This window comes from Epinephelus fuscoguttatus, linkage group LG24 (genome assembly GCF_011397635.1).
Source record: "Epinephelus fuscoguttatus linkage group LG24, E.fuscoguttatus.final_Chr_v1".
Taxonomy (NCBI): domain Eukaryota; kingdom Metazoa; phylum Chordata; class Actinopteri; order Perciformes; family Serranidae; genus Epinephelus; species Epinephelus fuscoguttatus.
Genome location: NC_064775.1, coordinates 17,782,125 through 17,854,213, shown reverse-complemented (window position 1 = coordinate 17,854,213; position 72,089 = coordinate 17,782,125). Strand labels below are relative to the sequence as shown.

Below are 72,089 nucleotides of genomic sequence, written 5' to 3'. Positions count from 1 at the left end.
TAGTCATTCATTCATTTTCCACACCCCCTTATCCTGTTCGGGGTCGCAGGGGGGCTGGAGCCTATCCCAGCTTACATTGGGCGAGAGGCGGGGTACACCCTGGACAGGTCGCCAGAATATTACAGGGCTGACATATAGAGACAGGCAATCATTCATGCTCACATTCACACCTACAGCCTTGAGTCACCAATTAACTTGCATGTCTTCGGAGGAAGCTGGAGTACCCAGAGAAAACCCACACTGACACAGGAAGAACATGTGAACTCCATACAGAAGGGCTCCCCGACCCTGGGTTCGTACCAGGAACCCTGCTGCTGTGAGGCAACAGTGCTAACCACTGTAGCACCATGCCGCCAATGCTAATAACAGGCATGCTAAATGCATACTAATAACAGTATGTGTTGGCTATATTGTATATAATTTCCAGTCAATATCACAATACAAGTGTGTTTTCTGTTTAAATTTTTTTTGACACCTAAAGTCAAACCGCTGTGAAAATTTTCACCTTAGTAGGGGTTGAATACTTAAACTGTGAACGCGATCCTCACTGAAGAACCAAAAACACAAAAGGCGGACTGGGAAAAAATGAAATGGCAAGAAATAGCTGGAGGTATGTATTATAGGTCTTCTACTTTATTTTGTAAAGTTTGTTTTACAGACAGGACATGACTGACTCAGGCACAATGCCTGGAGGAAGGGAGGGAGAGCATGTATGAGGCAGAGGCATGGGGCGGAGATTAGACTGCAAGATAATATACATACCATATGTTTACAAAGAACTTGAGTTTTAAAGTGAAATTGTTTTACAGTTTCATTTTGTCAATGTCTCTTCATTTACTGAAGTGTCTTAAAGGGCCAGTGTGTAATATTTGGCATGGTTTATTGTCAAATCTGAATATGAATCTGAATATTCTACCCAGTAATATGTTTATATAAGTGTATAATCGCTATAAAATAAAATTGGTTTGGTTTTTGTAGCCTTATAATTATGCTTATATATATATATATATATATATATATATATATATATATATATAGCAAGGGCCTTGCTTTAGAGAGGTCACCAACTTGCGCCGCCATGTATGTACGGCAGACCGAGCGGACAATCCAGCCAGCCAGAGAACGCGTTTCGCGTGTATAAATAAACCAACGAAGACGGCGGAAGGAAGGAAGAAGGAGGAGGAAACAGCAGAGAGTGTTCGTCGATAGAGAGTAGTGAAAGGTTTTTTTAGTTATAAAGTTTGCGAGTGGACCACACTTACCACGCAACAGGAGAGAATGAACCCAAACCGTCATCTGCGAGGAAAAGAAGATGCAACTTCACTCCATGTGATGCACTCTCTGCAGCGCTTTTCCTCCTGATGATATATCTCCCCAAAGATGGTAGCACCGAATCCCATTCTGTGCAGCAAAATGGAAGCGGAGGATTCAGCTTCTCTTCTCGCCCGCTCAGCATCCAACATATGGAGTTCCTCATCTGTATGCTCTGGCTCAAACAGGTATGGCTCTGGGTCTGTGTCCGCTACTCTTCAAAATCGCGTTCAAAATCGTCCATTGCAGCTACTATAGTCCGGAGATAGTGCTAGGCTAAATAAACAGCTGAGCTCTGTTTACAGGCTATGCTGTCAGACAGTGTGCGGGCTGGAGATTGGTGGAGCAGAAAGGGGAGGGGGTGCCCGCTAGGTATTGTAAACGAGTATGTGTGTATTAAGTGTGTGTGTTATGCTAGAAGAGTCAGAGTTTGGGACGGGGTCTTTTACCCCCTGGAGTGTTACCGGAGTTTTTGGAGTGCTCAAATAAACTGGCCTTTTTCCCGAACGCTACTTTGGTCTCCTGCTCGAGACTGATTCATTACAATATCGTAACATGGTTTAGATTTCTAAATAAATATTCACCTCGTCGCTAGATAGACCTACTCCTGAAAAACTCATGTCTGCACACGGGTTTTTGTCCCTACGAGGCCACTGTCATTTACCCGACGGGAGGGGTGAGCAAGTGAGCCCTGCAATCTAGAATTTGACCACTGATGTCACTGTTTTCAACGGTTTTCAACCCATTTTACACAGTGGCCCTTTAAGGCTGTGTTAACTTGCCTTTTCTGGATTGTTTTTACATAAGTTTTTTTAAATAAATTTGGGCCAACAGATATGTATTTTGGCCACCACATTTAGGGGCTTGGTGCCCCATGGTGTCACTTTTTCAAATTTACTGTTTTCTATTCTTCATCATTACGCAGGTAAGAAGTACAGCTACATAGGAAAGTAGGGAAAGAGTGTATGAGAGGATAAAGAAAGAAAAGAGTCACTGTAGGCACTGCCAGCCTGGCTGATCCAAAACCCTGGCAACAGCAACAAAGAGCCACTGTCTCTGCTTGCTCTGTGTCTCACACACTCATGCATGCATTCTGTACTGTGTGCACGCAAGCATACACGCAGACTGAATTTGCTTGCAGACACACACTGAAATAGCCCCAGAATGTGAATATTGTTTTAGTGATTTCCTTCTCACCAAGCTGCAAACACTGGTTTGTCCAAAGATTCAGTGATTCATCAATCATGCACCCCTTTGTCTGGTTTCAAGTCAGACTGGGGTCAAAAGATCAAGAGGTCCATGTGAGTGAAAGAGATTGAAATGACCAACAAATATTGCAAATTGTTGAGAGGTCATGAACTCAGCCTCCTGATAAGACTGAGGCATTGCTTAATTGTCTGTGCTTGGAAATCTGTCCTCTGCTCCAAGACACTGATATCAAAAAATCAACAGCCACAGCTCAGGCTTTCAGCTGACTGTCTCAGCTAAAGTGAGCTACTTCACACAGTACGCTGTCATTATGACTCGTCATAATTGTAAACACACCGCTACTTACTCATTTTGGTTGCACCTAGCACAACAAAATGACATATAATTATTGTTTTAAAACAAAGATTATGTTTAGTTGAAAAAGGTTTAGCCTGATGCTGAAAATGGCTGCAAATGTGTGTATCCAACGTTTAGTGCTGAGTAAATTTGTTGTATATTACAGTACAAGCAATCAATTACAACATGAAACAGAGCTAAACAATACCTGAAGTTAACATAATAGGAATTGCATCTTTCAGGCAGTCAGACAGAGTCAAATAAATCCCCTATATTAACAGTAACAACTGGAGAAAAGGACAATGTGTGAACAATGTGATGTACAAGCATGTTTAGAAACACAACAGAACTTATCAATTAGTCATTTCCTTCCTGTCAGTTTTCCCGTCACTGGTCACGCAGTGCTCACGTCACTTGGATCGCAGCTGTTGGACAGTGTGGCAGTGTGTACTGAAAGAGGCTTTCAGAATAAAAGCTCTGCTGGTAACTTTTTTAGCAGTGACAGGAACTCTGCTCACTAACTGGGTCAAAGGTCATTGATTCAGTGGTGAGTTTTTAGACTAGTAGAAGAAGAAACAAATCCATGAGTGTAGAGATAAAGAGATTGAGAGAGAGAGAGTTCTTTTTCCCTGTAACCCTGTTAAATACAGTTCCTCTTTTATTTCCCCTTAAGTTTCTTTAGGTTAGTCACAATCAGTTTTTCCACACTGTCTGGCAGCATCCCATATATATTCTACTTATATTTTCTATGTCTTTACACAAATTCCCAATATTCATTGACATTTTTGGTATCTTTGGAAATTATGAGATTTTGTGGGCTTTAACTTTCTACTGACAAAACCACCAGTTGGACTTTCCATTAGTACTTTTGGCCATACTGAGTTAATTCATGTGGTGTTGATTTGTGTTTCCATTGCAAGTTGAACACACCAAGTTCGCAGCATCTCCCGGAACAAAGTGTGCCTGACTGTCTCCAAGGTGGTTGAGGTCTTTTTCGTTTCCTTTTCTGTTTGAATATCGCAAATTTGGCCTTCTTCCTCATGTAGCATTTTCTAATTAAGACGTGGGTTTTAGGAGCATCTTTTGGACGTGTACACAGTGCATTTGGAATATGAGCCTCATCTGGGGGTTTTAACCGCAGTTTGTGGCACATGACCTCTTGTCTTGTCTTGTTTACGGTCAGCTCTTTGCGTTTTTATGGATGCTTTGTACACAAGCCAACTAGTCAACAGCTGCAAGCCTGTGGTAGAGATGAATGCCCAAATAAAAAGCCCACATTCCTGGTCAGAAGGAGAAACAAACTTACTTAAAGACATTATGAAAGACTTTGATATCACATAGTTGCATAGTCGAACAAGTCTGCCAAAGCGGAAAACAGAAAAAAATCCTATCATGATGCAAAGTGGCAAAATGGCACAAGCGGCTCCAACCATTCCACTTTCCATATTTTGATGTGTTACATAACATTTTAGGGTGCATTTATCAGGGCAAGGGAGCATGTAAACGGGAATATTAGTGGAATACTCACTTTCATTAGCCATGTAAACAGCTTAGTAGGAATGTTTTTTTTTTGTTTTTTTTTCAGAATACGGGCAAAAATGGGTGCGTGTTCCGAATCGCATACGTCTCTTTTTATTTTTAGTATGTACTGCAGCTGCCTTTAAAAAGCATACAGTGTTGCATACAGTATGTACAGAATTGGGACATACTACTTCCTCATAAGGTTATGCCTTGAAGCTTACATCTTGTTGGTTACATTTATGATTATTTAACCAAATTAAACAATTAATGTTCCTATCATTACTAACTGACAAGTCATTAGTCTCCTGAATGCGCTGTCATCCATCATTGCAACTTCTGACAGTTGGTGTGACATATTCTGACCTACATTTCGCTGCAGAGGATTGTAGGTCAGAATAGCCAGAAAAGCATACTGCAAAATCCGACCGGATGTAGTAGAACATCCTGGTATTTTTGGCATACTGCATTTGACCTTGGGGCTAGGCAATGTCCTGAAAATTATAAAATTATATTTTAAGGCTATATCTCGATACATGATATATATCTCGATATTTTTAGATGTCTGACCCAATACCCTCTCTGATTGTGAAAAAGTTGTAGGGATGACCATTGTTGTTGTTTGTTGTTTTTTTCCAGATAATATTGAGAACACATTCAGATTTTTGATCAATAATCATCAATAATGTGGACATAACGACTAAGTGGGGTAGTGGGAAGCATTAAAACAAATAAAAAAGTCTAGTAAGTTGACACATTTGCATAAATTTGCTGTAATGCATTTAAAAGGAGGGAAAAGCACCATTTATGCCACATCGCGATACAACGATATCCAAACTCTAATGTATAGTATATAGTATAGTATAGTATAGTATAATAGATAGATAGATAGATAGATAGATATACTTTATTTAATCCCCAGGGGGGAAATTTAAAATGTCCTCAGCAGCAGGGGCAATAATGACAAAAAAAGACACAGATCACAAGAACACAGCACACATACTGACACAAGAAAAATCCTAAAAGTACATAAGATCACAAGGTGTGAATAAAGGGTATAAAAAGGTGTATAAAAAACAGTACAATAGTAGTATAGTACAATATCTGTCACAGAGACAGCTGCATACTATATAGTATGGTAGTATGGGTATTAGAATGCACAGATTTTGTGCATGCAAACGTTGTCACTTGAAACACTGTCCAGTATAGCTGACTACCAGCAGTAATAATGCAATAGTAAACAGCACCAAAGCGGGCGCCGCTCCTTAACGTCAATAGACTCACAAGTCAGTCTTTAGACGCTTTGCTTAAATAAAGACTGATGACTTTGTGTTTAGATGGGCGGATACAATTTCAGAATTTAAAAAAACTCCCTATGTTGCAGAACCAATTGTAAATCTGCAGGGCGGTCCTTCGGTGGCTCGCTGAACTCTTGTGCTTGTAAACTTAGTCCCACTAAAAACACGTGTAGCGGTACAAAATGGCTCAGCCGTGCTCGCAGAAAACGCTGTCAAAGTTCAGTGGATGTTTGTCATGTTTGCGGTGACACATTCTCACCAACTAAAAGAAACAAACATAATCTTTTACAAGGCCATGACTCATCCGTCCGGCCGGACTATAACGTTAGAGGGAATCGCCTTGTTGTTTACAAATACTTCCGGGTAGAAAACCAGCAGAGCTTTTAGCTATATATATAGCCTATATATCACATTTTTCACATCACTGTATCACCGTTTGGACTAATCCGATGTTTGTAAAGTCTATAAACACAATGATTGAACAAACATTACTATTTCTGTGTGCACGTTTAGCTGGGCTAACCGTTCGCTGTTAGCCCTGTTAGCCGTTAGCAGTGTCTGTAATAGGTAATAACTCATTAAACGGTCTGTGAAAAAAATATCTTTTCCAGTGGATATCTTAGTTACAACATGATTGAGCTAGCAAAGCAGTTTTGTGTTGCTATGTGTGATATTTATTCAGTTTTAGGAAATCACAATGTCTAGAAAGCATCAGTGGCTGCAGCTGACAGGGACAGCTAACAGCAGCAGCAAAGCTAACAGGACGTCATCTGTTAAAAGCCTCCCGTTGTCGGATACGACATGAAACTACTCCAGTTAGCTCAATCATACTGTTACTAAGACATCCGCTGGAAAAAATATTTTCTTCAGGGATGAGCACACGTTTGATAAAACGGAGTTTAATCTCTCGGCATCCATTTTCAAGCTGTCTGTGTGTTTGTTTCCTTGCGGACGAGAAAAGGAGGAGCGCACATTTCCGAGAAGGCGTGTCCTTTTCAAAAATGCAAGAGGCATTGCTTTGTTGCCAGCCGTTTTCGACGGTGTGTTAAACACACTTTAGAAAGGAGTGTCCCCAGACTATCAGAAGGCGGAGATCTCTGATTATCTGGTGGTGAGACTATAACGTGATCAACTCAAGACAAGCGCATCATGAGCTAAAGACACACCTTCAAGCAGGTAGCCCTGCTGCATGGAGTACAAATCCTTGCCGTGCTAAGCTGGTGTGCCGAGTCAAACCAAGCCAAGCCAAACCAGCACGTGTCTGGAAAAGGGCTACAGCAGTAAGCTGCTTTTTAATAGGAGGATTACCCCAAACTCACGGGGTACTAAATACACTGTGGGTTGTTTCAGGTAGCAGAGACTGGATGAGTTGTATACACAAAGAGAAACAGACAAGAAATACTTTGAGAGAGAATGTATGGGAGTGAGAGGAAGGGGGTTAAATCTCTACAAAGACATGTTCTTTTCCAAGTTCTTTGAAAACTTTCCTGCTGCTGTTTCTGACTCATTGTTCCAAAATATTGTCGCTGTAAACAGCAGCTTTCTCGCCTTTTCATTCACCTCTATTTCATTGAGTTGGTTGAAGAGAGTTAACAGGTTGAGAGAAAGGAAAAAGTCAGACGAGGGACAAGTAGAAGTTAGAGAGGGAGGAGTTGAAGAGACAGAGGAGGAGACAAGGAAGAGGAGGAGTCTCCTCACATGACGGTAGTGGCATGTCTGCTTGTCCTTGGAAAGGACACCGGCATCTCACAACAAACGATTCCATTGTCTTTCTATCTGTTTGCATCTCACTCACTTTCTTTGTCTTGGTCTCTCTTTCTCCTTCATATGTCCTTATCTCTCAGCCTTTCTCTTCTGTTTCTCTAGTCTTTCATCTTTCCACTTGAGCAGACTGTTTATACTGCTGAAAAGTTATGAAGTGACACGACAGAAGGATCTTTTCACTTCTCTGCGTGTCAGTGTGTGCGGCACAGAGACGAGTGACTTTGCTCTTGTGCAACAGCACTTTATTTCCGGACGATGCTCACATACAAAAAATGACACACGCTCGTAACCCATTTGTACTTTGGAGTTTTCCGCTTTCTGCTCTGCTGCTGTTATTGCCCAATAGGAGTTCATTCACACACATATACACACACATACATACACACACACACACACACACACCTGTACCTCCCCCCACATTCCCTCTTCATTATCATAACCTTGCTGTCTCTCTCTCTCTCTCTCTCTCTCTCTCTCTCTCTCTCACACACACACACACACACACACACGCACAGAATTCCTTTGCTGACTCCTCCCCTCAGTGAAAACATTCCCCTGGGGCCCACACAACCTTCCCTCATGGAAAACTACCAGCGCACACACAAAGACACACAGATCTGCGTTAACAGTGGACAGCCCAGAGAGAACTGGAGAGCGATATGTGATGAAAGCAGCAGGGAGAGGGTCTTTGATGATGGTAATAAAATCTGATGAAAACTAACAAATCAATTTTTAAACTCTCCCACCCACACGCACACGTGACAGCACCAATATTTACATTCCCTGCAGCCTTGAAAGTGACAGTTGAATAGAGACACTTTCCCTCCAATGCTGCAGACAGAGACAGAACAAAGCCTGCCCCATCCAAAGCAACACCACCTCCCACTGGACTAATCTTCCATTGACCTGACTATGACTGGAAAGTGCTTTGCTATGTAAATTGCCCATTTTCATTTTCCATGTATATATTTTTTACAGTTATTGTAATAAACTGCTGTTAGACGTCAAAGTCTAAACTCAGTTTTTATCTTTTATGATTAAAAAGATATCTATTATGAAGAAATTATGTTTTAATATTGTACAATTCATATACCAGTGTTATACAAGGTTTCCCCCACACTGGGTTATTTGTGGTGGCCCCCCCCATTTGCATTTTCATCTGCTTATCTGGGGCTGGGTCGTGGGGGCAGCAGGCCAAGCAAAGCACCCCAGACGTCCCTCTCCTCAACAATGCTTTCAAGGTCATCCTGGGGGACCCCAAGGCGTTACCTGGCCAGATGAGATATGTAATCCCTGTTCTGCCCTGGGGCTCTTCTACCAGTGGGACATGCCTGGAACATTTTTAACGGGAGGCGCCCAGGAGGTATCCTAATCAGATGCTTGAACCACCTCAATTGACCCCTTTCGACGAGAAGCAGCAGCGGCTCTTCTCCGAGCTCCCTCGAGTTGTTAAAGCTCCTTGCCCTATCTCTAAGGCTGAGCCCAGCCATCCCATGGAGGAAACTCATTTTGGCCGCTTGTATCCACAATCTCATGAGGGTTGGGATGTAGATGGACCAGTAAGTCAAAGCTTCGCCTTCTGGCTCAGCTTCCTCTTCATCACAATGGACCAAACCAAACCACTGATCCATCTCACACTCCTTTCTGCCCTTGCTCACGAAGATTAAAACATCTGCCATCATGTTTTGATTTTCTATTTGCTTGCACAAACCTCTGAATTTAGAGAGGGGACACAGACATGGACCAGATACATGGTCTCTCTCTACATCCATGACGACACAGGCAGAAAAAAAAAACCTGGAGACTGCGGCAAGCAACTGGAACTCAGCCAGCACAAGAAGACCGGAAAGCCCTGACTCCAAATTCTGTTGATGGAACTACACAGATTAGACCTGGTGCTGCCACTGGCCATGAGCTGACTTTGAATGCTGAATTTGAGCTGCTACAGCGGCCAACAGAGGTTCCATCCCCAAGGTCGCTGCCCACCCTGCTGTCCACAGTGGCGGGAAGTGAGGCAGAGGGACTGTGTGGTGTTGTAGCTGGCCAATTCTTGTCTCATTTGTGGTCTTAATAAAAGGAGATTTATTCATTTATTTTTTATAGATTTATCTATTTAAGTATTCCACAAAAACTTTGCTTTTACTGAAATTTATTTGCTTATTTTGTCCATTAGTTATGATGAGCTTCAATATGGCTCAGACAGGCCACATAAGTTTGCCAAAAAAATGCACAAAGACAGCCAAAAGTCAGGCCTCAGCTTGCCACAAGAGGATTAAATAACTAATAATAATAATAACTAATGCAAACACTGAATGATAACTGTGAGTGTGTATCATATTAAGCTTGTTATGATAAAAAATGTCATATCTTTGTCAAACTAGGTTAAATATTAGCAGCAAATATATCTCTACCCTCACAGACGCAAGCAGAGGTAGACAAACGAGAGGCATGAGTACACTTGCAGGGCAGACAGGTGAGCTGACGTTTGTTTACAATAAAGCTGTTTAGTCACAAACACTGAGCCGCTCTCGTATGTGGGTGAACATGTATTTCCACAATGTCGCAACTACACACATTCATTCAACTGTGCAACTTGACGAGCTCAGCAGAATCCAAGGCCTGAGCCAGAAATATCCAGTTTAACAAGTCATTGTGTGCTCGATTGGGAGATGGTTTGCTTTATTCTCAGCTGATTTAAATACTGATATTGACTTTTAGATATTAGTGACACTGCTTTTAGAATAGCTAAAACAATTGATCCTAGGTGTGAATATGTTTAATTACCACAGATATCCCTTTACAGGGTTAGCAGAGATATGAACAGAGGCCCCAATGATCAGTTATGTGGCCTTGTGTGTTGATGCCTGACTATACTGTTTCATACTATAGAATAACATCCAGATGTGTAGACAGGTGGTGCTTGAACTCTGCTTTAAAGGATTAGACGGAATGATAGTTTTTATTGTAGTAAATACATACATCACAATGCCCAATCCTGCCATTTCCTTTCGCAGAAAATCATACATCTCTCTGCATAAACACCCACACAATATTGAAATTATTTGTCTTCCCATTCATATGATAAAAGGTATAATCCAGAACATGCTCACATTACTATGATGATTAAATAAACACTTAATATGACAGAAAAGTGACTCAAGCTACAGAGTATCCACTTAATGGAAGCTTTAACATCCGGTGTACAGTACATCTATTCTGGGAAAAATCATCTGGGTAACAGGAAATTATGCTTTTTTTCTGGCAGCAGCAGCAGCAGCAGCAGCAGCAGTTGTTGGATTGCTTGAGGAAATAACAGAGGAACAACTGGGTAGTTATCACAAACAATCAGGGCACATAATGTTTTGTTATTTTAGCTCATTTATTTAATCATCAGAGTACCATTTTCAAATCTGATTTAGATTTTTTTTTTTTTTTTTTTTGTTTAGTTAGCATGAGCAGCCATTGCTACTGCTGTTGAACAAAGAAAGTGCACGAACCTGAATAATATAGCACATCTTATGTTACTGTCATGGCACATATTAAGGCATAATCAAAAACAACTGTCACTTCTGTGTTTTTTTAATGCATTGGAATGGGATAACTGAGATACCAATATGCCGTAGTTGACACCGAGCTGTCTTTATGTCTGATATCATGCTGACTGTAACCCTTGTACAATAGTATCAAACACAGTGATGGTTCTAACTTTGGTAAGAGTATTATGACTTTGTAATTCTTCAAATAAATAAGAAATTGTTGTTACTGGTGGGCTATTTTGTTGGGTTTAGAGGGTCTAAAGGTTAAAGTTATTTGGGTAAAATATCTTAGTTGAGGCTGGGGTTAGGGTTATGGCTTTGACTACCCAGTCTGTTCACTTTCATGCATAAGAATCTCCAGAGTTTCCTCTTTCAACAAAGAACTGCAAATCTCAGCTCAAAAAAGATATAAAAGTACTGGGACACACTGTCTGATTGGCAGTCTGTGTCTGTTCGCACAGTAAACAAAAAGCACAGAATGTGCATCAGTACTGGTTTAAAGAAAAAAGTGAGGAGTACATTTTTAAAACTAACCACAATACAGTGGAGACATTTTAAAAGGGAACCTAACATGCTGATTTAGGGTTTTTACTAGAACATGTTTACATGACACACACACACACACACACACACACACACACACACACACACACACACTGTGAGTCTGATCCCTTATACAGGGACATTTGGACATAGGCCAGTGGTGCCAAGCAACAAGGTGTCACGCATGATGAACAAGTGTATATGTGTACTGTCCATACTGCTGGCATGTTGGTCAGTGTGTGTGAAGGGAGGGAAAGTAGTAATGATGACTTGATTAAGTCTGCAGAGGAGTTTGTGTTGGTGTGTACAGCTGCATGTGCAAACTATAAATAACCCGCAAGTCCCAAGACAGATTTGAATTGCCTGTGTGTGTGTGTGTGTGTGTGTGTGTGTGTGTGTGTGTGTGTGTGTGTGTGTGTGAGTGTGTGAAAGTGTGTGTGTGTGAACTCTGAAACTAATCTGAACACAGCATGGCATTATCTAAGTTGGAGCTGTCATTCTCTCCTTCTCTGACCTTTGCCTTCAGCTACATTCTCAAAGGAAAGAACATCTGAAGTTCTTCTTCTTGTTCTTACGATCAACTTGCAAGACAGTCAAATGAAAACCGTGGAATGTCCTGACTGACCTCACTGTGATTTTAGTGAGTTAGACTTCAATTATCTCTGGGTCGGACTGTCCCCAGAGCTGGCGAACATTTTCTACTTACTGTCAACTTTGCAGTGTAAAAGGCAACATGGAGGACACACAAATCAAAATCAAAATGTGTCTAAATGTCTGTATATCTAAACTTTAGGGTAAAATTTTTAAAGTGTTGGAACTGACCTTTGGCTTACCCGCTTCAAATGTTATCACTTGATTGAATGGTGGTTATCAGTAGTTATCAGCCTCATAGATGTGTGTTAAGGTGGATTTATACTTGTGCGTCAGCTCTATGCAGACCCTAAGATGTAGTCTATGCACATAGCCTATGCTGTTGTGAGCATTTACACTTGTTTGGGGATGTATCTGTGTCACTCTGCAGTTACACCTCCAAAACACTAGTTGGTGGTGGGGTTTCTGTGAAGTACTGTAAAGTTTAGTTGATTCAAAACACACATTAAACATGACTTAATAGGACCCATTTCAAACACAAGTACACAAATCGGCTTCACTATAACTTGCAGCATTCACAGACTAAACACTCTTTATCTGGACACATTTTCTCCACAAATACAAGGTGCCAATATTTTTAGCACAAGTCTGTGGCATTTTACATTGAGTAAATTAGCCTAGCAGTTAGCAGATTTTTCCTCTGCTCATATGAAGCCAGGGACAACAGCAACATTTAATGAAGGTAATGTTACAAAGTTCTGCTCCATTAAAGGTCGCAAGGTTCACCGACAACTGTCTTGTACGAAACACGTTTTCCAAACAAATGTAACACGCTAAAGTTATTAGCACAAGCCTATGGTATTTTAAAGTGTATAAATTAAACTTTAAATGCTATTTCTGTGAAGGCGTTACTGTCTACAACTGTAGACTGTCACAACTGTCACAATTTATTGTTTCCTATCAGTGAAATAAAAGTAAATAAAAGCTTTGTTACCACTGAGGGAAATGGTTTCAGCGTACAAAAATAGACAGGAGGTCTGCCGTGTTTGCAGTGACATTTCTGGGGAGGTGAACATCAGGCTATGGCATAGGGACGGCGTCGATTACATGCAAAAGTATAAATCCCGCTTTAGAAGGGGCCTGCTACACATATTAGTCAGTGGTGACCTCTAGTGGCCATAGTATTTATGACAGGAGCAAAGAAGAAAGTCGGCATAATGTTAGAATAGAGATGGGGGTTTGTATTAACTGGTGTACGTAACAAACTTACTTATCTTAAACCAAACAATTATCTTTTTTTCTGAACATAACGGTATTGGCATGAATGTGAAAACCTAATACCATTCAAAATGGGTACTGTGTTTCCACCAAACACTTTCGGTATAGTAACCTTAAAATCGATACGTAACCCATACGGACACGTGTCTGAACCCTAAATCTGTTTAGCGTTCTCACCACAGACGGTACTCGTAAACGAGGCAGGGTTGTTGCTACTCACTGCTGCATCTAGCTCTCACTGTATTTCCTCTTCATAGGCGATGTAACATCTGAACCTTGTCCACAGAAAAGAGCCACAGCCATCATTTTTAGAACCCAAAAAGAACAGGCTGGAGTGTTTAGAGTCTCTGTTGCTATCAATGGGATATTTAAAAATAGCAGGTTTGTGCAATGAGTCTTTGTTGAGCAAGAGTGACGACTCTCTTGACCAATCAGCGGACAGCATTGTTTCTAGCTTACCTTTAAGTATCGAATCAGTGTGCTAGGTATGTTTTCCACATCCGCCAATACCTGCTAACATCTGTCTTTTTTATTAAATGGGAAAGGCATTCACTCCCGGGTAAAATGACTGCAGTGGTCACGGGTGTTAATTGGCTCGAGCTCTGATTAGCTTCCATCGGCATTGATGGAAATACGACACCTACGTCGACGCGCTAATTTTAACCCCTTTGCAAGTGCAATGCGATGACAGTCCGCCAGAAAATACAGTCCATCTCTATCCAAGCAGCGCTTATCTTTCCAAGTAAGTCCTCACTGAGTTTAAAAAAGAGACTAAACCAGCAAGAGATACAAAAAAAGAAAAAAACAATGTAACATTTTCACTGACCTCAATGGTGCTTTCTACTGTTTACTAACCCGTTTTCCAGCCCGTCCATGACATGGAATGTGACACACCAAAAAACAAAAAAACAACAACACAAACAGAAAGGCACACTGTCTGCAACAGAGCCATGTAACAAAAAAACAGGACTGAACGGAGCGGTTGTGTTGGTACCATCGACAACTTTTGACAATGGAAACACAAAAATAACCATTCTAATGTGTAACAAACTGAGCTCAACTGAACTGGAGTGCTTGGTGGAAACGAGGCTTTATTGGCTACATAAATTATATTTTGCTAAAAGACTGAGGCTAAAGCTGTATATCCAGGCAAAAAATAAGCATTCCCAACAGCTGATGATCATGAAGCCACTTTTTAATACCAACGCAACTCAAGGATGATTGTTTTTGAATGTGAATAAAGTAATTTAAAACAAAATAATGTAATTAATAGAAACAAATGTTGTAAAAGATGGGGCACAATCATATACTGAGGCTGGTGTTTCTCCTTTCCCTGTTTGAAGAGCGCAAGAAGGAGAGGATTTGAGCTGAAGGGGCTTTTAGGGGCTGGTCTTAATAAGGAAAGAGCAGAAGGATTTCTCCAACACACACACACACACACACACACACACACACACACACACACTCAAGAGGAATGGAAATGGATTTGCACTGGGAGCCTCTGGGGGCCAATATGACGCTGGATGCAAAGTAAAATATTTCCAGATCCCCTCTGAGCTTCTGCTTTGGGAAAAAAACCTGAATTTAGATTTAGACCGCACTTATAGCCCTGCTGGATCATCTCACTGGCCACACACATGAAACAACATGAGCATGGATTTAAAGCAGGACGGATTTTTTTTTTTCATAAACACACTTAAATGCATGCACCCAGACACACAGATACACACAGGGGAGCATGGATTTCTCTCTAGGGCCTGAGGGGACCGATCCCTGCCTCTTAATGATGACAGAGCCACAGAGATGGATTTACCGTGGAAGGGAGGGATGACAGAGGACAGCCCTGATGGACGTTTTCACTGCAAACACACACACACACACACACACACACACACACACACACACACACACACAATTTGTGTGTTAAGACCGAGACGAGAGTCATTGATGATACTGTAACACACTCCCAAAGAGACACTCCTGTTAAAAAACAGACATACATATACAGCACTCGCCATCTTAACCCCTTTACTTAGTTGCCATGACAACAATCCACACCCCATCTACCAAGATAACCATTCAAGCAATACACCATGTGACACATTTACACGTGCACGCAGAAGTGATGGTGTGTGTGCAGCATTTCAGCCCAAGAAGAAGGCAGTCAGTGTGAACAAGTTCATTGAGCGTGTGTCTGTGTACTTGTGTAGGATTAAGGAAGTCCATATGATGGTGAGATTAGTGAACCTGAGCAGCGATGATGTCATCAGCATCTGCCGTCGCTCGATTTAACTTTCTACTTACCATTTTTCTGCGCAGTCTGTCAGTCGGTGTGTGGTAATCCATCATTAACTTGCAAATTAAGATATTTACAGCTAATTCAGTCATTCATTCATATTATTGGAACAGCCTGAACGTCTTCATTTTTCTTTATGTTCCAATAATGTGGTTACGTTTTCATTTAGATACAGAGGCACTGTCGAGTGGAATTCACGCATATATATTATTTATCATTTATCTTTTTTGTTTACTTATGAAAAAATCTTGAACAAACATTGGTAAATTCCCAATTACAGCATGACTGAAGGAAAAGTGGGATGAGAAATATGGTTAAATGTGCATATATGGTAGGGTTGGGCGATATTGATATTCCCCTACTGACAATATTGCTTTATGAAAAACAATATACAAAATTATTGTCCAGAAAAAAAGCTGAAGAGAGAGACGCAATTGATTGAAATATCTATGGATTGGAGAGGCATATGTTACAATACTTATTGTTTTTCCTAAAGCCCCAATTATTGACTGTTGATTAGGGGTGTGGAGTAACAGAGCCACAATTTAATGCTGAGCTAAGCACAACAGGAAGGAGATCAAAATTCATTCGAGGTAAGAGGGGGGGAAGATACGCATCCTGCACGTTGTATTTGTTTACAAGAAAATTCATGTGTTTTTTGAGGTGATGAGACAAGAGGGCTCTCTTAAGCCCCTTTAATACAGCCTGTTCAAGACGGGAATGTTGCAGCTTGTTATTCTTGCTAAAATGTACAAACAAGGAAATGGAGGGCATTGTTGTTCCACCGTTAAGCTGGCAGCAGAGGTAGAAACAGAGTCGAGTCTCATAGAGAGGCAAAGAACCCTTGGAAAAAATATGCATGGTAGTCAACAGTAAGATACAAGTAATTTTGTGATGCCTTTTTAATTGTGCCATGAATTAGACATATGATGTTTGTCAATTTGAAATATAATTTTGCAAGTCCAATAGGTCGAAGTTTGTCGTTGTAGTATTTCATTTTAAGTGAAACTGCTAAGTGAACCCTCATCCTGCTTGAAAGACATCACCAACACCTAGCTAGCTAGCCAGGTAACTTAGCTATGTTCCACACACAAATGTAACTCGATCTCAAGACAACACATAGGCATCATCGCTTCAATGAGAGCGAAAGCTATGACATCACTTAATGTGATGTGGGAGGAATAGCATGCTGAGCCAAGTGCTACACTTAGTGGTGTTTGGCTTAATATCGAACCACTTTGAAAATGTTTAATAATTAATCATGTTGCGTACACTACAAAATAGAGCTGTCATAACATTATACAGTAAAATCAAATAACTTAATAGAAGAAATGCATGTAAATTAGGGACTATTTTAGCGAGGCTACATCCTTTTATCTAGCCTGAGTTGCACCTACTGTATGCTGTATGCCATATGTAGGTCCTATTTGTTTTATTTTGATGTATTCCTTTTAATCTCTTTTCACCAGCCTTCACTGTAAGAAAAAAACATTAATATATTTGTGGATTACAGTCTGTTGCAGGTCAGCTGTCAGAAAAGCCTCATTTTTGGAAAACTCATTCAATCTGATCATGGTAGGATTTGCAGAATGCTTCACCATTTTGATGGTGGATTTTTTAATGAGGTTACTTGAGGAAAACACACACATCTACAGCTGACTCCTAAAGGAGTGTTTAATAATGAATAAATACGTGGTGAACACCATTTATACTGTGTCAAAGTATCAGTGAAATGCGATCAAAAATGAACGTCTTGTGACATTATGTATTGATTTTCCCTCTCCCTGCTGTCTCTCCAGCTCTCCTCCCATCTGTTTGTCTGCTTGTCAATCTTTCACACACTCTTGTGAATGAAGGGATCACACACACACACACACACACACACACACACACACACACACACACACACACACAAAAACACACAGATAGCAGCAGCACAGCATGTTGTATGGTGTGGGCAGCTGACATTTCACTGCAAGCAATCTGCCAGTCAGAGTTGGATGCACTCACACGAACACACACTGATACACACACTCATACATGCAGATCTTGTCAGTGAATGAGGGATTTTTTCTTTAGCCCGGTTTATTCGATCAAGCACACGTGTGCGCAGCATTCATATTACATAAGACTTCATTCCCTGCTCTGACTTTCTGCCATTTAGTTATCCATGTGTGCAATGAATCACCAAGCTACCAGTTTAATATAGCATGCACGTGTGAACTGTTATGTAACTACCTAATCATCATTAATTAATTAATAGATGCCTCCTGTGTCCACAAAATGGTTCATGAACCTGCGAGCCAAAGAGATGAATACCAGCTCATTAACTGGCAGACCATCCTAGTTCATAAACACACAATAAACACAATAGCAGCGGTTTTATAATCATATTTTGATGCACATTTTGAAGTATCGCTTTAGAAAAGCTGTGTGGAAAGGACAAAATCCAAAGAACTTTCTCAATTTTGCAAAAACGTTTTTACGCTCACTTAAGATGGTTTTTGCCTTTGCAAAGAAAAAGAATTGATGCACTAAATGGGGTATAGAAACACCTTTGCTTATAAGATCTGATGTAGCAAACATTTAGCTCAAATGACTCATCAGCTGTTTCCGCTGTCAGTGTCTTCCCGGATTTCCTTAACGACATATTTGTCTTTGTCTCTGAAACATGGTCAGTGTTAGCTGACATGAAAGAATGATAAAAGTTACCCAACTGAAACAAATTCCTGAAGACCTCTCTTAATTTTTCTCTCATATATTGGAAAGATGTTCAAGGCAACTACCGTAAAACTTCAATTAAAAGCCTAGTCCCAATTAAAGGCCCAGTCCCTTTGTGGCCACACATTTAGACAAGTAAAGGCCTCTCTCAAATAGAAGCCTGGTCTGGTTGCCAAGCAGTTTATTTTCATACAAGTTCTTTGGATGTATAAAACCGGATTATTGACTACCCACTTAAGCTAACATAAGTTGGCTGTTTAGATCGCACATACAAATATAAATATTTGAGCTTTTGCCAATAAGGAGATGCTACACATCGCAAGCTTGGTTCATTTTGTTTCACTGAAACTACGAGCACCATAGAAGACCATAATTCATTTAATTCATGACATAAAAACAAGTGGTGACTCCCTACCTCTGATGCTGTCATAAAGTCAGAATGTGTCCATTCCTCGATTACCCTGTAAGGTAATCATATTCCTTTAGCCCATAAGGATCCACTGATCAAAAGAATCAAAAGTGTTTTTCATAATAATTAATCTAAGTGATAATTATTGTTTCAACAGGATAAAGATGTGTTGTGTCGGTATGCCAGGTGCCCTTGTCCTCAGGTGCAGTGAAACATAACACATAACTGATATGTTATTCAAAGCCTGATTTTCATACAAGTAATATTCATACTTGTTCAAAGAAACAAATTGATCACATTTCTCGTCTTTGCTGAGCAACAGTTTTGTGTGAAAGGAATTAAAGGCCTGTCCCATATAGACGTCTGTTCCAAATATAGGCCTGTTTTGTTCCGTGATTTAAGCAAATAATAGCCCGGGCTACTAATTGAAGTTTTATGGTAGTTTTGTTTCCAGTTTGCAACCTTTACCCCTAAAGCGTAGCCTATTAACTACTTGCACAACATAGGCCAACATAAATCCATGTCACAAACTCTGTCTGTTTACTTCCTGTCAACTCTACAGTAATGTTACCTTCTCCTCTGAACTTTGGGATCACAGTGTTTTTTCATCCTTAAGTCTGTTAACGCTACTTTATTTTTCACAGTTAGATTTGAACGTATTGTTACAAGTATGTTACTAGTATTGTTTTCTTTTTTTTATATAGCAATAAGCATTTTTAATAATTTTGATAAACATTCTAGATAACTGTTAGCAATGTTAGCTAGTCATTCAGTGTAGCACCAATGTTAGCCTGATTTTTGGAGCCTAGCTAATGGCGCCCTTTATACACTTGCTACTGGGAAGAGGTGGTAAAAATGAAAGCAACTTACGTACACCAATTTGTGAAAGCAAGCATTAATGCTCTGTAGAGCTGACCGCCCTGCTCATTAACTTGACAATGTTTTTCTTTATTTTTGTAGCCAGCTAAGGGTAACTAACTGGCTCCTCGCTAAATTGTGCAAGTAAATTCAGCCAGCCAACACTTGTATGTGAAGCCCATGTGGGTAGTAAACAGGCTGAAAAATGGGCCCTATATGGGGTCATTCTTGGGTTATATATTGGCCCCATGCCAATTGCCCAAACATGGGTGGTTTACCCAACTTTGCCCCAGATAAGATGCCCATTTTGGGCCCATACCCACTTGGTAGCCCTCGCATAACCATGTGGGGCCCACATGGTAAAGCCAAAGTGTGGGCAAATGGCATGGGGCCAATATGGAACACATGGACAACCCTATATTGGGCCCATTTGCCAGCCCAACTACTACCCACATGGGCCCCACATATGAGTGCTGAATGTGGAGTAGCATAGCCTAATCTATTCGCCCAAGACCAAACCAGCTGATGGAAATGGACTTAATTCACATTACTTTTTTGTGACAGTTTGGAAATGAATGGAAATTACACTAATGTTAGAATAAAATCCAGTAAGTCAAATGCAGCATGAGTGCAATGGAGATAAATTCTTCTTTGGAAGCTATAATTATGAAAAAAAGTATATGCATAAACATCATAAAAAGTATGTCTTTCTGACAGCTAGAGCCAGCATTTTAAAATAAGTCCTGCTGACTGACCAACCGACTAGTGATCATATCACTATCACTGTTCAAACAGAACAGTTGTGGGAAATATTGGGAGTGCACATGAATGAATAAAAAAACGCAACATGTAATCCCACACACTTTACCTTTATTGTAAAACTTAAAAGATGGATTTTGTACCAGGTAATATTTAATCTACTGCTCCTCGTAATGTGGCTTTAAGATACTTAATGGAGCTTAGTGAAAGGTCAATCAGGAAGAGTACTCCATTCAGTCTCCTTCATGCCTTCATTCATTACTCCCTCACAGCCGCACCTGTTTGCTGCCGTCCATTCAGAATTTCGAGTCTATGAAGAAACTACTTGGTGATTCATTTTATCTGATCAAATAAAGCCACGCCAAAACACACACAAAAAACAAGCTGTACTTTTATTGTATAATAACTCCACATGGCCCCATTTAACTACATTATATAGATGTAACATACATACATACATTGCCAGCAGCTGTGTTTTTTAGTGTTGCAGCGGGATTAAGTTCAAAGGACATCAAGTTCTCACACGTTGTTATATAACGTATAATGACAACATTTATAATGTATGCAAATTGTCACAATCAAGATGATCGTCAGAGAAAAAGCAGCTGCTGCAGGAGAAAAACATTTTCTTTTTAGCTTTTCTACCAGACAGCCACTGCAAAAAATTCTATTTTGAGATTGAGTGTGTGTCTGCACGTGGCAGGTGTAAAGGTAACCATGGCGATCAGACAGCGGGAGTGGGGAAACAGTCTAATGAGGGAAGAAAATTATTATCAGTTGCTATCTATCCTCTCTCTCTCACACACACACACACACACACACACACACACTCACTCACTGGAAACACTGACATGGCAAATTACACTTCCTTTCTCTCTTCGCTTTTTTTTTTTTTTTTTTTTTTTACTGAATGGTTGGCTGACGGGCAGATTGCAAGTGTGTGTATTTGTGTGTTTTCCCTGGAGTGTTGCTAAGGGCAGAAATGATGACAATACCATGTGTGCTGTGTGTGTGTATCTGTGTGTGCACCATCGCCAGGGAGAAGCCAGAGTTTCACGCTATCATTATCTCTCCTCATTGGAGCTGCAAGCTGCTGAGAAGTGGGCCACCTCCCTCTTTAATGAAACAGCCAGGACAGAAGCAGAGGAAAGAAGGTGAAGAGAAAGTCAGAAAACATGATGACGACTAAATCTGAAATTTTCACGATCATCCACATTAGTGCTCTATAAATCTATTTCTGTTTTACTCACTAAATACATTTTTTAGCTAAGAATATCTCAGCCATCTGTTTGCAAATCTAAACTAAAATCTGTTTCCCGTGGCTTAAACCAGAAGGCAAAGTGTCCACTTTGCTGTAACATCCACAGACATAATACCTCTTACTTACTGTAAATTTTGGAGAGATTGTCTTCCTGAGTCTGCAAGCTTACCCGCAGGACCTTTATTAGTTTTACAGTTACGGCTAAAACCTGTTTCTCATCCGATGGCAGATATCCCAGATCTGGACCAACACCGGCAGCTAATCGATTGTTCCTTGGCTCAAGACCGATCCATCCCCCCCCCAAAATAATAACAGAAAATTGCTTTGTGTATTTTTGAGAAATCCTGCTGATAGACACACTAGTGGGCAGTTTATACAGTCCTGCATGTCAATACGTCTACTTGAAGTTTAAGAGAAATGATGCTGGCTCAGCAGTAGTGATTTTTCTTTTGCTTTGTGTATGTATTTGGTTGCTGGTGTTTTGCTTTTTTTTGTCTATGCAACATTCCCAAAAGTTATTTTTTCTTAGCCAATTCTGCAGTTGAAATAAAGATTCACATCTAATCAGTCTGACCTCAGTTTGTTTCAGGATCTTTGAGTGGCTCTATGATACTTTTCACATGACAAGGCAAGTTCAGAGGGGAGGGCTGAGCGTACACCTTTGCTCCCTGATGTCCAAAGTGCCCTATTGTCAAGGTTTATTTACTTAGTTATTTATGTATTAGTAAAGGCCTGCCCATGGCCCTTATCAAATACAACATTCACCAGACACTTACCACTCCTCACTCATTAACAGGTATAGGTTATATAGAATTTTAAAGGATTCCAGCTCAGGATGACCCTGACTATGTCCATGTCATGTTTCAAGTGATTTTACTGTTGAGTCTTTGTGAAATTTAAAGGGAAACATTCCTAATTTCCTAATTTAATTATCATAATCCCGTTTTGATTTTATAGGATGGGAGATCATGACAATAGCATGATGCGGTTTGTTGTAAGATTCAATTCTGTTTGATTTAGGTTGCCATAATTTAACAGGTTATGCTGTAAATTATGTCTGTTTATGGTGTATTTTAAAATATTGTTTCATGTGCCCTGTTTTTATCTTCATGCACCTGTCCCTCTTAAAGGGTAGCTGTGGTATTTTTTAACCTGAACCCTGTTTTCCCACATGTTTGTGTCTGAGTGACTAATGGGAACAACAATTTTTGAAATTGGTCCAGAGACTTTGGTCGGCAGCAGCGAAACAGGCTGCAATGTAATCACTTGGGGCAACTGTGCCCCCTAATGTGTGTCCACTAAAAGTGTTTGTTTTTGTCGCTGACAGGATCATATTTTTATTATAAGAGTCTGACAATATTATGGAAACGTTGCCTACAGAGACAGATTGTTAAAGGGTAAGATCCGTTTTTTTTAACCAGAAATAGCCCTGAAATCACCATCAACAAACTCACCAGACTCCATTTTAGCGTGTACAGAGCCATCATATTTTCACTTCTAACTGGGTGATTATATTATATTATATTATATTATATATATTTATTTCAACCAAGACAGATTGTTGGAACAGTGGAAAGACAACCCAAGACGGCTTTTTTGAGTTTTAATTTGTTTTTGTGGACTTCCAGTGAAGTGTGTTTAACAATGATAAAATTGCTGTTTATTTAAAATAAAATAAATAAAATAAAGATAAATAAAGAGTCTGGTGGGTTTGTCAATGGTGATTTCAAGGCTGTTTCTGATTAAACAAAAGGGATCTTTCTCTTTAACCAAAAGGTCTATCTTACTTATAAAAACAATCTGAGCCTGTCAGTGGCAAAAACACTTTTAGTGTACATAAATTGACGATGCACAGTTGCTCCAAGTGGTTACATTGCTGCAGCAGTCTCACTCAAAACTGCACCAATTTCAAAAACAGTGTTTGCCATTACTGAATTGGACACAAAAACATGAGAAAATGGGGTCCAGGTTGAAAAATACCGTAGATACCCTTTAAGGTCTCTGCACAGCCCTACAGAATGGGAGTGACAGCTGTATCTAAGTGCCTGACTGTCAGCAAGAATATTCAATAAATAATGCAGCAATCTTTATGTTAACAAATTTTTATGGGCATATGTAGCTAAACAGCACTTTAGGTTTAGGTTTTAAAAATTGTGTTAGAAAAGTGTGTATTTTTTGTTTACCCACTCTGGATTGTCTCAGGGCTCCGCATTAAAACTTATGAATTGGCTGAGAGTAGAAAGATGATATTTTTCTTTTTGCTAACTGTTTAGTCTTAACAGTTACAAATGAATGACTTGCTCTGTTAACTTCATCACCAAACGTTTTGTCAGTGTGGGCGGTAACACAAGCTGGCAACTTGGTTGGAAAAAAAAGGCAAAAACAAGACAGCATGGTGACGTGACTATTTTATACTCAGGAAAAATAGCAACAAGTGAATCTGCGAGGTGTGAGCATGAAGCAGTTTTCTATCTGATCAGAAAACAAAGTAACTGCGAGGGGTTCATGTGGAGGACACTTTTGCTCGTGCATGTATGCGCACTCACAAAAATGGGTTGCCACGGTAACAGCAGCTTCGCCATCAGGACGTGTGCCTTAAATAACTCTCGTCTATATCTGTCTGTCTGCCTGTCTATCAGTTATGGGCCAAGCATCTTTATCCATCCAAATAAGACAAGTTTTGCCTCTGCAGTGAAAGTTATTCACCTCGTAGGAATCAGAGATTATTTCCTCACTAATGCATAAAAAAATTAAAGTTATGTTGCATGGCAGTACTGGTCTTTTTGTATTCTGAAACATACCAAACTTGAAAACAGAAAAATGTTCTGTGTACCACAGGCATGTCTGTTTGAACACATACACATCGCAGTAGTCACACTCCTCCCTGCCTTTCCCTCAGCTATTTCCTCTCTCTCACACACACACACACACACACACACACATACGTTAAATAACCTGTCACTAATTAGAGACGTCGGTTAATTAAGGCCAACTAACCACATGGGCTTCACAATGAGCAGCTGCGTGAGAGTGTGTGTGTGTGTCTGTGAGCACATGATTGACATGTGGTGGGAGTGAAGTTGAACACATGCTGCCCGGTGGCAAACAGACACACAAGTCTCCTTTCCAAAACTGCTATATTTAGACACATAAATATTTTTAAACTACATGTTTGAAATCTATGAAAAACTTTGTGTCGCCACCCTCTCAAAGGACAATATGAGACAAAGCAAAGCAAAAACACAGGAGAGGAAGTGAGAGTGTGAAAGAGTCAAAGGAGACGGATCATCTGAAGTGAAGGGTCAACGTGTACAGCAGATGGTTGCCAGCGGCGACCCAGTGATGTGACGGCATCTACTGCTCTCCTCACATCTGTCATGGCTTCCCTCTGAGTGTGTGTGTGTGTGTGTGTGTGTGTGTGTGTGTGTGTGATCGTATGTAATTTACATCCACATCTGCCGCTAAAGCCCTTTATACATTACGTGACTCTGCTTGAGAGCAAATGTCAGTGTGCTGTAAATTGCTCTCATCTCTGCTGCGCTCAGGGCAGCTGACCTCTGGTAACAACACATCGCATTATTCACAGAATTGACATAAGCATTGTCATCAGTGAACTGAAACTATTTACAGCTATATGAAATGTAGAGCGACTTGCAGATGGTAAGATTAATTCAATGTCATTCATTGTGTAACTCAATGCTGTTCGATGCAGGATGTATAGATTAGAGTGTGGTTTTACATCCAAATAAATTAATCAATTTTGGATTAGTGATGTAATCAGTGTACATACAAGGCTAAACAAAGCACAAGATATGGAATGTATACTTCATTATGTTATCAGTACTTTTACTAGTAGGTATGTGTAAATAAGGCTGGGAAACCATCTTGATTAGGGATCGTGATAAAATTCATGAATAATGATGTTCAATATGGATAAATCTAACAGCCTATCACACATCGAAAATAAATGTGATAACAGCCAGTCAGTCTGCTGCCTCTCTCTGCTTCTGCTGATTCGCTGCTTTTTTGCAGGAGGGCAAAGCTATGCGTGACTTCAGAGCAAAACCCACAGCGGACGAGTCAGTGACGACAATGCCTATTACTCATAAGAGCAACAAAAGGGAGACAGTATGATTAATTCATAAAACACATGTTGAACAAGCAGAACATAAACTTGCAGAGATGTGACATCTTTGTCCATTCTGCCTGCAGTCACTTTCTTCCTCCTAATCCACACCTGGTAGGCTTGGATGGTATCACGGTATTACAGTATTTCAGGGTATTTGAAACCATCAATACGCCAAACCACAGTTTGATTTGATACCATCAAAAACACAACAAAGATCAAAAATCTTTCTATTAATCTCATATGAAGATGGTGTCCTGAGGATGCACTATATGTAGTGCATATCACATGCCAACAGAGTAGGGTGACCATATTTTGATTTCCAAAAAAGAGGACACTCGGCCCAGCCACGACATAGCCTATTTAAATGATACTCGCAGTTTACTCAAAGATGCCTTATCATTTTAATGTATTTAAAATTTATATGTATGGATAGAAAATTCAGTTATATCACAAAATAATATCTCTCAAAGACAGAAATTCAGATAGGCCCCAATAGGGGACACATACACACAAAAGTGTGGCGATCCGAGCCCAACGGTACCCGACAGGTCGGGCCGGGTTTGGTAAAAAATGTAGCTATAAATTGTATTCGGGCTCTGGTCGGATTCGGTCAGCTTTCAGTGAAAATGTAGTGTAAAAATAAATAAAATCCTATTGTCTGTCCTGTTTATTGCATGGGCACTGTTATTTACGTGACAACACTTGAACATAACACACACAGACAGACATTGGCTGTTTGTTTCTACCTCTCCCCTCGCTCGAAGTCTCAGACCTTCCACCACCGGCCTCTGCCTTGATTAAACGCTGAAAATAAAAAAAAAGAGGGAGACAGGTTTTTCCTATTTTATCTTATTTTGTTTTATGTCTCCCTCTCCTCTCGCTGGAAGTGTCGGACCTCTTGCCTCCCGCTCCCGTCTCAAACACGGGCTGAGCACCCACGGCGCACGCCCGTCCTGTTAAATACCCTGTAACCATAACAACTGTGTGGCACAAACTCAGTGCTCATTAAATAATGTCGGGCTCAGTTCGGGTTCGGACAGAAATATGCTGCCCGTGCCGCACTCACACACACACACACGGAAAACCGGACATTATCATGAGTTTATAAAAATCCCCCGGACGCCCCGGATGCCCCGGACGCCCCAGACGGGACGTGAAAAGTGGACATGTCCGGGCAAAAGAGGACGTTTGGTCAGCCTACAACAGAGGTCAGTCTCTACTGGTGGACCATGTAGCTGAGTTGACAATAATGGCGACTGCAAGCGGTGGGGATAACATTACAGGACTGTAAACAGCCTGCTAGCAATAGCAAAGAGAGACTGCGGGGAAAAACACCATATTTTTACATCTAAGGCCCTTATCACACAGATCACACAGTGTTTTAGCAGCTGGAGGCGGCTTTTTGTAATTGTTTTTAATGAGGGTGAATCTTTTTTGCTCACTGTCTTTACATTGTGACGCGCCTTGTGTTTCTGCGCTCTAGGTGCCTGGCATTTTTGCCGGGGCACTCTGAACTCTCTTTTTCGTCATCTTTTTTCCCCATCGTCCAGTCGAATGATTTGAGAGGGGGGCCTTCTGTGGTGGGCACGACAAGTTTACAGTTGGTAAACAATTGAAGAGAAACTAGTTGTGGTCAATGGATACCCCGAGCTATATGGCCCGACGATAGACAGCAGGTTGTCAAACTGCCCCTGAGTCATCCTAAAATATGCCTGGAAAATGCCATCATTAAGATAAAGCTCCTGGACCAACTGGTGGTACTCCCCATGATCCATCCTCTTTTCTAGGGTCTCATGTACCCACACAGATCTCCGTTTCCCTGTGTCCAACAAACTATTTGCTGACAGCCTCTCACCCAGTGCTACAACAAGTACCCTCTGCCTGCCCGGCACGGCGCTGTTCCGCCCCCCAACACACATTGGCAACAGTGCGCAGCGGCACCGTTGACACATATTTCCCACCCCAGCCCACTAGGTGGCTGTACCTACACTAGTTGGTCAACGGTTGCCAACTGCTAGTAACAGAAGAAAAGGTACAATCCCACCAATCACACCATTATTTTAATAAGTTACAAGCTAACTTGCATTGTTTTGTAAAGACAGATAAAGCATATTTAACATGCAAAGTTAAATGTTCACATTTTGTTATCAATATATTCTTTTATCACAAAACAAATATTATAAACCAAGCCACTCTAGTAGAGTTAAATGTTTATGTTATTCTATGTGTTAATAAACTTAATAATAAAAATTTAACTAATGAACCTTGTGGTTTTGGGACTTCCGATTTGGCAACCGACTAGGGAGAATGTGCAAAGAGTGGCTCAATTTATCAATTTATGTCCATAATATACCACCATTTGTGAGAATTTGCAGCTGCAGTAACTGTAGTCCCAGCTATGTCGGGAAAAAAGAAAGCATACACTCAAAAAGGGAAAACTACAGCCAGAGCTAACAGGATTGCTAACAACATGGATTCACCAGCTCTCGAGACAGAGGGGGTCAAGCAAGTTGGAGAAGACCCACATTGCCATCTACTCCAAAATGAAAGCTTCCCTTGCACAAATAAACTAATACCTAGATGCGCTTTGCAAAAAACTTGACAACTATGAGCCTCACTTTGCTGAGATGATGGAAGCCGTCAATGACCATAGTGATAGGCTTACAAGGTTGGAAAAATGGGTAGAACCCTGTAGTTTCTTCAAGCTTCAGTCATTATCAGGATATTAATCAAACTGGCAGCATTATCAAATTACATATCCTGATACATAGTGATATTGATTAATATGGAAAAACTACTGAAAAACCTACATGTAACATACAAACAAGTGGTGGTCTATGACTTCTAAGGTGTATATATGTTATTTTAGCAGTCGCTGACACACATTCAGCCAGTTTTGTGTCAATTTCTTGCAACTTCTGGTCATTAACTTTGACTGGCCACAACACACAAGATGAGACAACACATAAAACTCCAGCTAGAGGAACATATATTGCAGACTTGAAAACTAATAGATTGACACTCTTCTTGGAAGTGTTACGATAAAGTGCAGTACTCCTCTGCCCTCTATCAGCAGTGTCTGTTTTCTCACTAGGGAACCCTTTTTTTCCCATGTCGTTCCACATCTGCTTATGATCATGAAAAGTAACGCAATAATTATCCAATACAACATCTGACTCTCATTTTTAAACCAAATACAATATGGAGCTGTCTTAAAGGCCAAATCCCCAGATTGGAGTGTATCAGCTGTACGCAGCTGAACACAAAATACAGGTCTAAGTTTACACACAATACAAATTGTCAAGAGACTCAGAGGAAACGCTGGTGGGGCTCTGAGATCTTAACCCACCGTGCTGTGAGCTTAATCATCAAGAGCAACTTTTAATTAAATGTAAACAAGAGAACAAATCTGCATTTTAATTTCAAGCCCCCTTACTGATGCACAAGGGTCTAAATACGGACCTGAGAAAAGATCAGATAATTTATTATGTTTAAACAAACTGCTGCTCTGCCATCACAGTCAAAACCATGGGAGTGGAAAATTTTGAATGATGCAGAGGATTGCAGTTTGAGATGGGAAAATGAGAAGTGCTGGCTACAGAAAGACATCTGAGAGACTGTCCTTGACCTGAAGGTCACATGTTTGATCTCCATGACAGTTGAATGTCCAAGGTCAGAAAATAAAGGCTGCTCTGGTCAAAGGCTGAGGTCGGAATTATTCTATATTTTTCTTAACGTCAACAATTTCTGCCGTGACTCCATGAACTATAGACAGGCGTCTGTGATTAGTTAACAAGTCTGTAATAACAGCACTTGCGAGTGTCTATTATCTAAACTGGCTGCGTAAAGGTAATGTAGTCGGCAGGCTCACAGTTGCTAACACGCTCAGGAGTGAATAAGATGCTAACATGCTGACAGATTCAGTGTTTCTGTGTTTTTAGCTCAGTTACACCAGAGAATATTTAGTTAAAACAGATCAGTGGTGCTGTTTTGCCCTTACTCTTCCCCAAAAAGTTAGCTGGAAGTGATGTAATGTAGCCGTGGTGTGTTTAATTTAGAGTTTGCTGGACTCCATTTAAAAAACAGCCTTTTAAATGCTTAATTGCTTATCAGCACCCGGTTATATGGTTAGGAGGCAATTTGGCCTTTTTAGCTCTGAATAATTTGGCATGCAGCAAACACACCCGTCACAATTTTGTTTAAATGAAAACTCAACTTGTGGCATTTGCTCCACTGTTTCGGAAAAAGAAAATAACAATAATTAAAAGTGTTAAAATTGAGAACAGAATTTGTATAAATCTGAGGCTCAAAGGTCACTCTTGACTTTGCCGACATGGACCTTGAGGTGAGATTGTCTTGTCGAGTGCTACTTCAGGGTCAAATGGTCTTCTCAAGTGTTTCGAAGCATATGGAAATCTACATTTCCATGACAACTGGAAAAACTTCTGTTGATGAAGACTGAGCAATATAAAAGACCCAGAATAACTAATGAATGGAGCTTTAGTTGAGGTTGTTTGGTTTCTAAGTTCCATTTAAATGAGTCAACTTTTATTTTACAGCTTGTTTGATTTAAGCACAAATGCTGCATTTCACAGTCCTCATCTCTGCAGCTAGAAAATGTCAGTTTCCCACAGGAACACTGAGCAAGGAAGCAAGGTTTCCAATCAATCATTTCTAAAAAGCTGCTTTTACCACAATGAAAATAATTTAGAGCCTGCTCTGCAACTAAATCTGAGCTAAAATTATTCTCAGGAGAAAAAAAAAATCTGATAAAACTGTCTGAATCTATGCACTCCTTGCTCACATACACAGATGTTGTTTATATTTTTAAAAAAAAGCCCTCCTCCCGTCTTTCCCAGAATTCCTTGTTGTTTCTCCCAGCGTGCTTGCAGGTTGCAGGGAGAAGGAGGAGGAACTAAAATGTCAGAGGTCAACTGACAAAAAATATGTTTGATTTTTCTTTTACCCTCCCTGCATGTCTCTCTCTATCATCTACCACCTCTCTACCTCCCTGTTTTATTCCCAGTACACATTCACTCAATGATCAAGTTTAAGATTGAGGGATGGGGCTCAAGTGTGTACGTGCACTTTAACACGCTTCTTCTGGTCTCTGGGGTCATAAACGTTTTCATCCTGGGACTGAAATGCTTTCAGATTTTCCATAAAAAAAAAGACTTTTTCCATTTCATAAGATAAACGGACAAATAGCAATATTAGGGCTAAAAAAAGAACAGTTCTCTCTTCCCAAGCAGTGGTTTCATATAATTAAAGATTTCAATTCTACAATGAGACATAATATTTTCTGAAAAAAAGAATGTCATCTGACTTCCTTTTCTTTCATCAAACAATTGATTAAGCAACTTTAAACTGAGTTATGTTCCTTAGGACTGTTGTTAGGACAACAGGTCACCAAGGTCTTTTATTGGTAGAATGATTACATATATATTTTTAACCACATCATCTGTATTCACGATCATTTTAAATCAAGTTCAGTTTATGACTTTTCTCAGAAATGGTCACACAGCAGTCCTAAGGAGTCCACAATAATCAAAATCTGGATGCTGGCTCTTATAAATGTTTTTCAGTATGAGAAATAATGCCATGCCTCACTGATCGCTCATGAAAATGCTCCTGTCCTCCTCATTTAGGGAGGTCAGAGGTCAAAGAGTAAACCTCCTTTATCTATTTCCTTTCAATTCTGCAGTGTATCCTGATTTCATCTTAGTGTAAATGAATCATTCTCTTAAAATTAATCTCTAGCTCCATCTAGTGGACTATATTAAGCATGACACCTGTACGTGTGCATCTGTGTTTGTGTTAAAAGTTTTTAATTGTACCTTCATCCTCAAAAATTAGTAGGAACGGATTTTCCCTCCTCAGCTCTACTGAGAACTGTGTTGACTGACACCCTGTTATGAATCCTCTTCAGCTTTTGATATTGAAACCCAATCCCAGGACAAAGAGCAGCACTGTGCTTTTGATTCCTGGTTGCGGTCATTGTACCTAACAGCTGCAGGGATGACTGCATGGACAAGAATGTCAGAGGTACCAGTGGCCTTAAATGGAGCCACAAGTGTGGTGTGAGTCCTCCAAATAACTCTGCTATTCATTAAGCAAATTGTTTACTGACACGTGCCAGTTAGTGGTGGTCATTTGTTTCTTTTGTCTATAAAATTAGTCAATATCTCTTAATTTCTACTGATATTACCTCTGGCTGAAGGAAGTTTTAGCGTACACATGTGTTAAAGATGGTATACGAAGCGCATTAAGCCAGCAACTGCCACAAAGGGATCAACGCCATGTGACCTGAAATGAAGGTCAAATATCTACAGTATGACGACACTTTGCAGTGCGTATCAGTGGCTTTGGCTGTCCCAAACACTCCACTTGAAGAGATAACTTAGAGAGCTATTGTCTGAGAATGCAGGCGACAGGTGTCAACACCGGATACAAATCTGCCACGGCGCAAGACCGCTGTTAAGTACCTTGCCTTGCCAAGTGCTTGCTTGGAAAATACAAAAACAACACAGACTTTGCTTTGTGTCCATCTATCCTTCAACTCTCTCTGATGTCTCAGACTTATCCTTGGACACAACTTGGAGAGGTGACTCATGCAGCCATTGGCCAAACTGGAGGAAGTCAACATTTTCATACATACATTTTAGAATGCAACACATCCAGTTCTGATGTTCACTGTGTGAACACACTGAACCATTACACAAACCAGCCAAATCAGAAACCATATTTAAAGGGATAGTTGGGATCTTTTGAAGTGGGGTGGTGTAAGGTACTTATCCATAGTCAGTGTATTACCTACAGTAGATAGCGGTTGGCTTGTCCCCACTTTAGAGAAGCAGGCAGGAGTACCGCCACAGAAGCTAAGCAATGTACTGTTGTCGATAGAGGTAGCAACAAAACATATTTTAGCCACCTAAAATATATATAGTTCATCAAGCGTCTAAATTCACGCTACATCTAGAACATTTTCACTACCTTACCTAGCTGTCAGAGAATGCTTTCCAACAGGGATGCCATTACTGGCTTCAGTTCCTCATCTACGCCATTGTCAAGGCCACAAGATTCCTTTGACAAAAACAGCCATTTTATCTTGCTGAGTGCAGGAGTTGCTGCTCTACCACTGCCTCGATCAGTCATTGTGGTTGAGTTATTGTGTGACGAGAGGAGATTTAAGTGGATAAGCAATACTACGTATGCTGGTATTGCATGAGGTCAGATAAATAGACAGACGCGTGACTAATAGATAGTATTTTTATGATGGCTACTAAGCCAGAGTCCTTGTGGTAATACTAACTATTGGGGGTACACGATTTGTATATTTGTATTTATCTGTTTTTCTTCTTGTACCTTCACTGGATGTCTTTTGTACTGCATTTACTTGAATTTACTTACATAATCCCATACACGTAACAAGATGCGCACAATCATTTGTAACTACACTCTACGGAACACATGAACACTACAATACACTCGTGGTGATGTACAGTGTTAACCTCCTTTTTTCCTTCACATGTGGGTTTAACAAACAGAATCAGTTCTGCCACACACTGTCACATGTTAGCCATCTCATCATCTCTCAAGATTTTGTTCTTCTAAATGATTTGAATTTGCTCTTTCTGCAAACCAGTCTCCAGGCTGTGTAGCGAGATGAGCCTCCTGCATCCAAAATGCTTGTAAAACTTTCATTTGTAATTGCGAAAAAAGGGTACATAATCCTCAGCTAGCTAAAAGGGCAGAAACCAGGCGGGGAGAAAACTAAAAATCTTAATGCAACCCCAGATCACCGAGATGCCAATTCGCAAGGGGCGAATGAAGCTCAGCGCAAGTTCAATAAAGAAGACTTTCTTTATGCTTCATCCATTCACAATTACCTCTCTATCCCACTCCCACCACTTCCTCCAATCAAACTTTGCCATGATCTCCTTCAGCCATTCATGTCGCTACTGCCAAACTTTACATCTGTTCTCCTCTCTGCTCCTGTCAGCTGGCATTTTAGACAGAATCATTATGCCCTCCTCCACCTCATTCACCTCCAGTCACCTTACCCAGAGCCCAGGACCAGCTCATCAAAAGCCCACTATTCTTCACATCCAGACCCTCAGCCCCCTCTTCATCCTGTCTCATCACCACCATCACCACCACCAGTGACTAGACCCCTTTGGGGGGGGGGGGGTAGATGACATCATGATAGGGTCTTATCGCCTAAGACTTTTCACATTTCTCATACTTATGTGCACATGTAAAAACAATATTCTTTTCTCTCAGAACACGTTTCTCCCTATTGAAATATTATCACACAGTCACTCTGTTTAGTGAATATGGTGGGTAATTTACAGTGGAATTTTTACTTGACAAATTTCAGACATTGCGGATTCATACAGGATTAAGATCATTTACAACCTCTGCAATTATTTCAAATTACCAGAGATCCCCAGGTAATTCTAGTCCCATGTGAATAAGGCTTCTATAGAATCTGAACTAATTCTTTCAAACTCTAAAGTCACACAACAACACAAACAAATGAACTGATCAAGGCAGCTGTAGACGTGTAGCTCTTTGTACAATGATGTCAAATTACTGTTTTGTCAATGGAGTCTGGCTTTAAACAGAGCTATAAAACGGCTTCAGTTCTCTGTCAGAAATTGCTGTCTGACAGCAAGATAAAGCACTGAAAATATTCTAAATATAGCATAGACAACTATTATTGATCATTTTTGGAGGCTAAGACACATTTGGTTGCTGCCCCCAGCCAAAGCAGTACACTGCTTTGCTTCTGTGTCTGCACTCCTGACTGCGTCTCCAAACTGGAGGCGTGCTGACAGACATCGACTGTAGGTAGTACACTGACCATGGATAAGTACTTCATACACCCCCAAGTAAGTGCTTCCTTTAATTCTAGTAGCAGAACTAAAGGAAGCAGAACTCACTTTTCATCCTTCTTGTTTTCAATGCTGATGAGATATTACAGCTGTTTCCTAACACCCTGATAGTGAGAATTTCACTTGCCAGGTAATAACAGGCTTAAATGGTTCCAACACTTGGGTAATCTTTTCCTTATCACTGTCCCATACATCACAGAGCACAGCCTCTCTACACATCTCTAGTCATTTTTGTAATGCAGTTTTTTTAATCATTGTTTTCTGTCATCTTTTTCTAATACAGACGTGACTCTAATTTGACCTTATTTATGGGTCAGCATGACTCATGACTGAAGGAGCTCCAGCAGGTGGGGTGTCCTTTCTCTTCTGAGGTTTAATTCGGGATATCTGTTGAGCTGAGTGATCCATGGCAGAGCTCAGCCTCCCCTCTATCTTTAGTGAGCCACGCTCAGTGAATGGACAGCCTAACTTTATCTGGCCTACTGTCATTGAAGCTGCTGGTATTTTTAGGTGGTGGCTCGCAGTGGCAGCAGCTGCAAAAGCATTTAATGCCCCCCCCCCCCCCCCCCCCCCCATTCCAACTCTCTCTCTCACTCTTTAGCTGTTGGACAATGACAGTATCAGAGCTAATGCAGACACCAAGCACTTGGTTGAAAGACTGTGGTCATATTCCTCTCTGCCACCTGCAACCTTGCACCAAACCGAGGGGACGCAACCAAGACATGACACCTGCGACTAAAAGCCTCAAAGTGTGAATGGAAGATTAATTTTTCTTACTTTTTACGACTCTCAGTGACCAGGAGGTGTGTCAAATGTGAGCCAGGATCCACAAACAAACAAAGAGAAGAGGAACAAGAGCTTTAGAGTTTTACAGGGCATCGCAACAGAGCAACAAAAAGATTATCTGCCATTTCTACCAATCAAGGAATAATCTAAAGACGAGCCAAAGCTTTTATGTGTTCACTGATGTTGGACTGAACTTTGCGAGGACATATTTTTAAAGTAAACTTGACATCATGGACAGAATGCTTTAACGACGTGACTCAAATAGTGGTAAGTTTATCCTTTGTTCAGTTTCCTGTCTCATGTCTCGCTTGCCTCTTCTTCTCGACATTCAGGCCTGCTTAAGTAGATTCATTTCTATCCATGAGTAGCTGAGCCTGTCTCATGTTTTAACTGATTATGAGAATTGTGAAATATCAGACATGCTACCCAAAGAGCTATTTCCTAGCCAAGACATGAGCACATGACTACATGATCCATGCTGTTTAGATGATGTGCATCAGATGGTGATGGGTAGAGTGTGGTGCGTCATATAGCAGGGACGGATAATGCCAAATGAAAGATGGTGACAACATGAGGGAATCAAATTAGTCAAATGAGAGAGACCCTTATCAAGAGAGATGAATTCAGCTTTAAATAGTCAATGACAACAATACAAAGATAATCTATCAGGAATATACAGCTAACATTTATGCTCCACACATACATAAACCAATGGGTAAGTTTTGTCTTAGTGGGTGCAGACTGCAGTTTGTGTGCTATGTGACACATGGTCTCCGGTGTCTTTTTTTGGACGGACTACTTTATAAATACACTCCTCAATGAGCTACAGCACCAGCTGAGAGACGACACAGAGTGGTTTACGTTTGCTCAAATCCTACTTTACTAAACCACCAAGCATGTGATAAACACCTTGCCAAACATGTTCAGTTAAGCCTTGGTAACTTTGTAAAGTATTATGAATATCTGAAACACGGTAATACACTTCTCTCTGCGTTAAATCATTCAAATCAGATTTCTGATCATAATATAGTCCTTCCATTTGTCTTTCAAGGTTTTCTTTTAAAAATATTTTGAATTTGACAATAAGGACACTGAGGACAATAAGTCACTACAGTCAAAGCAAGAAAACTCTCCATTTTGTGTTTGGATGGGACTTTGGGTGTGTGTCAAGGCGAGAGGTCTGAGCACGTTCTGCAAATTTTTTATCTGTTTAGATTCCCTAATCAAATACATATTTTCTTCATCTTACAGCTCCTTCATCAAAGATAAGAGGTTCTAATCGAGGTGATCCAGGAACAAAGAAAATTCTACATACCAACCACAGTGAGGGTGACTTCGTCATGGATATTTTTGGAGGCGCTCCTCGTGTTTTGGGCTACCCACGCCCTGTGGTGGCACAGTGTGGCACAGACGCCATACTGAGGTGCCAAATCGGTGGGGTCCCTCGTCCTGATGTGATCTGGGAGCGTAAAAATGTCCAGATCGTGTCTGAGGGACGCTATAAGCTCTCTGAGGAGGGAAAAGCTTACCTGCTGACCATCACTGGAGTGACTCTGCAGGATGCTGGCCAGTATATCTGCAAGGCCAGAAATAGTGTAGGTGAAACCTACGCAGCAGCCTCCCTCAAAGTGGAAGGAGAGGCCCAGCCACAGGAAGGTGGGCAATTAGGGGTCAACGGCGTGCAGCAAACATGGAAAGAAAATGGAGAATTTGAAGGACACCAGAATGGCTACTGCACAGTAAACAATGGTGAACACAGGAGAGAAAATGGAGAGGGGCTAAATGGAGAGCACAAAGGGAAGTTTCATGAAAAACAAGAGGAGGTAGATTTAACGTCTGATGATAAACCACGATTCCTCATCAAGCCTCTCTCTCTGCGCGTGGATCGGGGAGAAGATGCCGCCTTCTCCTGCAAACTCTGGGGCACTCCTCTGCCTGAGGTGATGTGGGAGAAAGACGGGAAGAAGCTGAACAACATCTTCGAAAGTGCGCACTTCAGTGTGAGCAATCAAGATGGCGGCTGGTTCCAGCTCAAGATCTACAGGACGCGCATGCCAGACAAAGGCGTCTACACCTGCAGGGCTGTCAACTGCCACGGTGAGGCCTTGGCTGGTGCTGTCCTTCTTGTTGAGCCTGTACCGGAACGGGAGGAGAGTAAAATGTCTTCAAACAGTCATTCTAACAGCCAGTGGTCGCCGAAGCACAGGGGCGGGAGGCTCAGTTTGGCAAGGGTCATCGAGGAGCAGTCTGTCAACATGTCTAAAGCCAAGAAGTTTGCAGTGGCAGAGGGGAAGCACGCCAAGTTCCGCTGCTTTGTGACCGGGAAGCCTAAGCCAGAGATTATCTGGAAGAAAGACGGGGTTCCCATAGAGCCTGGGAGGCGTCATCTGATATTTGAGGACAGAGAGGGTTACTACACGCTGAAGGTTCTGTACTGTAAAGTGCAAGATACAGGACTCTATGTGTGTGCAGCATCAAACGCTCTTGGAAACACCCTCAGCGCTGTCCACCTGTCCGTCAAAGGTAGGAGATAGCTCCCTGCTTTGCCTGCAATTCCAACTGGCTGAACACACATATTTCCAAATGTAAAATGGTCTATATCGTTGTTCAAAGTGCCATTGCATTCGCTAGATGGAAAACCAATGCAAATACAATTAACTATTAAAAAATCCAAGGCACAGTCTTCATCATTCCAAACAACAACAGAGAGCAAATAACACAATGAATTTCAAGGGATTCTGTGCCAGTGTCATTCTTGTCATTGTTGGTGAATATTTTAAAGAAACTACTAATACATGGACCCTAATATTCCATTAATAATCAGAATAATAGCCCAAACCGAATAAATGCGCCTTTTGACCAGCACGAAAAAACGTGACCATATCACACCGGTTCTGGCCTCTTTGCATTGGCTTCCTGTCCGCTGCAGGATTGATTTTAAGATTTTGATGTTTGTTTTTAAGATATTGAATGGTCTGGCCCCCCAGTACTTAGTTGAACTCATCCATGTTCACACACCAGCTAGAGCTCTGAGGTCATCAAATGAGTTGCTTCTAGATGTCCCGATATCTAGGCTCAAAACTAAAGGCGACCGAGCCTTCGCGTTGGCTGCCCCAAAATTGTGGAACAGCTTACCACTGTATATTAGATCTACCCAGACTCTTGAGATATTTAAGTCATTGCTGAAGACCCATCTTTTCTCGTTAGCATTTGACGCATGTTGAGCCAAACATTGCCGATGTATGGAATGTTTTTATTGAATTTTGTGCCTATTGTGCACTTTATTTTGTTTTCTATTGTTACTCTTGTGTGCTCTAATACTGTATTTTTCTATTTCTATAGTTGTATTTTAATACTTTAGTGCTTTCTAGATTGTACAGCACTTTGGCAAACCTCGGTTGTTTTAAATGTGCTATATAAATAAATTTGACCTTTGACCTTTGACCTTCATGTAACCACCTCGATAGCCAGATCGGGAGGAACTGTTGACGGTGTTGAAGAATGGTGGTGTAAACCTTTGATAATCTGTTAAATGGGAAAATATTAGTGCCTCATAACAATGTAAATGCTAATCCAATCATCCCTCTCTGGTAGGAATAAATATTGTCTTTCTGCGCATGTCTGTCAGATGTGAGGGTAACATCTGGTGACATGAGGGAAGTGTGCGCCACACCCAACGTGTAACAGCCGTTTCTACGCTCCTCCCTCTGCCAATTTTGACAGTGAATTATTAACAAATTTTTAAAATATTTAGCTCTCTGCTAGCACTCCTCTTATTTGAGTGCTCTAATTAATAAATGTATTCTTTGATTCTGAAACAGTAACCTTATGTGATGTTGTTGCTAGAAGCTAAATTTTGAAGTCGCTGAATATAACAATTGTCTATTAGTACCAGTAGAAGTTGACCGTATATGAGAAATTTAAGGAACATCTGTAACTTATAGCTACAGAAAATAACCTGGGTTGCTCTCTGTCTTTACTTTATGTACTGAATGAACTGAATTTACTCAATAAGGTTGGAAAAAACTGGTCTGTTATATTTCAGCAGATTAGACACTTCACAGCAGGCCAAACCACTTTGCACAAGCCAAAAAAGGTTACATTCTGATTAAATGCTTTGGGACATGTAAACGCACATCTTATTAGATCACTTATGCTTCGATGTAAAAGTTCAGTTCGATTTCAATCAGACTGAAGAAATACTGTCCCTGTAACCTCTGCTATGGTGTCACTGATGCATCCCAACCACAAGTCGCACTTGTGCAGGCTAATTGCTTCATGTGCATTGTTGAAATGCATGGCATCACCTTTTAAAGTGGCTAATTATGTTATCCTAATCCCTTCATAATGGGCAGATAATTCTCAGGGTCACATGCCTTTTCATATGCACAGTTCTGCACAATGCCAGCTGCCTCTATCATAAGTGTCAGTTTAGTCTTGGGGTCAACATGCCAGTCCATAATGTACAGATAATGTGGAGTGGCTTTACAGCAACTGAGCAGGGCTTAAAATCATTCAGTGGTGACATGACAGATTCCAGCTAACTAGTAATAAGTTTGTACAACAATGAAATTATGTGACACTGCAAAACCGCTTTTCATTGTGTTTTTATAATCCCTATAAATCTTTGTATACATCTATTTTTGTCAGTTTCAGCCATGACTGAACACTGTAAGCTCCTCATGTCAGTACTGTCACAGTAACCATCTCAAATCTGCACTTTATGTTAAGTTAAAGCACTTACCTATTTCCCTTGTTCTCCAGGCCCAGCTGTGCGGTTCAGGCGTCCATTAAGAGACGTAGAGGTGAAGGAAAGGGATGTCGCCGTGCTGGAGTGTGAGGTGCCCGATGAGTCGCTCCCATCTGCCTGGTACCTGGAGGACCAGCGGCTGATGCCCAGCAGTAAATATGGGATGGAGCAGAAAGGAGCTACACGAAGACTGACCATCCGTGATGTTGGAACGGACGACGATGGGGTGTATCTCTGTGAGATGCCAGATGGGGCCAAGAGTATCGCAGAGCTTTCAGTTAAAGGTACTTTTTTAATACTTTAATACTTTTAATACTTTTTTTAACTTTTTTAATTTATAGATTAACGGCAGCAGTTTTAATGTACACCATCTTTGGATTTGCGACAGAGATTCATACTAACTGGAGCAGAAAGTTTAGCTAAAAAACTTGTTGTACAATACCAATGAACATAAATAAAATTTGTCTACTTACAGGTGCTATTGTTCGCAAACTTCCCCGGAAGCTGGAGGTCCTGGAGGGTGAAAATGCTGCGTTCTGCGTGGAGGTGGAGAACGACGACATGGAGATCCACTGGTTCAAAGACGGTTTGAAGCTACACGAAACTCACCAAACGATCCTGAAGTCTTTCGGCAAAACTCACATTCTAGTCTTTGTCAACGTGGCCCATCACGACTCAGGGGTTGTGACCTTTGTGGCGGGACGATCCAAGACGTCATCGCGTCTCAAGGTTAAAGGTACATTTAGGAAAAACTAACCTGCATGTTTGTTTTGCAGTTTCCAGAATTGGTTTGCAAAATATCTTAAGCTTTGAGTTCTAGTTCTTTTAATTTTAAAACTTTAAAATTTTCATACCCATTGTACTCTTTGTTTTTTCCCTCTTTTAGCCACAAGACATTGTCCACCTATCTGCCCCGTGGGAATCAAAATGGATGTTGATCGACCCAACAGCGCCTTGCTCACCTGGGTTCCCGCCCCCAACAGCCAGACCTCCACCAGATCCATCTTTGTTGTGGAGAGACAGGAAGTGGGCTCCCAAGAGTGGCAGAAGTGTTTCACCTCGGAGACCGCCACGTCAGCTGAGGTTGGCGGCGACAGCGTGCCGTGCGAGGGCAACTACCGGTTCCGTGTCTGCTGCGTCAACAAGTATGGGCGAAGTGGCCATATGGAGTTTCCCAAAGCAGTCCATCTGGGTGAGGAGGGATCATAATGTCGAGAATTAGGTTTTAAATGTCCAATTATTGACATATCTGCATCAGGACATCAAGACAGTCTTTCAAGACCACTAACGAGACAGGGGCCTTCAGATTTTTCCAACATTCTTTAAACAATGAAGTTCATGACGGGAATATCTGGTTCACGCAACTTCTGTTAAAGACTCTACTGAGGGATCCCAGCTATTTTTGTTTGGTTCATGTGATTTGTTTGGGTGTGTTTGTGCAATGATATAAAGTTCACTGAGTTTTTTGTTGATTTGTAATTCTACTTTGTTCCATTTTCCTCAGTTCCTGGGCCAAAGATCTGCAGTCGGCTTAAAGGCTGTGAGGTTGTGGAGGGAGAATACGCTCAGTTCGCCATCGAACTGTCTGCCCCGATGGTTGGAACCTGGTTCCTGAATAGCGCTCAGCTGCAGCATGGCGAACGATTTTCAATAACACAGTCTCAAACACGGCACTCATTAGTTATCCGTGACATTCGCGCCACAGATGACACAGCAGAGGTCACGTTCATAGCCAATGGGGTCCGAGATTCAGCTGTGCTCAAGGTCACACGTAAGTGTAACAATCTGTTGTTTTTGTTAAGTTTAGCACGTGACAGACGCATTTCTTCATTTGTTAATTTCTTTATGCTTATTTCTTTGCAGCTGCTGTGGTGAAATTCAGTCCTCTGTCAGACTTAGACAGTAATAAGAAGGTGACCACTGGTGACCCCATTGTGCTTTACTGTGAAGTCTCCCACCCCTTCGCAAATGTATCCTGGTTCAAAGACAGCAAGGAGCTCCAGGTGACAGACGGCCTCAACATCCAATCAGATGGGAACATGAGGAGGATTGTGATTCAATCAGCTGATGCATCTCACTCTGGAGTTTATACATGTGAATCAAAAGGGGATGTCATCACATTCAACGTGGACATTGCAGGTAAAAGGTTTTTGAAAAGCTGATAAAGTTAAGGTGTCATTATATACTTAAAAACTCAGTTTTAGTCACACATTTGCTATTTCCAACTTCTCAAATGTGCTTTTCAAATTTTTACATCATTATAAATTTAATAAACAATATGAAATTGTGACCTTTTGCTCTAGTCTGGTTTATGATTTAGCCACATTGCAGTAGGAATACTTCATATCTTAAGAAGGCATGCTCTAGTACCTTGTGTTCCAGCTGCTGACATCCACTCTTCCCTCCTCCTGTTGTTTCAGGTCCTTCTGTGGAGTTCAAGCCGGTCCCAGAGGAGGAGCTCCATAAGAGCAGCATGGAGCTGGACCCCGTGGTGCTGCTCTGCCATGTCTCCGCAGATGATGCCGAAGTCGTGTGGTAAGACGATGAGAAATGAATTCCTGTTAGAAAAAACAAAAATAAATAATTATACAAATAATTAACTGGAAGTTTTGAGTTTTGTTGCCTTGTTTTGAGTTTGTGAGTTGTCTGTGTGTGACTTGTGTCCCAGGTACAAGGATGGATGTGAGATCAAGCCCACTGACAACATCACTCTGCAGGCAGAGGGAACCATGAGGAGGCTGATCATCCGTTCTGCAGAAACCTCAGATGCTGGCAGCTACACCTGCCAGGCAGGAAACAATAGCATGGAGTTCACTGTCAATGTCAGAGGTACAGGAACCTTTCCAACTGCTGTTGGTCTGAGAAATATCTCAAGACACATCCAGTCTCTGTTGATTCATTGAATTTAAGAGACAAGATTTCACACACACACACACACACACACACACACACACACACACACACACACACACACACACATTAGCTACGTTACAAATCTGATCTGCTTCTCCTAACTACAAACACAGAGCCTCCTGTGATGATCGTGGAGCCGAAGGATGATGTTGTGATGGAGAGTTATATCTCAGAGGAGATCAACCTGCAGTGTGAGTTGTCTCGCTCCACTGGGAAGGTGCGGTGGTTTAAGGACGGCCAGGAGGTGGATGAAAGCAACAACCTCCAGCTTATATCTGAGGGTCCTTACAGGAGGCTGACCATCCGCAGCGGCTCGGTGGAGGATGGCGGAGAGTATGTCTGCGAAACAGATGGAGACTCTGTCTTTTTCCAGCTTACTGTCAAGGGTAAGACTGAAATTTCCCTTAGTGTGCACTTTTGATTGTATCATACATTCAATACAAATCTGTGGAATTTCATAAGTACACAAAAGGGTTACATTTAACTGTCTTCCTTCTGCACCAGAGCCACTGGTAAGAATAGTTTCCCCCAGTGAATCAGAGCTGGAATTGACCCATTTGGCCTCCGAGAGACTGGAGCTCAGCTGTGAGATCTCCAAGACAGATGCACCTGTTAGGTGGTACAAAGATGGCCTGGAGGTAGATGAGAGTCTGAACTTGATCCTGGAGGTGGATGGGGCTCACCGCCGGCTGGTAATACCCATGACCACTGTGGACGATACAGGGGAGTATGTATGTGACACTGAAGATGACTCGGTGGCCTTCCTGGTCACTGTTGAAGGTAAGAATGAGGACGTGAGGGTAACTATTTAGCATCCTGATAAATGGATACTCAATAAATGTATATATATATTCATTAGCATTTCTACCATTAATGACTCTATCATCTTTGTTGACTTTATTCGTTTAGAGCCACCAGTAATGCTTACTCTGCCCGAAAACATGCCTGACAAAGTGGAGAGTGTTGCCGGCAAACCAGTCGTGCTGGAGGTTGAGGTGTCCCGGCCAAGTGCAGAAGTCAAGTGGTGGCTAAATGGCAGAGAAATACAGGAGAGCAGTAATGTCACCATCACAGAGGACGGGCTCATCCACCGTCTGACTATTCACTCTCCCAAACCACAGGATTCTGGGAAATACACCTGTGATGCTGTTGATGATAAAATTGATTTCCAGGTCGAAGTTTCAGGTAAGAGGCAAAGTCAGGTTAGCTTTGGAGATGATTTCTGTCCCAAAATGTAATTTTAAAGACTACTATAATGCTATATTGAGTGCCAATATGTAATTCTACATCATCAGAGCCTCCGGTCAAGATCCTAAGAAAGTCAGAGATTAAGACAAATCTTAAATCCCTGATTTCTGATGACATTGTGCTCGAGTGTGAGCTCTCCAGAGCCAACGCCGTCGCCAAATGGTACAAGGATAACTGTCGTATTAAAGGCGATGAAAGGTTTTGTGAAGAAGAAGAAGGTGCTTTCCACTCATTGGTAATACTAAACGCTGAACTCAGAGACTCAGGAGAGTACTTCCTGGATGTTGGAGATGACAGTATCAGCTTCCAGGTTTTGGTAGAAGGTACGTTTATTTAGTGAATTTAATTAAATAAAAGATTTTGTTTAAAAACTGTTCCTTACATAAATCATCCATCTCTTCCCCTTGGCTATAGAGCCTCCAGTGAAAATCGTGGGCAACTCAAGTGACCCTGACTACCAGGAAATGGTGGCAGGGGATGAATTGATCCTGGCCTGTGAAGTGTCCCGTGCCAACGCCCCTGTCCAGTGGTACTGCAACGATAGGCTGCTTACCTGTGACTCCCGAACCTATATTGAGAGCAACGGCACTCTAAGGAAAATTACCATCTCAGCTATCCAGCCCTCAGATTCTGGGAAGTACGTATGTGACGCTGTGGACGATAAGATGATGACCATTGTCAGGATTGAAGGTAAAAGCACACAACGATGTCTCAAGAGTTATTATTATCAATATAATCGCAACATTACTGAACATTTGGCTCTATTTTCTTTCTCATCAAAGAGCCTCCAGTTATATTTGTGAACAAGGAGGAAGACATTGTCGTGACGGGTTACGAAGCAGAGAGCGTGACCTTGACGAGCTACGTGTCTAAGGAAAGTGCTCACGTGCGTTGGCTGAAAGACTGGACGCCTGTTGAAGGTGAACGTACCCGAGCACTCGTGGAGGGCCACAAGTGCACCCTTACCATCGAGCCTTTGAGGCGCTCTGATGCTGGCGAGTATACTTGCGATGTCAACACCGACCAGATCCACTTCAGCTTGCTGGTGAAAGGTGAAATTTCAGTTTCAGCTTCATCTTGTCATACGATAAAATTGTAGAAAATTTCAGATTTGACTAAACTTTTTGTGTGTGTCAGAAATGAGAATCAAGTTTGTGAGGCCGCTCCGAGACACTGTAGCACATGCTGACGGTATGGTGACCCTTCGCTGTGAGGTGTGCAAGCCAAAAGCAGATGTCCAGTGGCTAAAGAATGGCGTGGAGTTGGTTCCAAGCAGGAGGTTCTCAATTCGGGCAGATGGAGTTGAGCGAAGCTTGACCATCCACCGTTTAACTAAAGAGGATGCTGGGGAGTACGCCTGTGAGTCCAGAGATGACCGGACTGCGGCAGTGCTGAGGGTAGAAAGTAAGTATGCCTGTATTCAGTCTTTTCATACGTAAGTTAGCAGGTTCACTAATTTTCTTATGTCTCTTCAGTGCCTCGAGTGGTGGAGTTCCTCACAGAGCTCCACAACACCACTGTGCTGGAAGGAGAAGACGCCACCTTCAAGTGTGTGGTTTCTCCTGATGATGTCCAGTTGGTCTGGCTCATGGACAATGAGCCTATCACCCTGGGTGATCGTTTCCAGACAAACCAGAATGGCCTGTGCCACACGTTGGTGATCAAGAAATGCGAGATATTGGACTGCTCGAGGATTATAGCAGAGGCAGAGGGACAAAGAAGCAAAGCCAGCCTCAAAGTTCAGGGTAAGACCATTTAATGCATAGACAGGATATGGTGTATTACCGGAATTACCAGCAGTTCGTTGTAACCTTTATTTCTATCTCTCCTCAGAGGCTCAGGTCATGTTTGTCAAGAAAATGGAGGCTGTCATGGCGGAGGAGTTTGGCAAAGCAACCTTGGAGACAGAGATCAGTATTGAGACAGGAGAGGTCCAGTGGATGAGGCAAGGGGTGGTCATCCAGCCCGGTCCCAGACACACGCTGACCCAGAACGGCTGTAAACGCAGCCTGACCATCCAAAATCTGACTCTGTCAGACCGGGGAACCTATCGCTGCGAGACTCTGCATGACCGGACACAGGTCAAGCTCAACGTAGAACGTAAGTGGTTTGAGGTGGGGTGTGGGTGACATGTTGCCAGAGGTGTTCAGATACAAAGAGATATACTTTGTGAAATAGTAATTTGACACAGATGAGTTCTGCGTAACCAAAGAACAGTACATACTGTAGGTGGTTTTCACAGGATGTCACATTGCAAAAAAAGATACTTAGAATAGAAGGACTCGACCTGTACGTGTGAAAACATTTTTGAAACACAGCCATGCTGAACGACACTGTGACAATGGACCACAGAGCTGCAGGTGTTATTTTTCTGATGAAATAAACTGAGCTGGGTCTATATTTAAAGCACCTTTTGTTGTCCTTGAAACACAGTGTTCTTTTAATGTACAGTGAAAGTGTTAGCTATGCCTTAAAGATGAGTGATTATGTTTAAAATGCAATTGTGAGATTCAATGTACTAAAAAGAAGTACATTATTGTATGTATTTATAAAACACTCCTCTCACTACATTCCTCTCCTTCATCTCTTCCAAATCAGCCCGTAACATCTCCATCCGTAAAGGCCTTACCGACCAAGAAACCTTTGAACGAGAGACTGCCTCCTTTGAGGTGGAGCTGTCCCACACAGATGTGGAGGGAATCTGGCAGAAGGATGGCATCCGGGTAAAACCAAACAATCAGTGGCGGGTCAGCACAAATGGGCTAATCCATGGCCTCACCCTGTCCAACCTCACCCTGGAGGACACGGGTACTATCGTCTTCTCAGCCGAAGGGGTGCGCACCACTGCCAGGCTCACTGTCAATGGTAAATACTGGCTTTTGAACTACCTTATTAAGTGTCGGTAGTTCTTGATTTTGCAGTGTAAAACTATTCTACAGAGAATGAAACTAAATATATTTAAAGTTATTGTATAGATAAGAATATTACCACATGAGTAAGGTTAACTTGTTGGTTCACTGACTCATTGATTAGATTTCTTAAATTTGCAGAGACTCCAGTGTCTATCCTAAAAGCGCTGGAGGATGTCCGTGTGGAGGAGGAATTTCCAGTCACTCTGGAGTGTGAATTCTCCAGACAAAACATCGATGTCAGATGGCTTAAGGTAAAACAAATCAATAAATGCTCTCAGTGATCTTGACTATGTTTTGCGTTATTGTAGAAAAATGCAGGATGTGATAACAACAGATTTTAGACTCATGAGGAGTACCTCTGTCCCTTTGCTTCTGTGAGTCAGAACGGGAAGGAGCTGAAGCCAGGGAAAAACTGTCGGATCTACTCCATGGGCCGGAAGAAGTTCTGTCAGATCATGGAGTGCGCCTGTGCTGACTCTGGCACCTACACATGTGACACAGGGGAAATCAACACTTCCTGTTCGCTGGAGGTTTATGGTAAGGGCTGCTACAAAACACATCACATTAAAGCTGTAGTCGATAACTTTTATAACATAAGTTTTTGTCATATCTGCTAAGACTGTCACTATGTCCTGACATTTGTACATGAGACACATACTATGTAAAAAAAAAAAAAAAAAATAGAGATCATGTTCCTCCTCCTCTTCTTAGTGCTTCTAGTGGCAATAATCCATCTGTCTGAACAAAAACAACCAGTCAGAGCTGAGGAGACTCTTACCCAGCTGTCAACGTTATCAATCACTGATGCGAACTGCAGTCAAATGGTCAAACTAGGCAGTGCTGATCAAATATGAATCAAGATTCTGTTACTGCATCGCCTATTTCTTGACTCAAATGTTTTCAGAAACATATTTTAGTGCTGTGTTTAGCTGTATGAGAAAGTTATGAAAAATATTTAAAACAGCCAAGCCAAAACCAAGCATTGCCCACCAGCCAAAGCAATCTTTCTCAATGTATAACAGGGGTGTCAAACATATGGCCTGCCAAAGAGTCCAATCCATGATTACCACTGATCATTAGTACAGCACTACAAAATGGCAGACTCACTAACATTAATAAGTTAGAAGAAACAAAATGCAAATCTTTATCTTGTACTGTTTTTTACTAATACTATTACTACTATTAATTTAAAATATAACATAAGGCCACAACAACATAACAACAAAGCCTAGTAAAGAATGGAGAGGCCTTTTTTCTGGGTTTCCAGCTCCTTACACTTTACCTGCTCTCTGGGGTCTCACCTGAACCCGGTAACACGCTGTAGGCTATCGCCATCTTGTCAAAGCAACTCTCTGGTGCCCACTCAACTACCTCTACACTACTGAGAGGAGCATATTTGGAAAGAATGAACATGAGAAAAAAAACAAAAAATATCCGTCTCGAAATCAGCACGAGGAGAGCTAGTTTAGTTAGCTAGTTAGCAGTTAGCTGTTAGCTTTTGGCCGTTAGCTGTTAGCAGATAATTATCGTTGCCTCCAAGCAGCCAGTGGTCACAACAAGCAGCTAACCACGGTTGCACTGATTTACATTGTGAAGCGTTCAAGTTCTATAAGGTAATTTATAACGTTCTCACGAGGTGTTCAATGTAATCTTGTAAAATGTAGCTTTTAGTGAGAAATTTGAATAAATGAAGCTGTTTGAAGGAGAAATGTGTTCATATTTTCACAGCACTTTAAAATAGATATTAGAGAGGGAATTATGATGTATCATATATAGCAAGCAGGGTTTTTGCTTATTTTTAAAAATATGTTTTTCACATGAAAGAAGGTTATGATATGATAAAGGCTGTTTCATGTATATTGTTGAATATGTGGTCATTGTGCTTGCCTAGGGCACCAAATGTGCTAGGACCACCACTGTTTACAGCTAAAATTATATTGAACACAATTTCAAACAACTAAGTATTTAGAAATGAACATTTTCATTATAATTTATGATCTCATGTCTACTCGAAGTTTTATGTTGTGTTGTTTGCAGATACCGAAACACTGTTGAGCTTATATATCTCCATTCAGAGGTTACAATGACAAACATGCTCATGTTTTTGTCTTCTGATATTGCTGGTCTAAATCTCTTTACTCATCTCACAGAGCACAAGTTGGAGGTAGTGCATGATCTGGAGGACCTTTACATCCAGGAGGACCAGAATGCTGTCTTCATGTGTGAGGTTTCTCTGGAGGAGGTCACTGGGGAGTGGTACAAAGACGGCCACAGGATCCGGCCCACCAGCACCATCAAGATCCGCACTGAAGGTCATAAAAGAAGGAGGAATTAATCATTAATGGGACAGAGTGATTCTGATACACTTGATCACTTAATGTGACAGGAAACAATAATTAGGAGCTCCTACTCAACTAGTGACACTAGAATGTAGGAGGATCTCTGGTGGGCAAATAGCAAATAGCAACACAGGAAGGCGCAGGGAGCACAGTTGTATAAGAAGAAGCAAAACATTCAGCAGAAGATAAAACAACATAAAGTGTCTTGAACCACCAGGTGCCTCCAGCTGTAATGTAAACAGTCTGTTGTTCTCCTTCAGGGACCAAACACTTCCTCCTGATGTGTAATGTCACAGCTGAGGATGCTGGGGAAATCCGCTTTGTAGCCAGGGATGTCGAATCTACAGCATACCTTGAGGTAGAAGGTATGTCAGTTTTTACCTCTAGAAGATCTCCATTTTATGGCATAAATAGCTTAACAATCTCCAATACAAATCCTCAAAACATTTCCTTTCACTTCAGAACTCCCCGTGTCCATTGTAAAACCCCTGCGAGATCGAACGGCCCTGGAGAAACACCGTGTGATCCTTGAATGTACTGTTTCCACACCTCACTCCAGCGCCACCTGGTACAAGGGCAAAGAGGAGCTGGTTGGCTCAGATCGAGTAGAGATCCTGGCTGATGGCTGCTGCCACAAACTGGTGATCCAGCAGGTGGCTGTGGAGGATGAGGGCACCTACAGCATCGAGGTTGGGGAGCACAAATCCAAAGCCAAACTGATGGTGGAAGGTAAGTTGGGGGGAGAGCTGAAGGTGAATTAAACTACTTCAGCTCACAAAACTACCAAGTGTGGCTGGGTATGGTGGGTTTTAGCAACAGTAATGGGTATGTAATTTGTTTTTCTTACCACAACTTCTTCACTTCTTTGCTGCTGCAGCCCAAGCCCTTGTAATGGTCTCAGAGCTAGAGGATGTTGAGGTAACGGAGTCTGATCCAGCTTCCTTCAAGTGTGAGGTGTCTGTCGCCATTGACAAGCCCCCCCTTTGGACTCTAAATGGAGCAACCCTTCAGTCGGGCCCCTCTGTCCGCCTGGAAAACCATGGGACGGTCCACAAACTCACCCTGAAAAACACCAGCGTGGACATGAGCGGGGTGGTGAAGTTCACCATGGGCAAGGCCAAGAGCAGTGCCACGCTCACAGTGACAGAGAAGTAGAGGAAGAAAAAGGAAAGCAAGTGACTCTGAGAGAGAGAAAGCAGCTGACTGCAATGATGGGAATTGCTCATATCACCTAAAACCTTCCAACATCCATTTGTGATGTTTGGATAGCCTTCATTTCCCTGTCCTGAAGTTACACTGAACGTAAATTTAAATACCTTTGTTTTTGTTCCCATTTTTCACAGGTTCAAGATAAAAATGTAAGACTTTTCATGTGCACTCAATAGACATATTTCTCACAAATTTTGTTAGCAAATTTATTAAAATCTCTGAGTGAGCACTTCCAAGATAATCCATCCTCCTCTGACAGGTGTTTAACTCATTTGCAACCTAAATTTGAGAGAAATAAATTTATTGAGTGCCTGAAAAATGTCTGAGATATTTAGCCAAAACCTGTGGAAAATGGGAGCAAAAACAAAAGTGCTGCGTTTAAATTTTTGTCTGGCATATTTCAGATTGAGGGTATTCAGTAAAGTTTTACAGACTAAGCATTTAAAACCGGAGGCATGTAATAACCAAGTTATTCCTTTTTTTTTTTACCGTGTAGATGATTTTTATTTGCCTGATACATATTTCTAATTGACTTTACATTCTTGTATTCTGATGGAAATCCCTACAAATAAAACTCAAAGTAACACAAAGTAACAGTGGTGTCAAATGTCACCTGTGTTTTCGAAGGAAATTTTGTGACATAATGCTAAATAAACTGTAGTTCTTTTGCATTATGTCCACATGTAAGGTTTAAAACCTCACTCATCAAAATTCACCAACAACACAACTCAACATAAATGGTAATGTTACTTGAGGTTTGCTGCCAGTCAAATGACTAGGCAACCAGTTTGTGAATGTTAGCTGTTGGCTAACCAGTTAACTAACTGGTTAGCCAACAGCTAACATTCATGAATTAACAATGACAATGTTGTGTTTCCAGTCTGTTATGCTGCCTCTAATTGGTCAAAAATAAGCAAAAAATTAATAAATGTTGCTATAACATACAGTATAACAGTATTTTAATATTAGAATAATATGCTAAGCTTTAATTAAATCTGAAATTGTCTCTCAATGTGGTGTGCGGTAAAATCTATCATGTCATTTTATCATATGACAGGACAGTGTCGTTAAATTGGAGATGAATTTGTGCAAAACTTGTTTAATTTTAGTATTTGTTTCTGGTTAACCCTTTGTAACCTGGAGCAACGTCTTTTAAAAACATGGGGGAAAAGGCAATGAGCAACTTAGTAAGAAATGTTCCACAAACTACAAAAAAATGAATAAATTAAAAAAAAAAAAAGTTTAAAAAGCTAGGGGAAAAACTATATTTATAATTAGCATTATTAAATATTTAAAATTATGTTACTGAATTATAATTTCTAAGATCTTTTCCAGATCATTTCCTTGTTTGTTTTAAACATTTTTTCTCATTTATTTTCTTGTTTTTAATTTTCTTTTTACTTATTTTTTGTTCATTTTTTTGTCGCTCATTTCCATCTTCCAAGGATTTGCCAACCCTTCACAGATGCTACTTTTTTGTTATATTTGTTTTATAAAAAAGAAATGCTCAACAAATCAGCACTTGGACCATCTTTCATTAAGCATTTATGGAAAACAAAAATGGCATCATTACATAGTCCATATATAATTTGGTATGATAAAACAACAGGTCAAAAAAAAATTAGGTTACATCTATTCAATCATGAGTACAGTAACATGAATATTCCATATATTAATGAAAATTTGTTTGCTTTATTACTGTGCAAAACAAAATATACATATCTACTGAATGTGTGAGAAGTACAGTATCAGTGAATGGGCCCCCGCAGTAACACACTTGTTTCATGTGTGATCAAATGACTTCCTATAAATACTACTCTTTGCCAATGAATTCCAAAAAGAAGAACAAGACAAGTTATCAGCATTGAACCTAAGTGAAACGTGTAATGATGGCTTACATGAAATACACATATCCAAATAATTACCCTGTTTATGTGCCTACAACAGAAAGATACTATCCTTGAAGTCATTTGCTGGTGTTTCTGATGCATATTACTGATAAACAGACGAGGTAACCAACCAGGTCTTGCATGAAAACAGCAAGAACAATGTATCCCCTTTGGGAAACGAACCAATATTGTATCGGAGGACCACCTATGGGCAACAAAATAAAATAAACTCAGTAATTATTTAGAAAAGAAACAAGCTAATTTGATTGACAAGAATTTGTTAAACACAGAAAAATAATGCAATAGCTCTCAGTATGGTGGATTTAATTGTCATCCCTGCCTCGTCTAGGTAGAGTCACATCACGAGCCCGCTACGGAGGCTCTTAATTAAATCCACGGCTTCATTCATCAGTGTCAACACATGGTATTGTCAACGCAAAGGAGGGTGATAACAAAGAGGCCTACTAGGGGCCATGCTGCTCCTTAAAACTGACTGGACCAACATCACCATGTAGGGCAAAAAAAAGCAACACAGATTCAATGTGTAGGACCCTATGTGGTCAAGGAGTTTTTAAAGGAATAATCCACCCTTAAAACGATATTTTTTGATAAACTTTATGTCTGCTGGTGATTTCCTGCATTTCCCACAATGTCTTTTTGGCAACTGAGTATTTCAGTAGCAGTACTGTGAATATTTTTGCCTTTTCTATGGTTTATTTCACCAATCCAAGAGAAAAAGACCACTCAGAGGTGCAAAATAAATCACCAGTAGTCAAGAGTGTAGGTTTCATTTCAATATTAGGGGGGACCCATATGAAACTGGGGAGGTTGGGGATCCTCCGCCACGAAATTTTGAGCGTCAAACACTGAATTTCCATTAATTAATGGTGAAAACGTCTTTAATTTCGTCAAAATAAAAGTTTTATTGGGGAGAACAAATGCACATTTCTAAATATTGAGGGGTGTATCCCCCCGTTCCCCTCCTGGTATCTACACCCATGCCAATAGCTGCTTATTAACAGTGTTTCAGGGTGGATTTCTCCTTTAAATCTGGACTGAATTAAACCACTTCTTGTCGTCAAAGGTGTGTCAGCACCTCACATACCCTCAAGTCCACATGGCAGCCTCCCCCATCGACACATTTTACTACAAAGTCCTGAAATTGTTTCCAGCCTATGTGTACCGCTTAGAAATTAACAAAAAAAGTACTTAGAAGCTTATGAGAACCAAACTGACAAGCCAAACTGCAACCTTTCTTCGCAACATACAACTTTCTCTTACCATTCAGATACAGTCTGAAAAACGCTGTGAGAAATTCAAGTTTTGTGTGTGGCTTTAAAACAAATAACAGAACCCATCAGAGAAGGTAATGCTGGTCCTCGTGTCTCTGGGGGTCAACTGTTCACGACATCTACCGACATGCAGGTGCAGATACACTGCATTTTTGCTGTCCCATCAATCTTTAAACCACCTTTGGAAATCTGCGTCCGATAAACACAGCAGCTGCTCTTTCACTGTCATGTGCAGATGGTTTGATATTCATGTTAGTGTCTTATTTGGCTTGTTTAATAGGGCTTGTTGTTTTTGTTATAAACCAATTTTCACTGAAAAAGTCACGACTTAAAGCGATTATAGTGGTTTACATTGGTTTTCCCACAATTTTATGTTCCCATGGATCAGTTTTTTAGCTTCCTGCTGCAAAAGGACAATTCCAAATTCCAAATAATGATCCCTATTTTTTATGCAATGCTGTTTTGTAAGAGTTTAGTATACAAATTGTGCTAAAATCATGTTCTACACTGCAGTGAAAGGGAGGACTGTACTATGTAACTATACTTGTAAAGTGCTGTCCAATCATTTTGTTAGTAGTGAATTTAATAACTCCCGCTCATTTTACTTTTTTGATCAGATTCATCCATAACACTGTCAGGTTATTCAAAAATACCTGACCGCATCGCTCTAAAAACTCTAAAATGACACCCGAGGATCACATGCTTTTGACTGCAGACCAATAGTGTGACAAAATTAGGGTGTGTGACAAAGATGATGTTATTCCAAAATGCTTAAAAGACATCTACAGTACGTCTACACCATCTGCTCTTTCAATGACGAGACTGATCAAGTTTATTTGCACAGGAATCTTTCCAGAAATTCCTTTCAACTCGGTTCCTGCTTACCGAATCCTGCATCTGTTGCAGGATCAGAATCCGTGAGAAGTCCAGTACCCGGTCTGTGTCCAGAGAATTCATGGCTACAGACCTCTGCTTTGTTAACTCAACTTCAAGTTCAGTGACTCCGCAGAAATGTCCTTAAACATTCATGCATCCGTCCTTTCATGTATTCACTCACATCAGCTGGTTCATGGTAGGCTGACAGGGAGAAAGTTACAAATTTCAGGGAGTTTATGTTTGACCAGGAGGTGGCAGTGATGAAGGCGTCCAAGTCACTGAAGACTCCCAAACATGGTCTTGGTTTGATACTGGGAAGGTGAAGGCTCGGTCAGCCATGTCGCAGTCTGTGTTCTGGTGGGCGGTGATAGCTTGAGCCTCGCTGGAGCCTCGCTGGTGTGGGTGTTTCCGTTCTGTACGCCATTTTTTGTTCAGAGCTGAGATGAGAAATCGAACACTGTTAGCTTGCGGTCCCTTGGTGCTTGAGGACTGTGTAGACATTATCCACTTTGCTCAGCCTCTCAAAGAAGGGGATGAGGTCCAGCAGCTCGGTGTCGGACATGTCATCGAACCACGAGGCCACCGGCACCTGGGTGAAAACACAGAATATCAGCAACCACACCAACAACATTGTTTTTATGTCACTGTAATCTTTTCGCAATATACTAGCTTGTATGATTTAGAGATTTTTTTTAATAAAGATGAATAATTCCATAACCTGTTCCACCCAAACACACCCCTGTCACGACTCAGGTACTATGTGTTCTACTCACTGCGTTATCGGGGTGGAAGATGTAGGAGGCAGGGGAGTTGTCCACGATGATGACCTTGTTCAGGTCGCGACCCAGGCGACTCAGGTCTTTGACGTAATTACCTCGGTGGAAGACACAGGACTCCCGGAAGAGGCGGGAGCGGAAAGCACCCCACTTGTCCAGGAGGTCGGAGACGGGGTCTGCATACTGCAACAGTGACAAAAAATTGAAGGGATGAACCTGAGCAGCTCCAAAAACCTTTTAAATCACTGCAAACTTTCATAGGATTTTTCTTTTTTTTTGCAATACACTGACTATGAATAAGTACCTCATACAACCCCACTTGAAAAAATTCAAACTATCCCTTTAAGTGAAACATATTCTTAATCACTTATAATAAAATAAATAAAGGAAGTCCGCACTTGGCTCGTTGCTGTGTAGATTTGCAGATAAGGTTTCCTTTTTGTGCTACTACAATTACTTTGCATTTCCAGACAGCTCTTTTTGTTATACTCTACCTCTTATTGTTTATTTATATCTAATTTTTGCTCTACTGTTTGTGACTTTATCACAGGCTGCTGCCATCTACCTCAGGGATTTAATCATCAGGTTAATAATACTTATGCATTTGCAACACAACAAAAATTCTGCAGTAATTCATGCTCAGCAGCAGTTGGCTGCAGCACAGTAGTTTCTCACCTTGGCTAAACTAGCAGTGAACAGGACGCACTCAAACAGTTCTCCCATTCTCTTGAGGAACTCATCAACATGGGGCCGCTTCAGCACGTACACCTGGAAAACACAGGAGTCTTTAAACCAGGTTCTGACACTGCTTACATTTCTAAATAAAACATGTTTCTACAAACCATAACTGCCTGAGGAACTATGACACTTTGTTTTACTGTTTAATATAACCTGTCCAAGTGATGACGGGACAGTCTGACTATGCCCTATGTGCCAGTGCATTACAATCTCAGGCATTCGAGACTTGCATCGGCAGCTAAATATAAAGATACTCATATAGATTACAGACAGACAAGCATTTCGCTCCAAAAGTAAAATCCTTTAAGTTCCTTCATTTTTTTCTTCTTTCTGCGGCGTCGGCAGCTGAGGGTAGCGTTCCTGAACCAAGTCATCCGGAATAGGCTGTGCTTGTCTGAACAAACCTATCCTGGATTACTTGAATCAGGCCCAGACCCAGGGTATGTCATCCGTCTCCAAGCAGCCAGCATCAAATCCCTTAAACGCATCTACTACACTCAGTAATTTAAAACTTGGGAGCCCTGCTATCACACAACCACAAGCACAGTGAGCCACTGTCACGTTACGGGACAGCAGATGACAAAAAGTTTAAGTATGAACATTTTTGCTGAGTTTATTGAGTGGGAGTGTGATGCCAACATTACCTGGTGTACTGTTCCATCTATTTCCACAGGAATGATGAAATCTGCATTGTTCACAGGCTGTCAAAACATGAACAAAAACATGGATATTTCTACATTAACAAGACAGAAGAGTGTTTTCTAAGTTGTTTTCTAAGTTTTTCTACTTCAGGCATGTCCGAACAACAACATCAAGTCACAAGGAAGTCTGTTTACTACCAGGAAAGGGGACGCTGCAGGCTTGTTTTATAAAATACAAACCCAGTCTCCTACCATATTAAATATGTGGTATTACTGCAGGACAGATGCAGGTAGAGACAAACAGTCTGCAGTGTGTGTGTGTGTACATGGAGGAGCGGCTGTGTTTATTTGGGTTTGAGAAGCAGCTCGTTTGGGTTTGGCATTTGCCAGTGATGACATAAATGACAAAAATGTCACCGTCAGAGCCAACAACCACATGTGGAACAGTAGAGCTTACAAAGTGTTTTTCTACTATTTTACATAACTACATCATGATGTAATGTGAGCACAGGGGACAACTATGTGCTTTTGTTCTTGAAATTTCAGTCCAAATCATACCTTAATGTCCCTGGATAATCTAGGAAATTAAAGGGGACTTTTTATGCTTTCCTTATTTTACATCATATATTTAGTGTTAAAATGTGGGCTGTGTGGCTAAAAGATTCAAATAATGAGGTAAACGTGTGTACAAGTAATCCCACTGAGGAAAAACCTCAGGGGACAGACTGTTGTAAACATTGTTTCCAGCCGTTTTTCTACTTTTGAAACAGCTGACATCAGTTTGTGATAGATTTCTTTTTATGGTCATCTGCTCCAGTCACGTTACATACTCTGATACATGTAGCTACATGCTAACATCAGGAAACATGTCATCTTGGTTGCCAATGTTGTTAATTCCTCCCTGAGCATGTGCAATTATTGGTGATGTTGTAATGGCAAAAAGTGCTGCTATACTCTGTTACAGTCATGAAGTGCTGCAGGGAGGACTTTTTTTTGTTGGCTAGCCTGAAAGTTAGCATCGCCCTGGTTCCCTAAACAAAAAGTTGATGCAATATTTTCGTTGGCTTTCTGATTAAAATAATGTGTAAGCTCCGTGGCAAAAAAAAAAGGTTGTTTAGTGTGATGATGTTAGTGTGTAGTCTCATTTAGCCCCTTGTTAACAACCACTTTTTAAGACATGTAAAAGTTAAGAAAAAAATTACGACTGGTATAAACCGACTGTCTTAGAAACATTAAAATCTCTTCAGCTTGTGATAACCACAGATTTGATGTCAAGCATCTAACCAACAACCTATTCAAACAGACTGCAAGTCGAAAAAGCGAACTCATTTCCAGGTTTTAGGACTTGATCCTGCAGCTCTCTTTTCCGCCAGCTGCAATGACAGTGAAGAGATGACGAGCGTGCAGATGCAGGAAACTGAACAAACAGAGCAGACTGGGCTTTTTTGGAGGGGGGCTTAAAGAACCAGTTGCTAAAACACAGCGTTGAATACAGGTGTGCCAGCACAGACAGTATGAGGAAGTGTTTTTTGGCCATTAAAGAATGTAAACATGTTCTAGGGGAAACTCAAAATACAAGTATAAAATGAGCATAAAAGCGCCCCTGTGAAAAAAACAACACTTACAATGCTGTTCTTGCACATAGTTGTTTGTAATGAAACAGTATTTTCCTTTACCTTAAAAGAGCTGTGAACTAATGTTTCATCCAGATCTATAACCACACAGATCTTTCCAGAGTCTTTTGACTTCACTGGAGGCAGCAGTGGCTTCACCTGGATCTAAAAAAACCCCAAAAAAACCCCAAAATGATATATATTTAGATCTGGACACACCTAAATCCAGCAATAGGGAAAAAACATTAACTATAATCTAGAAATGACGAAGTAGAGAAGAAATTATCTTTCCACTGCTGTCAAAACAGGACAAAAATGCAACCAGTGAGACGACGGTAAACACACCTTGGAGACGGTTCCGTTCTCCTCGACCAGCAGAGGGGCATTGTTGTTGACTGGCGGGGGTTCAGGCTGGTCTCGACACAGGCAGCAGAAAAGGCTGGAGAAGAGGCCTCCGCTCCTGGGCTTCTTTGAGGACACAGAGGGGGAAGAACCTGCAGAGGAAGAAGAGGAGGTCACTGAGCTGTATTCTCTATGGGAATACCTCACATATTTGAGTTACTGAAACAGCCTCTGTACTTTTACACAATCACACCTGTGATTCTGAGTTGTCACACCTAGAATAACTACAGGGATGCATTTTCAAATGCATTGTCTTATTTGAAAAGCTAGAGCTGTTGCATGTTGCGCATTTCTGCTTGAAAAATTAATGGAGTGACTTGCTGATTAAAAGGACTACTTCACCAAAAAAATATTCTTTGTGTATCAATTACTCACCCTGTGTAACATTGAATTCTTGAAGGAAACTTTGTTTTCCTTGCGTGCCTCCATAATGAACCAGGAATCTAAAAACAGAAAAATTCTTGATGCACTGGGGTACAAGGGGGCTGCGTTTAACAACAACAGAACTATATCAAAACATCTATTTACACACAATTTCTGTTTGGATTGGATTATAGTGCATGGATTGTGAGACAGTTTGTAAACTAATGTTTTAATTTAGTTTTGCTGTTGGACCCCTTTCACTCCTAGTCATCAAGAATTTCCTCCATTTTGGATTCATCATTCATGGTGGAGGCAGGCCAGAAAAAAAAAGTTTTCTTCAGGAATTCAACACAACACAGGGTGAGTGACTGATATACAAATGATCATTTAGTAAGTGAAGTATTCCTTTAAATGACATTGTTTTGGCTTTATGCTGCAGTCACATGAGCTCAAGGTGACAGTAAACAGCAAACCAGAAATCATTTTAGTGGACTAGAGCAGGTTTGTAAAATTAGGTGAGGCCAGCTGAGAATACCAACAAAGGTAAGGGTGCAGTGCACTGACGCTCAAAGTTAGAATATTTTAACCTTCTGCTGCCCTCATGATGGAATTTACAACCTTTTGTATAGTCACTCCTTCTCACATGGAAAAAACACGGGCAACCTGGACAATAACTGGACACTGGGGGGAAAATTACATAAAATAACATGCAAAAAATGTTTCTTTTTAATGTATTTTATTCTATTCTTTGTAAGCAATACAGCTTCACTATCGATTACAACATATCATGAATGTTTCATTTTATCGTTCCCATGCCATTTAGAAGCTGTTTTCCGTCTGTCATCTGTCTAATTTCATGTGAATGCAGCATTAACCATTGCTAGGTGCAATATTATTCCAGAGCTAAAACAAATGGTCTTTCAATAATTCAGTCAACTGACAAGCAACAATTCTGGTCATTTAATTTTTTTAATTAAAAAAATGTCAAACACTCTGAGACTGAAGCCTTTTCAATAAGACTATCTGCAAAATGTAGTTATTTATTTATGTTTTCAATCACTGCAAACCGAATCAGAACAAAAACTGCACTTTGGTAAACTGAACATTTGTGATGTTTCATAAACTAAACAATTTCTAATTTAAATGTAAATCAACAGATCATCCTAGCTAGGTTCAAGCCCTTTTTTATTTCAATTAAATAACAGTTTGTTTTATTTGTTTCTACAGAGCATTTTATCCCTCCAAAATGAGCAAAACAGTTATTAGCAACCTCTTTATAACGATTTGAAACCAACTTTAAAAAACTTAAAACGTACTCCAAAACATAAATCATTTGCCAGAATCATACGATGACCAACTATTAGACTGACATTTAAAAAAGTTGTAATACACATATTTTAGACCTAATTCTTGCACAGTGCCACCTAACTGATGACTCCATATTGTCAGTGAATGTATGAAAACAGTAAAAATCACATCATGTGCACAAACCCTCCTGGAGACACGTCTCTGTCAAGAGCACTTACGTAACTCTCTGATGTCAGCAGCAAACAGCCTGAACCACAACCAATGAACATTCAGCACTTTAACAGCATTATAAAAAGGCATCATAAGCATGTAATAGCAACAGGGCTGATATGGCCATTCACAAATACTGATGTCAGACTTTGGCACCATGCGTGTAGCACTGGATGTCCCTGGTTTTTATGCATATGTTAAATTTAGGTACATCTTTTTAAAATTAACCTTTTTGCATATAATACAACCACAACAACAGCAACAATAATGCACACTGCATTGGAATGAAAATAGTCTATTTTCAATAGCAATATACAACAAAATAAAAGTTAACAATTAACAGCAATTTAAAACAATATAACACTTGCTTAGTATGAAAGCCTCAATACTTTGCAACCAAACAACCATGCATGTCAAACAACAACATGCTCTACTCAACATTTTAAGCCAAAGGCAGTTGTTAAAGTGTAACAAATTAAAAAGGAGAGTATTATTTCCTCTCTTTACAGCTCAGGTTGCAAATGACTACCACTTACTTGTGACTACCTCTTGAAGCTCATCGAGAGAATGCCAAGAGTGTGCAAAGCAGTAATCAGAGCAAAGGGTGGCTATTTTGAAGAAACTAGAATATAAAACATGTTTTCAGTTATTTCACCTTTTTTTGTTAAGTACATAACTCCACATGTGTTCATTCATAGTTTTGATGCCTTCAGTGAGAATCTACAATGTAAATAGTCATGAAAATAAAGAAAACGCATTGAATGAGAAGGTGTGTCCAAACTTTTGGCCTGTACTGTACATGGAGGTAATGAAGCCTACCATACTCTACGGGACTAAGGTTCTAACACCCTCTCACATCAACAGAGGCTGTGAGATTTTAGTCACACACTATACAATTTTTCAAACACTGGGGATCTTGCAGAGTCACCACTTGCAAAACTACAACTAGATTCCTTTTGAGATTATTTCCCATACTGCTCCTGGTGGATAATACACCAAACTCCCTTTAGGAAATATGACATATTAACAACGTCATACATATCTGCAGAAACACATAACTCTAGAAACCCAGGCTAAAAGCCTCATATGTCGACAGTATTCTTGTCAATTCAGCACCAATATCGTCCATAACAACCTCTGACAATCCTCCAGATCTGGGGCAGCAATCTTACCTTTTTGGTGGATGACATTTGCTGGTTAACAGTTTGGAACAATTTAGATCGCACTTCCAAAAATCCAAATCACAAGCTTACAGACTTTAAATTTTTGCATAGGATGTATCTTACACCCAGGAAGCTTCATCTTATGAGGCTTATACCCTCTCCTGTCTGCAAGTTCTGCCCTAATGGTGACATTGGGTCTTTTCTTCACATGTAATGGAACTGTCCAGGGGCAGTATTTTTTTGGAAAATGGTATCTGTAACCTTAACTGATCTACTTAATGTTCAAGTGCCATGTTGTCCAAAGCTGCTCCTATTGAATGATACCTCCTCTTCAGATCTTTTGCCTCATCAGAAGCTTGTACTTTTTGTTGGCCTTAAGGCAGCAGCATTTATGGTCAACCTGGATTGCTGCTTCCTGTTTGGTGCTGGAGAGAACGCAGCTATTGGTTGTTGACAATGTTCACACCATCAATCTTCCCTATGTGCATGGGCAAAAACTAAAAACTTAAAATGATATAAAACATGTTTGATTTTATCAGAACATCAGCACAAGCAAAAGAAACTTTTACAGCCACTTTGCATCAAACAATCAAGATTACTGAGCGCATCACAACATTTATGATTTTTTTGGACACTGGAAATTTATCAGTGACAGTGAAACCTCTTGAAAAGACATTGAGTGTAAGGCTGCCATTAGATTCAAATCCCAAATATCAGACTTTGGCTGCTTTTATAAACAACAAAACAATGTCTCCAGCTGATCCCTGCCAAACAGATTATTAACCAGACAAACCTGGAAAGCAGTGAATGAGGTTTTAGTCTCACACCCTTATCTCTGTCAATCACTGTGGTATGACAGAGGAGGAACTGTGCACCTGCAGAGTTCAACAGGTATGAAGCTCATTCCTGCTGCTTTAACCCTTCAATTTCTGTTTAATTTGCTTCTGTTAATGTATTAGAAAACATATACTGTGAATTTAAAAAGTGCATCACAAATTAAGTTCAGTAGGTGCAGTACATAATAAGTTTTCAGTTATGTATTAGAGGCAACAGGGAAAGATGAATAACACAAAAGACTTTTAATGTGGCAATAAGTTATTTCTGTCTGCCAGTCATTCATTCATTCATGACTTCATCTTTATGACGTTATTTTGAAAGGTCAGCAGGCTAGCTGGCTGACCGAGATAACTGACTGAATTTTAAGGCGGTATTTTAGGCTTCTTTTTGCTCAGTTTGATGATTTAGCCAGAAAAACCTGTTCTTCAGCCATTCCCACTAAAGTTTATGTCAGTCACTGAGATTATTTCTGCACTCACAAATGTTCGTCAAGCCAAAACTCCAATCGCTTGATTTCTACGTCCCAAAAATCTCCGATTAACACTCCTCCACACTTTTCTGTCTCGCATTAGACTTGGTTTCGGTCTCTTTATGCACCATACTCCCTTGCTCTGTGTATCCGGACGTGACTGTGTTACCAACACACAAACCTCTGTTGTGCATCTCTCTCGCCTCTTTCATTCCCTCTCTGCCATTCCCTCCTACTCCATTTGTGGATTCAAACCCTGTCTGACCCTCTGCTGGCTTCTGCCGCGCTCAGGCCAAAACAGGAAGAGGAAACAGACGGGTATCAGTGGAGGAAGCTGCTTGCCATCATGTTATAGTGCAGCAGGAGTGCGCTTGTGATACTAATATCCGTGTAGTCTCTTCCTCACACATAGTCGATTTCACGACAAATCAGGTTTTTAATAGGCAGGTTTTCAATTCATTCATGTATGAGTGCTATCTTCCATTTTCATGCAGTTATGAATTCAGACATTTCATTGTTAACTTTTCTGTTACTTGAATTGTTAGAGAGAAGTCCAACCTTAATACCAAAATCTCAATTTATGCCAGATAACGGATCCTCCTTTTCTGAATACCAATAAACTATGAACATGAGCAACAGGGAGAAGCTATTTGTAATTCTGTCACACCTTAGCTGTGAAATTAATAAAGGATCTTATTCAGTCCCTTATGACATTATTTACTCCCTCATGTCCTTACTCATTGTGCTCTTCACTTCTTTGTCTTCTTTTTCCCTCCCTCATGTCCTAACTTCCTCCCTTGTGTCCATATTATTTCCAGCATTACTCCCTTGTCCTCATTTGCTCCCTTGAGTCTCCGTAAGCTTCACTATTCAGGTTTTTATCACATGCTTTTCACCAGAAAAAAATGACTAAGTGTGTGCTGACCAGGAAACACAGAGCGTGCATTAATTCATAAAAAGGGGCATTATGAAGATGATTAAAAAAGGAGCTCATTTATGAAGTGAAGTGGAGCATACTGCAGGCAATCCAGATTGTTTTGGTGTGAGTTGCAGAGTGTTGGAGATATTGGCTGTAGAGATGTCTGCCTCTATCCAGTGTTTCCCATTAATTAACGAAACTATGGCGGCCCGCCATAGTTTAATTTGACCCGCCATAGTTTCTAAATAAAAGATTTAGGCTGCCGAAATATTGACTTCTCATGATATAAATAATATCTCGAAAGCCATAGCGTTTTGTGCCTCAGGCTGTCAGATCCAGCGCTCGACAGTGCGAGCGTTTCACTCGACTAAAAATATGTGTGTACGAACTGTAAAAAATATTTAGGGGCACATGTGCGCATAAAAAAAAATATATATATATCAGCCGAAGCAGCCTATATTTTTGTCAATAAAAATATACGATAATCTAAAAGCAAATGTTGGAGGAACTCCAGCCGCCTTCCCTCTTCCCTCTTCCCCGTGTGACACGGTTGTGGGCGGTTTTCCAAGCCACTGTCAGCACAATGAATATGAGTTCCACTGTCGGCTGGGTGGAAATAAGTCAAAGGGCTCTAGTTTCCCGGCGCAGCGCAGGGTGGCGAACCCCGCGCAGAGCTAGTTTCGAGCAGCACAACCCGAGGCGCGCTCAGTTTGGTAGTTTGGCAGACCAAGGTGCGCTGAGATGGGTGTGGTGGCGCAGCAGGAGGAGGTGTCCACAGATCCAGCTTGGCGCAGTGACAGTTTTGTGCCAATAGGCTTTGCCGAAGGTGTGCTAAAAGCTTGCCATCTGAAACCAGGTCTACTGTCAGCGCAGGGGGAGCGCAGCCGGTGTAAGCCGAAGTTTGGCTGACCGGTGGACAGTGCGCACACGTCACCAAAACCTCACAGGCAGGTTTCCAGAATATCAGGTACATTAACGATGCAATAAATTCCCACAAAACGTCTATTCAATGCAACTATCTGCAATCAGCACATAAATGTATCTCTATATTGACTGTCCCGTCACATCTGATGTCAGATCAAAGGGGATTGGCACCATTTGGCACGTTTGGCACACGTAATGGCAACCCAACATGATTTGATTAAACAGCTGCAAACTAATGAGTTCACACCCCTCTCAGCCAACCACAAACAGCCACAGCATCAGATAGGGAGTATATATTCAGCATCTGTCATCTTAGAAAAGTCAAAAGAAAAGAAACAGAGTGAGACTGCGAGAGAGAAAGAGAGAGAGCGCGCACGCACGAGAGAACCGCATCATTGATTTACAATTGTGGTGACATCCTCCCAGGCTACCTTTGCATCATCAGCCCGTGGAGGTCTGCTCGCGGTTCCGTATAGTCGGACACTGCGAGCAGACCTCCCGGACCAAAACATCAGGTTCCTCCTGGGAGAAGTTTGGCCGTCTGACGCTGCTGCTCTCTTCTGCCATGGCAAATTGAGTAAACTCTCATTACGCCTTCGTGCGGCGCATTTAAGGGCAAGGAGAGGGGCTCATTTGATTGGTGTGATGTGTGTAAAACCTACTCCACGCCTTCTCTCCTCCCTCTTTCCAACTTGCGCAGGTAGGAGGGATGGAGGTGGGACAGACGAGTCCTGTGGGAAACACTGTCTATCTCTTTCAAGAAATCATGACTGGGTTCCTCAAGATAATCCACAGACCTTGTTATGAGCAGTTTCATGTAGGAACTATTTTCTTTCTACCAAACTACACCAGCTAACTGTATCACCACGTGGAAGGAGGTGTGCATCTACTGCTAGCTTACCTAGCACCAATGAGCTAGCTAATGTTACAGCTCAGCCGAGGAGGATGCTGTTAATGTTTACATCTCACGTTGTCATGAGCACAGACCTCTCATCCATGAGTAGATACATGTATAGCCGGTATAATTTGGTAGAAAGAAAATACTTCCTACATGAAACTGCTCACAGCAAGGTCTGTGGATTATCTTGAGTAACCAGGTCATGATTTCTGGAAAGAGACATTGCTGTTGAGTTTTTGAAATGTATTTTTTGGTGCATTATGCACCACAAGCTGAGTGCCATCTAGTTCCATTATATTGGAGAGAAATGCAGATATCTCTACGGCTGATATCTCCGACACTTGACAACTCACACCAAAACAATCTAGACTGATAAATAGCACTACAGGTAAGAAGAAAAATACGTAATTTTGATTTTGGCTTGAATTGTCCCTTTAATCTTGAGGGAAACTATCTCAAACTTCCTCTACTTTTGCCATTTATTTTAATGTTCCTAACACTTACACCCAGGCCACAATGGATTTCATTACATTTAGTGCTACAACATGCTTTACAGTGGAAAAAACTGCACCCCTTGTCAGTATTATTTCAGTTTTGGGGCATCAAATCTCTTCAAACTGCTTTATTCCTACCATCATGTCCTTCAACTGAAGATAAACATTTTAAAAGGGTGTAATGTAAGAATGCTACAAAGAAATTACAAACGCACAACAAATAAAAGTGTCATGAATACACTGTTATTCCAGAAGTCGAATCTAATTTTGCAGTCTTTTAATTTGTGGTTTTTAACAGCCCTCCATCTGGCTTCAAATGGAGATAAAACAATCGTCTGATGTATATTGCTGTGTAAAGTGTCTGTGGCATCTGCTAAAGGGCAAAAGCATATTTAAAGCTGCTTTTCATTTTCACTTATATTAACACTTAAATAATGCAGGAAACAGCATGTATGGGCTTGAGATGAACTCCATTTTGACACATTATAAAATACCAGACATTTCAATACAGCTACCTGGATGAAAACCTGCTTCCTACCTCAACATGTTACCTCCTGTCACATAACTTCACCAAAAATTAGTAATTCAAATGCTGCTTTATCTCTGCATGACATCAGTGTGGAATCATTCACACTCCATACACTCTGTGGTAAGATGCTTTGCCTTATCAGATCATTTTATCATCTTGAAACCTTCCCGTAACTGATGCTCACACTCTTAATATCTTATCTGTGGCTGTTATGATCTCTTACATATGGAAACTAGTCTTGACTAAGCTGCTAAGTCAGTGGCGAAAGGTAGTTACGACGGGCCCCAGTGCATGGTAGTGACTAGTTATAAAGTACGTTCATACAGCATTAGGCATATAGCCAACGCTGTGTCTTACTGTCACTGTTATGTTTGAAAGGCATGACTCTTTGCTTGGCTTGTAGATGAGCTCAGCTTATCAGTCGACAGATTTTGCACTTTAACTACCTACCTACCATATATAGTATTGTCTCGTTACATAATCAAATAAAGACTAGACAGCAGACAAAGTCAACATACATATTACCCACAAATCATAACTGCATATCTGTATATGACAAAAGACGCCAATATTTTTTAGTAGCCTGAATCAGTGACAAGATTTCCACCTTTTTTAATGCTTTAATTCCTTAAAATTGAGCTGCTTTTAAAACAGCTGACTTTCATGTGATAGTAAAACACCAATAAAGCAGACTAATGAAACTTTATAGACTGGTTAGTGAAGTTATACTTATCATACTTTAAAGACTTTCACGTTAAAAACAAACACTGTACTTATCGAAAGAATAAAAAAGACATTTATGCAGACTTATGTGACAGTTGTATCTGATATTTAATAAGAACCGCCTGTTTAACTGACAATCTGCTGTATGAGCATGCACCAGCGTGGTTTGAGGCCAGCTTAGAGAAGCTACAACACTACAATTAGTGGTAAATGATGAATTGGCCTGACAGTAAATAGAAGAGCACTACCCTTTTTATAGATGAGTGGGAAATGACAAACAAACTAAATGCTGGATTTGTCCAGGGGTTGTGCGAGTATATTTTGCATTTTATCTATCGGTTATTCACTCTGGGATGATGACACAGAGATGACATACTTATAAATATACACATCCCAAAATAATGTATGACCCATCTATCGGTCTAAAAAAAGGAGCGGGCATCACTAGCACAGAGTTCTTCCACCTCTTCTGACCTTTGACTCTTCGTCTTGCAAAGCAGTTAGAGTTTTCATGTGTATTGGAATACAGCATAGACTTGTATTCTGTGTTTAATGGGTGAATTTCCATCGAAATTATGTTGGATTGCAACCAAGAGCATAGCTTTTGTTTAAACACTGTGGGAGACATAATTTAAACAGACGGTTTTATTTTTATGCACCAATTTGTGACTTTTCTGCATCAGTTTGTGGTGTAAATGTCATTAATTTTGTCATAATAAAAGTCCTTTGCTATTTCCATGTTTTTATCTGGGGAGACAAATGCACATGTTCTAAATATTAAGGGAGATGTCCCCCCTGCGTTCCCCATCACCAAAATCTGCACTGTTGGTTTCAACAGTGCCTACTTGTCGTGAAGTCGTAGTAATGATCTGCTGTGTCAGCATGTTAAGCAACACCTTGTTCATTCCTGAAGTTGAGAAACGCTCACTAGATCAAAGATGGCCCAGCATAATAAGCCATTCATTTGCATACTGCTTTTTTATAACTACCAGCTTACAATTAATCTTAAATTTGATTTATGTGCCAAATTGTGTCACTGTTAAAAGCTTTAAACCACAAGTTTTGTTATGCCATTTAGTCAACATTTAAATGGTGTAAAACCATAGTTTCAATTCCAAGTAGAGCAACAGTGTGTCTGTGAGTGGGGAACTACAAAAACAAGACTGAAAATCCTCTAGCCGCACCTGAAACTACACACAAACTGAAACTAAAAGTTCTCTTTTTGATTTGATGAAACTCACAAGTCGTGGTTATCATAATGTCTCTGTAGGCGGGACAAAGTAAACATGCTTTTTGAGACAGCAGCTGTGTTACACAGAGAGCAAGCATGTTCACAAAGTTTGGGGACAAGGTTATGTAATAGATTAGGTTATTACACGTTTACAAAAAAGCCTCTGCTTGACATTTCGGCCATTAATCATACCTTTGTGTGTATAGTATGCATGAATAAGTCTTAAACTTCACATTCAATATAAAAATCACTGCATGAACTTTGTTATTATGCAGGCTGTAAGTGACACCACAGTGCAGCAGTTTCTCGGGGGATAATGACTGACAGGTCACCTGATTATTCAGTAACCCGCATTTACACTGTGTGGCATCTCATTGGTTTGTGTACAGTGGCGGTGCCAGAAATCCATGCTGCTAACTACAGAACTGATAAAGTTAGTGTTACACTGAGGAAATCACTATTTCACAGGTGTGACATTTAGATAAGAGGGAAACAGAGTAGCATTGTAATAAAATAAATAGCACTAAGAGCTGTGACAGCAAGATAGAAGAGATCTGAGGAGATAAATCACACACTCAGTATAAAAAAACATATTCATTTGATTATCATGATTGAAGCCAATTCTATACATATTTTTCAATGTATTTTTGTAGCTGCTTCTTCTTCTCTTACGCATCTGATGCTATTTGACTTCTGGGTGAAAACCCGGGGCAGAAACAGGAGCGTGCACAAAGCACCTAAGCCAGTTTGGGTCCAACTGACTGTATACATGCAGGAGTAATTTCAGTCCCAATCACATTGCCTGGGTATGTTTTTTCAACTTTGAGAAATTCTATTTAATAAAAGTTTGGACTGACATGTTTACATGTATTTCAAAAGTCCAGTTTTTGTCAGACTAAGACAATAAATCCATTTTCTCTACTGGCATGTAAACGTACTGAGTGGTGGCGTTAGGCCTGGGCATCCAAAAAAATCCCCAAATTAAATGATCTGTTGTTCCATTTCCACTTGCCCTTGAATAATATACATCGTTACACTTCACCGGTTTTACAACAATTCATAATTAATCTGGAAAGTTAAAACAAAGTTTAACGGTAAATGAGATGCAAGAGTATATAAAAACACATCAAAATAGAGCTTTTTCAACAACAAAAATATTTATGTAAACTACAATTTCCCCATGGAGCTCCTATTTTCAGGTAAGGCCCCCAGTGACCTTAACTCCTGGAAACGCCCCTGCTTTTCATTCCTGCAAATAACCTCCTTTTATTTGCATTTAATCATTTTTTTTATATTTCATGTAATTTGTCCGTGATAGTCTTACGCCATGTTTCTTCATTTTGCAAAATTAACTTTAAAAAAAAATGTGGGAAAAGACGTGTTTGTGTTGACTTATGATGTTTTTATTAAAATACTATCGCTTAATCGAGCATTGGTACGTCACTTCCTTTACTTTCATCACAGGCCAAAGGGCCGCAGCCATAACCTATGCACAAATGAGAAACAGTGACAGTTTAAGTGCTGAAACTTGTTTTCGGTCCACTTTCCTCACAGTGGTATTTGTAACTGTGCAGAAGTTGTTGCAGTAAAGCAGATTACTGTGCGGTTTCTGAGTTGAGGATCGTGAAGTCTGACTCACGGAGCTGCAAAACTTTTTTCCCCCTGACATGAACACAAGCGGGACAAAAATAAAGCCACTTACCCCTCTCTCCTGCGGCTTTATTTCCCTCTTCATCCCGACTGACTTGGGTGATTATTGAGGACGGATTGTCCATCACATCCAGGTCTGGTACAGAGTGCTGACCTCACACTTTAAAGTTACAGATTGTTCGATGACTCGGTGCATTAAACCAACTTAACATGTAGGGAAACGGAGGCGAAGCGTCCCAGGAAACATCACAACACGTCGCCTACAGCAAGTCCATTACACTTCGGCTGTTGTTGTCCGCTCAGGTCGCCGCTAAAGTTTGAAGTCTGAAACTTGTAAAATATTTGTCAAGGAGATGGCAACTTTGATTCAATATGGTGCTCAACTCCGCTCGCAATTTCAAGATACAAACATGGAGGTTTCAAGGCTTCCCATTTCACTTAAAGTGGCGCAGTAAGGGAACGGCCGTGTACAACACTCCCGCCCCTGGCGTCTGCAAGCTTGACGACGATCCCTTAAAGTAGCCCGAAACAAAGTTACTCAAAACTAGTTAGCTAAGCTAGCGGCTAGCTACTCCGAACTTATTATATGCAAAAACACTGCATGAAACACTTCTTACACCACTAACACTGCTTACATTGGTTATTTACGTTTACGCCACCTTAACTGTGTTTAACTAAGCGACCATATCATTAAAAGACGAAAGCAACGAAGCGTAATTTACCAACAAGCTAGAGATAGCAAAACAAACTAACTTCGGCTAACGCGTATTCCTACAATACCAGCACAGATATGACACCGTTTTCACCCTGCTTGCAACTTCTTCCCCGGCACGTTTCTGTATCTGTGTCTCGGTACTAATGTAGCTGTTGTGTAAGTTAATGGCTAATGTTAGTAGAAACTTGCCCAACAGTAAAACTTTCTGTAGAAGTAGCGGCAAAGAAACGCCCAGTTTGGGTCCCCTTGAAACCGCCTGGAGCCAGGGAGCGTCGCACAAGTGCCGTCTCTGTCTCTGGTGTACACTGTTTCCCTCGTCCAAAAAACATTATGTTTTATTTTATTTTATTTTTTGGCAGGGTGAAACTGCTTGTGTAGACACTACTTTTTTTTAAACTTTGTTTATTGTGAAATGGTATAGTGCTGTATGATACTGTATTTTCAGTGACATAATGTACACAATAAAAACAAGAGCAGAACATAGTCATAAAGCTAAAATACAGTATTTTATTTTTTTAAAAGAAGCAAACCCCAAATAGTGAAAAGACAAAACAGACA

General features: G+C 40.7%; 2 protein-coding genes and 1 long non-coding RNA gene across 3 annotated transcripts; 1 reads left to right on the top strand and 2 right to left on the bottom strand.

The window, feature by feature from the left end:
* The first annotated feature begins 35,334 nt into the window (after positions 1–35,334).
* Positions 35,335–50,872, top strand: obsl1a (obscurin like cytoskeletal adaptor 1a). Its single transcript, XM_049570269.1, has 25 exons — positions 35,335–35,767; positions 36,752–38,023; positions 40,265–40,534; positions 40,726–40,986; positions 41,137–41,442; positions 41,755–42,021; positions 42,114–42,389; positions 42,671–42,785; positions 42,919–43,079; positions 43,277–43,549; positions 43,668–43,943; positions 44,073–44,348; positions 44,459–44,734; positions 44,826–45,101; positions 45,194–45,463; positions 45,549–45,815; positions 45,887–46,156; positions 46,245–46,511; positions 47,010–47,276; positions 47,462–47,574; positions 47,707–47,860; positions 49,474–49,635; positions 49,923–50,027; positions 50,125–50,391; positions 50,540–50,872. Exons 2-25 carry the CDS (start codon positions 36,841–36,843, stop codon positions 50,815–50,817), a joined length of 6,636 nt encoding a protein of 2,211 aa, XP_049426226.1. The 5' UTR covers positions 35,335–35,767; positions 36,752–36,840; the 3' UTR covers positions 50,818–50,872.
* LOC125885032 (uncharacterized) lies at positions 41,322–47,809 on the bottom strand. Its single transcript, XR_007448783.1, has 3 exons — positions 47,680–47,809; positions 42,621–42,808; positions 41,322–41,438 (listed from the first exon to the last, which is right to left on the bottom strand). It is a non-coding gene; the product is annotated as an uncharacterized LOC125885032 (long non-coding RNA).
* A 134-nt stretch (positions 50,873–51,006) lies between the features above and the next one.
* On the bottom strand, positions 51,007–71,791 carry LOC125885014 (carboxy-terminal domain RNA polymerase II polypeptide A small phosphatase 1-like). Its single transcript, XM_049570376.1, has 7 exons — positions 70,869–71,791; positions 59,042–59,190; positions 58,760–58,861; positions 57,087–57,143; positions 56,380–56,472; positions 55,702–55,887; positions 51,007–55,517 (listed from the first exon to the last, which is right to left on the bottom strand). The coding sequence occupies exons 1-7, from the start codon at positions 70,939–70,941 to the stop codon at positions 55,389–55,391; spliced, it is 789 nt and encodes a 262-aa protein (XP_049426333.1). The 5' UTR covers positions 70,942–71,791; the 3' UTR covers positions 51,007–55,388.
* Between the last annotated feature and the right edge of the window lie 298 nt (positions 71,792–72,089).

Coding starts and splice junctions, on each gene's coding strand:
- obsl1a (XM_049570269.1), top strand. CDS start 36,841: ATGGATATTTTTGGAGGCGCTCCTCGTGTTTTGGGCTACCCACGCCCT. Junction 41,443..41,754: donor TCCCAAAGCAGTCCATCTGG/GTGAGGAGGGAT, acceptor CATTTTCCTCAG/TTCCTGGGCCAAAGATCTGC. Junction 49,636..49,922: donor CATCAAGATCCGCACTGAAG/GTCATAAAAGAA, acceptor GTTCTCCTTCAG/GGACCAAACACTTCCTCCTG.
- LOC125885014 (XM_049570376.1), bottom strand. CDS start 70,941: ATGGACAATCCGTCCTCAATAATCACCCAAGTCAGTCGGGATGAAGAG. Junction 56,473..57,086: donor TAGATGGAACAGTACACCAG/GTAATGTTGGCA, acceptor TGTGTTTTCCAG/GTGTACGTGCTGAAGCGGCC. Junction 55,888..56,379: donor TCACTGCTAGTTTAGCCAAG/GTGAGAAACTAC, acceptor TCACTGTTGCAG/TATGCAGACCCCGTCTCCGA.